The sequence below is a fragment of the Triticum aestivum genome, chromosome 2B (assembly GCF_018294505.1).
Source record: "Triticum aestivum cultivar Chinese Spring chromosome 2B, IWGSC CS RefSeq v2.1, whole genome shotgun sequence".
Taxonomy (NCBI): domain Eukaryota; kingdom Viridiplantae; phylum Streptophyta; class Magnoliopsida; order Poales; family Poaceae; genus Triticum; species Triticum aestivum.
The window spans coordinates 707,454,990-707,527,078 of NC_057798.1; the positions used below are offsets into that span (position 1 = coordinate 707,454,990).

General features: G+C 45.4%; 2 protein-coding genes and 1 pseudogene across 4 annotated transcripts in view; 2 read left to right on the forward strand and 1 right to left on the reverse strand.

Annotated features, from left to right (window-relative positions):
• Nucleotides 1-25,881: 25,881 nt before the first annotated feature.
• On the forward strand, nucleotides 25,882-28,605 carry LOC123042226 (serine/arginine repetitive matrix protein 1-like). 3 transcript variants are annotated; one of them, XR_006418732.1, is made up of 3 exons: nucleotides 25,882-26,714; nucleotides 27,993-28,137; nucleotides 28,435-28,605. XR_006418732.1 is itself a non-coding variant. In XM_044464725.1 (3 exons), exons 1-3 carry the CDS (start codon nucleotides 26,099-26,101, stop codon nucleotides 28,494-28,496), a joined length of 429 nt encoding a protein of 142 aa, XP_044320660.1. In that variant the 5' UTR covers nucleotides 25,882-26,098; the 3' UTR covers nucleotides 28,497-28,605. The 3 variants fall into 3 exon arrangements, 1 of the variants encoding a protein (XP_044320660.1); XR_006418733.1 differs by having other exon boundaries at nucleotides 25,882-26,661; XM_044464725.1 differs by having other exon boundaries at nucleotides 25,882-26,320.
• Nucleotides 28,606-39,126: 10,521 nt separating this feature from the next.
• On the forward strand, nucleotides 39,127-48,788 carry LOC123042227 (metacaspase-4-like; annotated as a pseudogene).
• Nucleotides 48,789-71,795: 23,007 nt separating this feature from the next.
• Nucleotides 71,796-72,089, reverse strand: part of LOC123042228 (uncharacterized protein Os04g0629400) — a 1,002-nt gene continuing 708 nt past the window's right edge. Inside the window, exon 1 of the mRNA XM_044464726.1 lies at nucleotides 71,796-72,089. This exon is cut by the window's right edge and continues 708 nt beyond it. Within this exon, the coding sequence (XP_044320661.1) occupies nucleotides 72,003-72,089 (87 nt within the window). The 3' untranslated portion in view covers nucleotides 71,796-72,002.

A 72,089-nucleotide genomic window follows, 5' to 3' on the forward strand; every position in this document is an offset into this window, starting at 1 on the left:
CACCGTTGCTACAGTTCGTCGTTTCGAAGCACCACGTGATGATCGGGTGTGATAGATCCTTACGTTCACATACAACGGGTGTAAGACAGTTTTACACATGCAAAACACTTAGGGTTAACTTGACGAGCCTAGCATGTACAGACATGGCCTCGGAACACGGAGACCGAAAGGTCAAACACGAGTCGTATGGAAGATACGATCAACATGAAGATGTTCACCGACGATGACTAGTCCGTCTCACGTGATGATCGGACACGGGCTAGTCGACTCGGATCGTGTAACACTTAGATGACTAGAGGGATGTCTAATCTGAGTGGGAGTTCATTGAATAATTTGATTAGATGAACTTAATTATCATGAACTTAGTCTAAAACCTTTGCAAATATGTCTTGTAGATCAAATGGCCAACGCTCATGTCAACATGAACTTCAACGCGTTCCTAGAGAAAACCAAGCTGAAAGATGATGCAGCAACTATACGGACTGGGTCCGGAACCTGAGGATCATCCTCATAGCTGCCAGGAAACAATATGTCCTAGAAGGACCGCTAGGTGACGCTCCCGTCCCAGAGAACCAAGACGTTATGAACGCTTGGCAGTCTCGTGCTGATGATTACTCCCTCGTTCAGTGCGGCATGCTTTACAGCTTAGAACCGGGGCTCCAAAAGCGTTTTGAGCATCACGGAGCATATGAGATGTTCGAAGAGCTGAAACTAGTTTTCCAAGCTCATGCCCGGGTCGAGAGATATGATGTCTCCGACAAGTTCTATAGTTGTAAGATGGAGGAAAACAGTTCTGTCAGTGAGCACATACTCAAGATGTCTGGGTTGCACAACCGTATGACCCAGCTGAACATTAACCTCCCAGATGAGGCGGTCATTGACAGAATCCTCCAGTCGCTCCCACCAAGCTACAAGAGCTTTGTGATGAACTACAATATGCAGGGGATGGTGAAGACCATTCCTGAAGTATTTTCAATGCTGAAGACAGCAGAGGTTGAAATCAAGAAAGAACATCAAGTGTTGATGGTCAATAAGACCACTAAGTTCAAGAAGGGCAAGGGCAAGAAGAACTTCAAGAAGGACGGCAAGGATGTTGCCGCGCCCGGTAAGCCAGTTACCAGGAAGAAGTCAAAGAATGGACCCAAGCCTGAGACTGAGTGCTTTTATTGCAAGGGGAAGGGTCACTGGAAGCGGAACTGCCCCAAATACTTAGCGGATAAGAAGGCCGGCAACACCAAAGGTATATTTGATATACATGTAATTGATGTGTACCTTACCAGTACTCGTAGTAACTCCTGGGTATTTGATACCGGTGCCGTTGCTTGAATTTGTAACTCACAGCAGGAGCTGCGGAATAAACGGAGACTGGCGAAGGACGAGGTGACGATGCGCGTCGGGAATGGTTCCAGGGTCGATGTGATCGCCGTCGGCACGCTACCTCTACATTTACCTACGGGATTAGTTTTAAACCTCAATAATTGTTATTTAGTGCCAAGTTTGAGCATGAACATTGTATCGGGATCTCGTTTGATGCGAGATGGCTACTCATTTAAATCCGAGAATAATAGTTGTTCTATTTATATGAGAGATATGTTTTATGGTCATGCTCCGATGGTCAATGGTTTATTCTTAATGAATCTCGAGCGTAATGTTACACATATTCATAGTGTGAATGCCAAAAGATGTAAAGTTGATAACGATAGTCCCACATACTTGTGGCACTGCCGCCTTGGTCACATTGGTGTCAAGCGCATGAAGAAGCTCCATGCTGATGGAATTTTAGAGTCTCTTGATTATGAATCATTTGACACATGCGAACCATGCCTCATGGGCAAAATGACCAAGACTCCGTTCTCCGGAACAATGGAGCGAGCAACCAACTTGTTGGAAATCATAGATACCGATGTGTGCGGTCCAATGAGCGTTGAGGCTCACGGAGGATATCGTTATGTTCTCACTCTCACTGATGACTTGAGTAGATATGGGTATGTCTACTTAATGAAACACAAGTCAGAGACCTTTGAAAAGTTCAAGGAATTTCAGAATGAGGTAGAGAATCAACGTGACCAAAAGATAAAGTTCCTACGATCATATCATGGAGGAGAATATTTAAGTCATGAATTTGGTCCACACTTAAGGAAATGTGGAATCATTTCACAACTCACGCCGCCTAGAACACCTCAGCGTAACGGTGTGTCCGAACGTCGTAATCGCACTCTATTGGATATGGTGCGGTCTATGATGTCTCTTACCGATTTACCGCTATCATTTTGGGGATGCGCTCTAGAGACAGCTAAAGGAAATATGCCCTAGAGGCAATAATAAAGTTATTATTTATTTCCTTATATCATGATAAATGTTTATTATTCATGCTAGAATTGTATTAACCGGAAACATAATACATGTGTGAATGTATAGACAAACAGAGTGTCACTAGTATGCCTCTACTTGACTAGCTTGTTGATCAAAGATGGTTATGTTTCCTAACCATGGACAAAGAGTTGTTATTTGATTAACGGGATCACATCATTAGTTGAATGATCTGATTGACATGACCCATTCCGTTAGCTTAGCACCCAATCGTTTAGTATGTTGCTATTGCTTCCTTCATGACTTATACATGTTCCTATGACTATGAGATTATGCAACTCCCATTTACCGGAGGAACACTTTGTGTGCTACCAAACGTCACAACGTAACTGGGTGATTATAAAGGTGCTCTACAGGTGTCTCCAAAGGTACTTGTTGAGTTGGCGTATTTCAAGATTAGGATTTGTCACTCCGAATGTCGGAGAGGTATCTCTGGGCCCTCTCGGTAATGCACATCACTTAAGCCTTGCAAGCAATGTGACCAATGAGTTGGTTACGGGATGATGCATTACGTAATGAGTAAAGAGACTTGCCGGTAACGAGATTGAACTAGGTATTGGATACCGACGATCGAATCTCGGGCAAGTAACATACCGATGACAAAGGGAACAAAGTATGTTGTTATGCGGTTTGACCGATAAAGATCTTCGTAGAATATGTAGGAACCAATATGGGCATCCTGGTCCCGCTATTGGTTATTGACCGGAGACATGTCTCGGTCATGTCTACATTGTTCTCGAACCGTAGGGTCCGCACGCTTAAGGTTTCGATGACAGTTTCATTATGAGTTTATGTATTTTGATGTACCGAAGGTTGTTCGGAGTCCCGGATATGATCACGGACATGACGAGGAGTCTCGAAATGGTCGAGACATAAAGATTGATATATTGGATGACTATATTCGGACACCGGAATGGTTCCGGGAGTTTTCGGAGAAAAACCGGAGTACCGGAGGGTTACCGGAACCCCCCCGGGAAGTAATGGGCCTTAATGGGCCCTATTGGAGAAAGAGAGGGGCCGGCCAGGGCAAGTGGCGTGCCCCCTCCCCTTGAGTCCGAATAGGACAAGGAAGGGGGGCGGCGCCCCCTTGCCTTCCCCCTCTCCTACTCCTTCCTTCCCCCTCCTTCTTGGATTAGGAAAAGAAGGGGGAAACCTACTTGGAGTAGGTTTCCCCCTCCTAGGGCGCGCCTCCCCCTTAGGACGGCCCCCTCCTCCCTCCCTCCTTTATATACGGGGGCGGGGGGCACCCCATAGACACACAAGTTGATCATCGTGATCGTTCCTTTAGCCGTGTGCGATGCCCCCCTCCACGATATTACACCTCGGTCATATTGTAGCGGTGCTTAGGCGAAGCCCCGCGACAGTTGAACATCAAGATCGTCACCACGCCGTCGTGCTGACGGAACTCCTCCCCGTACCTCTGCTAGATCGGAGTTCGGGGTGCGTCATCGAGCTGTACGTGTGTCAAGAACTCGGAGGTGCCGGAGTAACGGTGCTTGGATCGGTTGGACCGGGAAGACGTACGACTACTTCCTCTACGTTGCGTCAACGCTTCCGCTTCGGTCTACGAGGGTACGTAGACAACACTCTCCCCTCTCGTTGCTATGCATCACCATGATCTTGCGTGTGCGTAGGAAATTTTTTGAAATTACTACGTTCCCCAACAGTGGCATCCGAGCCTAGGTTTTATGGTTTGATGTTATATGCACGAGTAGAACACAAGTGAGTTGTGGGCGATATAAGTCATACTGCTTACCAGCATGTCATACTTTGGTTCAGCGGTATTGTTGGATGAAGCGGCCCGGACCGACATTACGCGTACGCTTACGCGAGACTGGTTTTACCGCCGTGCTTCGCACATAGGTGACTAGCGGGTGTCAGTTTCTCCAACTTTAGTTGAACTGAGTGTGGCTACGCCCGGTCCTTGCGAAGGTTAAAACAGCATCAACTTGACAAACTATTGTTGTGGTTTTGATGCGTAGGTGAGATTGGTTCTTTCTTAAGCCCGTAGCAGCCACGTAAAACTTGCAACAACAAAGTAGAGGACGTCTAACTTGTTTTTGCAGGGCATGTTGTGATGTGATATGGCCAAGACGTGATGCTATATGTTATTGTATGAGATGATCATGTTTTGTAACCAAAGTTATCGGCAACTGGCAGGAGCCATATGGTTGTCGCTTTATTGTATGAAATGCAAACGCCCTGTAATTGCTTTACTTTATCACTAAGCGGTAGCGATAGTTGTAGAAGCAATAGATGGCGTAAACGACAACGATGCTACAATGGAGATCAAGGTGTCGCGCCGGTGACGATGGTGATCATAATGGTGCTTCGGAGATGGAGATCACAAGCACAAGATGATGATGGCCATATCATATCACTTATATTGATTGCATGTGATGTTTATCCTTTATGCATCTTATCTTGCTTTGATTGACGGTAGCATTTTAAGATGATCTCTCACTAAAAATTATCAAGAAGTATTCTCCCTGAGTATGCACCGTTGCCAAAGTTCGTCGTGCCCAGACACCACGTGATGATCGGGTGTGATAAGCTCTACGTCCATCTACAACGGGTGCAAGCCAGTTTTGCACATGCAGAATACTCAGGTTAAACTTGACGAGCCTAGCATATGCAGATATGGCCTCGGAACACGGAGACCGAAAGGTCGAGCGTGAATCATATAGTAGATATGATCAACATAAGATGTTCACCATTGAAAACTACTCCATCTCACGTGATGATCGGTTATGGTTTAGTTGATTTGGGTCACGTGATCACTTAGATGACTAGAGAGATGTCTGTATAAGTGGGAGTTCTTAAGTAATATGATTAATTGAACTTAAATTTATCATGAACTTAGTACCTGATAGTATCTTGCTTGTCTATGTTGATTGTAGATAGATGGCCCGTGCTGTTGTTCCGTTGAATTTTAGTGCGTTCCTTGAGAAAGCTAAGTTGAAAGATGATGGTAGCAACTACGCGGACTGGGTCCGTAACTTGAGTATTATCCTCATTGCTGCACAGAAAAATTACGTCCTGGAAGCACCGCTGGGTGCCAGGCCTGCTGCTGATGCAACTAACGACGCTAAGAATGTCTGGCAGAGCAAAGCTGATGACTACTCGATAGTTCAATGTGCCATGCTTTACGGCTTAGAACCGGGACTTCAACAACGTTTTGAACGTCATGGAGCATATGAGATGTTCCAGGAGTTGAAGTTAATATTCCAGAAGAATGCCCGGATTGAGAGATACGAAGTCTCCAATAAGTTCTATAGCTGCAAGATGGAGGAGAATAGTTCTGTCAGTGAGCACATACTCAAGATGTCTGGGTATTGTAATCACTTGATTCAACTGGGAGTTACTCTTCCGGATGATAGCGTCATTGACAGAATTCTCCAATCACTTCCACCAAGCTACAAGAGCTTCGTGATGAACTATAATATGCAAGGGATGGATAAGACGATTCCCGAGCTCTTCGCAATGCTAAAGGCTGCGGAGGTAGAAATCAAGAAGGAGCATCAAGTGTTCATGGTCAACAAGACCACTAGTTTCAAGAAAAAGGGCAAAGGGAAGAAGAAGGGGAACTTCAAGAAGAACAGCAAACAAGTTGCTGCTCAAGAGAAGAAACCCAAGTCTGGACCTAAGCCTGAAACTGAGTGCTTCTACTGCAAGCAGACTGGTCACTGGAAGCGGAACTGCCCCAAGTATTTGGCGGATAAGAAGGATGGCAAGGTGAACAAAGATATATGTGATATACATGTTATTGATGTGTACCTTACTAGAGCTCGCAGTAGCACCTGGGTATTTGATACTGGTTCTGTTGCTAATATTTGCAACTCGAAACAGGGACTACAGATTAAGCGAACACTGGCAAAGGACGAGGTGACGATGCGCGTGGGAAATGGTTCCAAAGTCGATGTGATCACGGTCGGCACGCTACCTCTACATCTACCTTCGGGATTAGTATTAGACCTAAATAATTGTTATTTGGTGCCAGCGTTGAGCATGAACATTATATCTGGATCTTGTTTGATGCGAGACGGTTATTCATTTAAATCAGAGAATAATGGTTGTTCTATTTATATGAGTAATATCTTTTATGGTCATGCACCCTTGAAGAGTGGTCTATTTTTGATGAATCTCGATAGTAGTGATACACATATTCATAGTGTTGAAGCCAAAAGATGCAGAGTTGATAATGATAGTGCAACTTATTTGTGGCACTGCCGTTTAGGTCATATCGGTATAAAGCGCATGAAGAAACTCCATACTGATGGTATTTTGGAACCACTTGATTATGAATCACTTGGTACTTGCGAACCGTGCCTCATGGGCAAGATGACCAAAACACCGTTCTCCGGTACTATGGAGAGAGCAACAGATTTGTTAGAAATCATACATACAGATGTATGTGGTCCAATGAATGTTGAGGCTCGTGGCGGATATCGTTATTTTCTCACCTTCACAGATGATTTAAGCAGATATGGGTATATCTACTTAATGAAGCATAAGTCTGAAACATTTGAAAAGTTCAAAGAATTTCAGAGTGAAGTTGAAAATCATCATAACAAGAAAATAAAGTTTCTACGATCTGATCGTGGAGGAGAATATTTGAATTACGAGTTTGGTCTACACTTAAAACAATGTGGAATAGTTTCGCAACTCACGCCACCCGGAACACCACAACGTAATGGTGTGTCCGAACGTCATAATCGTACTTTACTTGATATGGTGCGATCTATAATGTCTCTTACAGATTTACCGCTATCGTTTTGGGGTTACGCTTTAGAGACAGCCACATTCTCGTTAAATAGGGCACCATCAAAATCCGTTGAGACGACACCTTATGAACTATGGTTTGGCAAGAAACCAAAATTGTCGTTTCTTAAAGTTTGGGGCTGCAATGCTTATGTGAAAAGGCTTCAACCTGATAAGCTCGAGCCCAAATCGGAGAAATGTGTCTTCATAGGATACCCAAAGGAGACAGTTGGGTACACCTTCTATCATAGATTCGAAGGCAAGACATTCGTTGCTAAGAATGGATCCTTTCTAGAGAAGGAGTTTCTCTCGAAAGAAGTGAGTGGGAGGAAAGTAGAACTTGATGAGGTAACTGTACCTACTCCCTTGTTGGAAAATAATACATCATAGGAACCGGTTTCTGTGATGTCAAAACTAACTAGTGAGGAAGTTGTTGATGATGATCATAGAACTTCAGATCAAGTTACTACAGAACCTCGTAGTTCAAACAGAGTAAGATCCACACCAGAGTGGTACGGTAATCCTATTCTGGAAGTCATGCTACTAGATCATGATGAACCTACGAACTATGAAGAAGCGATGGTGAGCCCAGATTCCGCAAAATGGCTTGAAGCCATGAAATCTGAGATGGGATCCATGTATGAGAACAAAGTATGGACTTTGGTTGACTTGCCCGATGGTCGGCAAGCAATTGAGAATAAATGGATCTTCAAGAAGAAGACTGACACTGACGGTAATGTTACTGTCTACAAAGCTCGACTTGTTGCAAAAGGTTTTCGACAAGTTCAAGGGGTTGACTACGATGAGACCTTCTCACCCGTAGCGATGCTTAAGTCTGTCCGAATCATGTTAGCAATTGCCGCATTTTATGATTATGAAATTTGGCAAATGGATGTAAAAACTGCATTCCTGAATGGATTTCTGGAGGAAGAGTTGTATATGATACAACCAGAAGGTTTTATCGATCCAAAGGGAGCTAACAAAGTGTGCAAGCTCCAGCGATCCATTTATGGACTGGTGCAAGCATCTCGGAGTTGGAATAAACGTTTTGATAGTGTGATCAAAGCATTTGGTTTTATACAGACTTTTGGAGAAGCCTGTATTTACAAGAAAGTGAGTGGGAGCTCTGTAGCATTTCTAATATTATATGTGGATGACATATTATTGATTGGAAATGATATAGAATTTCTGGATAGCATAAAGGGATACTTGAATAAAAGTTTTTCAATGAAAGACCTCGGTGAAGCTGCTTACATATTGGGCATTAAGATCTATAGAGATAGATCAAAACGCTTAATTGGACTTTCACAAAGCACATACCTTGATAAAGTTTTGAAGAAGTTCAAAATGGATCAAGCAAAGAAAGGGTTCTTACCTGTATTGCAAGGTGTGAAGTTGAGTAAGACTCAAAGCCCGACCACTGTAGAAGATAGAGAGAAAATGAAAAATGTTCCCTATGCTTCAGCCATAGGCTCTATCATGTATGCAATGCTGTGTACCAGACCTGATGTGTGCCTTGCTATAAGTTTAGCAGGGAGGTACCAAAGTAATCCAGGAGTGGATCACTAGACAGCGGTCAAGAACATCCTGAAGTACCTGAAAAGGACTAAGGATATGTTTCTCGTATATGGAGGTGACAAAGAGCTCATCGTAAATGGTTACGTTGATGCAAGCTTTGACACTGATCCGGATGATTCTAAATCACAAACCAGATACGTATTTACATTAAACGGTGGAGCTGTCAGTTGGTGCAGTTCAAAGCAAAGCGTCGTGGCGGGATCTACGTGTGAAGCGGAATACATAGCTGCTTCGGAAGCAGCCAATGAAGGAGTCTGGATGAAGGAGTTCATATCCGATCTAGGTGTCATACCTAGTGCATCGGGTCCAATGAAAATCTTTTGTGACAATACTGGAGCGATTGCCTTGGTGAAGGAATCCAGATTTCACAAGAGAACCAAGCACATCAAGAGACGCTTCAATTCCATCCGGGATCTAGTCCAGGTGGGAGACATAGAGATTTGCAAGATACATATGGATCTGAATGTTGCAGACCCGTTGACTAAGCCTCTTCCACGAGCAAAACATGATCAACACCAAGACTCCATGGGTGTTAGAATCATTACTATGTAATCTAGATTATTGACTCTAGTGCAAGTGGGAGACTGAAGGAAATATGCCCTAGAGGCAATAATAAAGTTATTATTTATTTCCTTATATCATGATAAATGTTTATTATTCATACTAGAATTGTATTAACCGGAAACATAATACATGTGTGAATGTATAGACAAACAGAGTGTCACTAGTATGCCTCTACTTGACTAGCTTGTTGATCAAAGATGGTTATGTTTCCTAACCATGGACAAAGAGTTGTTATTTGATTAACGGGATCACATCATTAGTTGAATGATCTGATTGACATGACCCATTCCGTTAGCTTAGCACCCGATCGTTTAGTATGTTGCTATTGCCTCCTTCATGACTTATACATGTTCCTATGACTATGAGATTATGCAACTCCCGTTTACCGGAGGAACACTTTGTGTGCTACCAAACGTCACAACGTAACTGGGTGATTATAAAGGTGCTCTACAGGTGTCTCCAAAGGTACTTGTTGAGTTGGCGTATTTCGAGATTAGGATTTGTCACTCCGAATGTCGGAGAGGTATCTCTGGGCCCTCTCGGTAATGCACATCACTTAAGCCTTGCAAGCAATGTGACCAATGAGTTGGTTACGGGATGATGCATTACGTAACGAGTAAAGAGACTTGCCGGTAACGAGATTGAACTAGGTATTGGATACCGACGATCGAATCTCGGGAAAGTGACATACCGATGACAAAGGGAATAACGTATGTTGTTATGCGGTTTGACCGATAAAGATCTTCGTAGAATATGTAGGAACCAATATGGGCATCCAGGTCCAGCTATTGGTTATTGACCGGAGACGTGTCTCGGTCATGTCTACATTGGGTCCGCACGCTTAAGGTTTCGATGACAGTTTCATTATGAGTTTATGTATTTTGATGTACCGAAGGTTGTTCGGAGTCCCGGATATGATCACGGACATGACGAGGAGTCTCGAAATGGTCGAGACATAAAGATTGATATATTGGATGACTATATTCGGACACCGGAATGCTTCCGGGAGTTTTCGGAGAAAAACCGGAGTACCGGAGGGTTACCGGAACCCCCCCCCCCCGGGAAGTAATGGGCCTTAATGGGCCCTATTGGAGAAAGAGAGGGGCCGGCCAGGGCAAGTGGCGCGCCCCTCCCCTTGAGTCCGAATAGGACAAGGAAGGGGGGGCGGCGCCCCCTTGCCTTCCCCCTCTCCTACTCCTTCCTTCCCCCTCCTTCTTGGATTAGGAAAAGAAGGGGGAACCCTACTTGGAGTAGGTTTCCCCCTCCTAGGGCGCGCCTCCCCCTTAGGCCGCCCCCTCCTCCCTCCCTCCTTTATATACGGGGGTGGGGGGCACCCCATAGACACACAAGTTGATCATCGTGATTGTTCCTTTAGCCGTGTGCGGTGCCCCCCTCCACGATATTACACCTCGGTCATATTGTAGCGGTGCTTAGGCGAAGCCCTACGACAGTTGAACATCAAGATCGTCACCACGCCGTCGTGCTGACGGAACTCCTCCCCATACCTCTGCTGGATCGGAGTTCGGGGTGCGTCATCGAGCTGTACGTGTGTCAAGAACTCGGAGGTGCCGGAGTAACGGTGCTTGGATCGGTTGGACCGGGAAGACGTACGACTACTTCCTCTACGTTGCGTCAACGCTTCCGCTTCGGTCTATGAGGGTACGTAGACAACACTCTCCCCTCTCGTTGCTATGCATCACCATGATCTTGCGTGTGCGTAGGAATTTTTTTGAAATTACTACGTTCCCCAACAACAGCTACATTCACTTTAAATAGGGCACCGTCTAAATCCGTTGAGACGACACCGTATGAATTATGGTTTGGGAAGAAACCTAAGCTGTCGTTTCTAAAAGTTTGGGGATGCGATGCTTATGTCAAGAAACTTCAACCTGAAAAGCTCGAACCCAAGTCGGAAAAATGCATCTTCATAGGATATCCTAAGGAAACCGTTGGGTATACCTTCTACTTAAGATCCGAGGGCAAGATCTTTGTTGCCAAGAACGGATGCTTTCTGGAAAAAGAGTTTCTCTCGAAAGAAGTAAGTGGAAGGAAAGTAGAACTCGATGAAGTACTACCTCTCGAACGGGAAAGTGGTGCAATGCAGGAAAATGTTCCTGTGATGCCTACACCAACTGAAGAGGAAAATAATGATGATGATCAAGGCACTTCGGATCAAGTTGCTACTGAACTTCGTAGGTCCACAAGGACACGTTCCGCACCAGAGTGGTACGGCAACCCTGTCCTGGAAATCATGTTGTTAGACAACGGTGAACCTTCGAACTATGAAGAAGCGATGGCGGGCCCAGATTCCAACAAATGGCTTGAAGCCATGAAATCCGAGATAGAATCCATGTATGAAAACAAAGTATGGACTTTGACAGACTTGCCCGATGATCGGCGAGCGATAGAAAACAAATGGATTTATAAGAAGAAGACGGACGCGGATGGTAATGTTACCATCTATAAAGTTCATCTTGTCGCTAAGGGTTATCGACAAGTTCAAGGAATTGACTACGACGAGACATTCTCTCCCGTAGCGAAGCTAAAGTCCGTCCGAATCATGTTAGCAATTGCCGCATACTATGATTATGAGATATGGCAGATGGACGTCAAAACGGCATTCCTTAACGGACATCTTAAGGAAGAGCTATATATGATGCAGCCGGAAGGTTTTGTCGATCCTAAGAACGCTAACAAAGTATGCAAGCTCCAGCGATCCATTTATGGACTGGTGCAAGCATCTCGGAGTTGGAACATTCGCTTTGATGAGATGATCAAAGCATTTGGGTTTATGCAGACTTATGGAGAAGCCTGCATTTACAAGAAAGTGAGTGGGAGCTCTATAGCATTACTCATATTATATGTAGATGACATACTCTTGATGGGAAATGATATAGAACTTCTGGACAGCATTAAGGCCTACTTGAATAAGTGTTTTTCAATGAAGGACCTTGGAGAAGCTGCTTATATATTCGGCATCAAGATCTATAGAGATAGATCGAGACGCCTCATAGGTCTTTCACAAAGCACATACCTTGATAAGATTTTGAAGAAGTTCAAAATGGATCAGTCCAAGAAGGGGTTCTTGCCTATGTTGCAAGGTGTGAGATTGAGCTCGGCTCAGTCCCCGACCACGGCAAAAGATAAAGAAGAGATGAGTGTCATCCCCTATGCTTCAGCCATAGGATCTATTATGTATGCCATGTTGTGTACCAGACCTGATGTAAACCTTGCCGTAAGTTTGGTAGCAAGGTACCAAAGTAATCCCGGCAAGGAACACTGAACAGCGGTCAAGAATATCCTGAAGTACCTGAAAAGGACAAAGGACATGTTTCTCGTTTATGGAAGTGACGAAGAGCTCGTCGTAAAGGGTTACGTCGACGCTAGCTTCGACACAGATCTGGATGACTCTAAGTCACAAACCGGATACGTGTATATGTTGAATGGTGGAGTAGTAAGCTGGTGCAGCTGCAAGCAGAGCGTCGTGGCGGGATCTACATGTGAAGCGGAATACATGGCAGCCTCGGAGGCAGCGCATGAAGCAATTTGGGTGAAGGAGTTCATCACCGACCTAGGAGTCATACCCAATGCATCGGGGCCGATCAAACTCTTCTGTGACAACACTGGAGCTATTGCCCTAGCCAAGGAGCCCAGGTTTCATAAGAAGACCAGGCACATCAAGCATCGTTTCAACTCCATCCGTGAAAATGTTCAAGATGGAGACATAGATATTTGCAAAGTACATACGGATCTGAATGTCGCAGATCCGTTGACTAAACCTCTCTCACGAGCAAAACATGATCAACACCAGAACTCTATGGGTGTTCGATTCATCACAATGTAACTATATTAGTGACTCTAGTGCAAGTGGGAGACTGTTGGAAATATGCCCTAGAGGCAATAATAAAAGTATTATTATATTTCATTGTTCATGATAATTGTCTTTTATTCATGCTATAACTGTATTATCCGGAAATCGTAATACACGTGTGAATACATAGACCACAATATGTCCCTAGTGAGCCTCTAGTTGACTAGCTCGTTGTGATCAACAGATAGTCATGGTTTCCTGGCTATGGACATTGGATGTCGTTGATAACGGGATCACATCATTAGGAGAATGATGTGATGGACAAGACCCAATCCTAAGCATAGCACAAGATCGTGTAGTTCGTTTGCTAGAGCTTTTCCAATGTCAAGTATCTCTTCCTTAGACCATGAGATCGTGTAACTCCCGGATACCGTAGGAGTGCTTTGGGTGTATCAAACGTCACAACGTAACTGGGTGACTATAAAGGTGCACTACAGGTATCTCCGAAAGTGTCTGTTGGGTTGACACGGATCGAGACTGGGATTTGTCACTCCGTATGACGGAGAGGTATCTCTGGGCCCACTCGGTAATGCATCATCATATTAAGCTCAAAGTGACCAAGTGGTTGGTCACGGGATCATGCATTACGGTACGAGTAAAGTGACTTGCCGGTAACGAGACTGAACAAGGTATTGGGATACCGACGATCGAGTCTCGGGCAAGTAACGTACCGATTGACAAAGGGAATTGTATACGGGGTTTGATCGAATCCTCGACATCATGGTTCAACTGATGAAATCATCGTGGAACATGTGGGAGCCAACATGGGTATCCAGATCCCGCTGTTGGTTATTGCCCGAGAGTCGTCTCGGTCATGTCTACGTGTCTCCCGAACCCGTAGGGTCTACACACTTAAGGTTCGGTGACGCTAGAGTTGTATGAATATGAGTATGCAGCATACCGAATGTTGTTCGGAGTCTCGGATGGGATCCCGGACGTCACGAGGAGTTTCGGAATGGTCCGGAGGTAAAGAATTATATATAGGAAGTGGTATTTCGGCCATCGGGAAAGTTTCGGGGTCACCCGGTAATGTACCGGGACCACCGGAAGGGTCCCGGGGGTCCACCGGGTGGGGCCACCCATCCCAGAGGGCCCCATGGGCTGAAGTGGGAGGGGAAACAGCCCATAGTGGGCTGGTGCGCCCTCCTAGGCCCACCCCTGCGCCTAGGGTTGAAACCCTAGGGTGGGGGGGGGGCGCACCACATGCCTTAGGGGGCAAGTTCCCCCCCTGGCCGCCGCCCCCTTGAGAGATTGAATCTCCCAGGGCCGGCGGCCCCCCTGGGGGCCTATATAAAGGAGGGCAAGGGGGAGGGCAGCCGGACCTTGTGCATTGGCGCCTCCCTCCCCCTGCTACACCTCGTCCTCCTCCTGCAGCCGCTTGGCGAAGCCCTGCTGGAGTTCTGCTGCATCCACCACCACGCCGTCGTGCTGCTGGATCATCATCAACCTCTCCTTCCCCCTTGCTGGATCAAGAAGGAGGAGACGTCTCCTGTCCCGTACGTGTGTTGAACGCGGAGGTGTTGTCCGTTCAGCACTTGGTCATCGGTGATCTGAATCACGGCGAGTACGACTCCATCATCACCATCCCCTTGAACGCTTCCGCACCCGATCTACAAGTGGTATGTAGATGCAAACTCACTCCCCTGACTCGTTGCTTAGATGAACTCATAGATGGATCTTGGTGAAACCGTAGGAAATTTTTTAATTTTCTGCAACGTTCCCCAACAATAAGAGCCACTAAGCATTTTCAATATGGTCTTGTCGACCCCCAAAAGAAAGAAAATAAAATAAAACTATTTACACGGGAAAGCTCCAACAAGTAAAAAGAAGAACTAGAAATCTTTTTGGGTTTTCATTTTAATTTCTACTACAAGCATGGAAATTAAACAAACTATTTTTTTGGTTTTTCTTAAGGTTTATCAAACACACAAGAAGAAAACTAGAAAAAAAAATTTAAACTAGCATGGATAATACAATGAAAGAGTATAAGCACGGACGACTAGTGTGTGAACATGAATGTAAAGTCGGTGAGAAATACGTACTCCCCCAAGTTTAGGCTTTTGGCCTAAGTTGGTCTAATACCAAGGACCGCCGCTACTCTCCCCGGTGTAGTGGGAGGTGTAATCAGGATACCACTGGCTGGTCATCTCCGGATCCCACTGGACAGATGATGCATGATAAGGGTCCAGCTCAGGTTCCGGCTCAGGTTCAGGTTATGGAGTAAAAGCTTGAGCTCGGTGATTGTTCACCGCTTCCGGCGTGATAAGACGATTTTCTGCAAGCAAATCAAACAACAGTGGCGCAGGCAAAATAATAAACTCAAAGTGTTTCTTATTGAATCTAAGTTTATACAAGAGCATCTTCTCTTCGTTGTCAACAATAAACTTGTGTGCTACCATGCTCTTGTAATCTAAGATGTGAGGATGCAATTTGATCTCATCCTCCTCATGGTGCCTAATGGGTATCTGAAAATGTTCAGCAAGACGTGCAACATAGATACCTCCAAATATGGGGCCTTTTGTACGTTTCAGGGCTAGCCGTTTAGCAACGGCGGCACCCATACTAAAAGTATTGTCTCCTAGCAAAGCATGTTGAAGAATAATAATATCTGAAACACTCAAATTTCCACTATTTCCACGACCAATCAAGCATCTACTAGCAAATATGGCAAAGTAGCGTAAAACAGGAAAGTGTATGCTAGAGACCTTCGCCTCGGAGCCCTTCTTTGGCTCCTCTACAACAATAGTATTAACAAAGCCACCCACATCTTCACGATGGGGTTCATCTAATTCTCCCTCATAAGGTATCCTACATACCGCGCAAAAATGACGTAAAGACATTTCTTTGAATTCATCATATAAATGAAATGATACTACAGGCGGTGATTTCTTAGGATAATAATAAAAGTTTTGCACGAAAGTATTGGTGAGTAAGAGATACTGATCGATTCGGTCGTTCATGAAACCGATGAGGCCTGCAGTCTCGATTAAAGCATAAAAGTCTTCATGAATTCTGGCTTCTTTCAAGAAATCCTCACATGGCCATTCGCACGACCGTACTTCCGCTAGGCGAGGAAGATTATACTTGGCTTTTTCCTTCTCTTTGGCTTGTTTTTTCTGAGAGCTTTGGCTAGAAGAGCCTTTAAAAAGCCTCCTTAACATTTTCTGAATTTTTTTGAAATCTTAGTAACTTCAAAATAAAAGTGAATAAAACTAAACAAGATTGATAGCAACTACTCCTACAAGTGCCTAGAGCCTATATGATGCATTGGAATTGCTTGGGACCTCAAAAATTTAACATGCAAGCTCAAGAACATGGTCACCTATGCAGCAAAAATTTGCAATGAATAAAGCACTAGAACAAAAACTAATTGGACCAATGGAGGAGTCACATACCAAGCAACAATCTCCCAAAGCAGTTTTGTGAATGGAGCTTTGAGCTAAGAGATCGAAAATCGCAGCAAAACGAGCTAGAACTCGTGCTTGAACTGGATGGGGATTTTTTGGGTAGAAGATGAAGTGTGTGGGTGCTGGCATAAGTGGAGGGGGGCCACCAGGGGCCCACGAGACAGGGGGCGCGCCCTACAGGGGGGGCCTCCTCTCTCGTGGCCTGGTGCTTGCCCCTCCTGCAGTGTTTTCAGTGCCTAATATCCTCAAATATTCTAGAAAAAATCAATACTAAATTTGGAGGGCATTTGGAGCACTTTTATTTTCGGACTATTTTTTTAATGCACAGATAATTCAGAAAACAGACGGATAATACTATTTTTGCTTTATTTATTCTAAATAACAGAAAGTAAAAGGAGGGTACAGAAGGTTGTGCCTTCTAGTTTCATCCATCTCGTGATCATCAAAATGAATCCACTAACAAGGTTGATCAAGTCTTGTTAACAAACTCATTCTAAATAACACGGAACCGGAGAATTTTCGAATAACACTAAGTTACCTCAACGGGGATATAAAAATCCCCAACAATAAGAATATCATACTTTTTCTTGACAGTAGGGAGAGGAAATTCAAAACCTCCAAAAATGATAGTTGGAACTTTTTCAATAGAATTGATGCTATGAACTTGAGATTGTTTCCTCGGAAAGTGTACCGTATGCTCATTACCATTAACATGAAAAGTGACATTGCCTTTGTTGCAATCAATAACAGCCCCTGCAGTATTAAGAAAAGGTCTACCAAGGATAATAGACATACTATCGTCCTCGGGAATATCAAGAATAACAAAGTCCGTTAAGATAGTGACATTTGCAACCACAACAGGCACATCCTCACAAATACCGACAGGTATAGCAGTTGATTTATCAGCCATTTGCAAAGATATTTCAGTAGGTGTCAACTTATTCAATTCAAGTCTACGATATAAAGAGAGAGGCATAACACTAACACCGGCTCCAAGATCACATAAAGCAGTTCTAACATAATTTCTTTTAATGGAGCATGGTATAGTTGGTACACCCGGATCTCCAAGTTTCTTTGGTATTCCACCCTTAAAAGTGTAATTAGCAAGCATGGTGGAAATTTCAGCTTCCGGTATCTTTCTTTTATTTGTGATGATATCCTTCATATACTTAGCATAAGGATTTACTTTAAGCATATCAGTTAAGCGCATACGTAAGAAAATAGGTCTAATCATTTCAGCAAAGCGCTCAAAATCCTCATCATCCTTTGACTTGGATGGTTTAGGAGGAAAGGGCATGGGTTTCTGAACCCATGGTTCTCTTTCTTTACCGTGCTTCCTAGCAACAAAATCTCTCTTATCATAACGTTGATTCTTTGATTGTGGGTTATCAAGATCAACAGCAGGTTCAATCTCTACATCATTGTCTTTGCTAGGTTGAGCATCAACATGAACATTATCATTAACATTATCACTAGGTTCATGTTCATCACCTGATTGTGTTTCAGCATCAGAAATAGAAATATCATTGGGATTCTCAGGTGTGTCTACAGTAGGTTCACTAGAAGCATGCAAAGTTCTATCGTTTTTCTTCTTCTTCTTTTTAGAAGAACTAGGTGCCTCTAAATTATTTCTCTGAGAATCTTGCTCGATTCTCTTAGGGTGGCCTTCAGGATACAAAGGTTCCTGAGTCATTCTACCAGTTCTAGTAGCCACTCTAACAGCAAAGTCATTTTTATTATTTAATTCATCAAGCAAATCATTTTGAGCTTTAAGTACTTGCTCAGCTTGAGTAGCAACCATAGAAGCATATTTGCTAACGCGGTGAAGTTCATCTTTAACTCTAGCCAGATTATCACCTACGCGTCCTATCTCGAAAGCATTATTCTTTAACTCTCTACCAACATAAGCATTAAAACTTTCTTGTCTAGCCATAAAGTCATCAAATTCATCTAAGCATGGGCTATGAAATTTAGTAGAGGGTATTTCAACTTTATCATATCTATAGAGAGAATTTACCTTTACTACCTGTGTCGGGTTATCAAGACAATGTGGTTCTTCAGGCGGTATATTAAGACCATGTATTTCTTCAATAGGAGGTAAATTCTTAACATCTTCAGCTTTAATACCTTTTTCTTTCATTGATTTCTTTGCCTCTTGCATATCTTCAGGACTGAGAAATAAAACACCTCTCTTCTTCGGAGTGGGTTTAGGAATAGGCTCAGGAGTTGGCTCAATTGGTTCAGGAATTACTTCAGGAACTGGCTCGGGAAGAGTCCAATTATTTTCATTAGTCAACATATTATTCAATAATATTTCAGCTTCGTCGACTGTTCTTTCCCTGAAAACACAACCAGCACAACTATCCAAGTAGTCCTTGGAAGCATCGGTTAGTCCATTATAAAAGATATCAAGTATTTCATTTTTCTTAAGAGGATGATCAGGCAAAGCATTAAGTAACCGGAGAAGCCTCCCCCAAGCTTGTGGGAGACTCTCTTCTTTGATTTGCACAAAATTATATATTTCCCGCAAGGCAGCTTGTTTCTTATGAGCAGGGAAATATTTAGCAGAGAAGTAATAAATCATATCCTGGGGACTACGCACACAACCAGGAGCAAGAGAATTATACCAAGTCTTAGCATCACCCTTTAATGAGAACGGAAATATCTTAAGGATATATAAATAGCGAGACTTCTCATCATGAGTGAACAGGGTGGCTATATCATTCAACTTGGTAAGATGTGCCACAACAGTTTCAGATTCAAGGCCATAAAAAGGATCAGATTCAACTAAAGTAATAATATCAGGATCAACAGAGAATTCATAATCCTTATCAGTAACACAGATAGGTGAAGTAGCAAAAGCAGGATCGGGTTTCATTCTAGCATTAAGAGACTGCTGCTTCCATTTAGCTAATAATTTCTTAAGATCATTTCTATCATTGCAAGCAAGAATTTCCATAGCAGCTGCTTCATTCATAACATAACCCTTAGGAACAACAGGTAATACATAATCATTGGGGAACCTTCATCATCACTATCATCAATAATAGGTTCTTCAATATTTTCATTCCCCCTAACTCTAGCAAGTTGTTCATCTAGAAATTCACCTAATGGCAAAGTAGTATCACGCACAGAAGTAGTTTCATCATGCATAGCAGAAGTGGCATCATCAATAACATGCGACATATCAGAATTCATAGCAGTAGCAGGTTTAGGTGTCGCAAGCTTACTAATAACGGAAGGAGAATCTAGTGCAGAGCTAGATGGCAGTTCCTTACCTCCCCTCGTAGTTGAGGGCAAAATCTTGGTCTTAGCGTCTTTCAAGTTCTTCATAGTGATCAACAGATATAAATCCCAAGTGACTCAGAGAATAGAGCTATGCTCCCCGGCAACGGCGCCAGAAATTAGTCTTGATAACCCACAAGTATAGGGGATCGCAACAGCTTTCGAGGGTAGAGTATTCAACCCAAATTTATTGATTCGACACAAGGGGAGCCAAAGAATATTCTTGAGTATTAGCAGTTGAGTTGTCAATTCAACCACACCTGGATAACTTAGTATCTGCAGCAAAGTGTTTAGTAGCAAAAGTGGTATGATAATAAAGGTAACGGTAGCAAAAGTAAAGATAAATGTTTTTGGGTTTTTGTAGTAGTTGTAACAGTAGCAACGGAAAAGTAAATAAGCGAAGAACAATATATGAAAAGCTCGTAGGCAATGGATCAGTGATGGATAATTATGCCGGATGCGATTCCTCATGCAATAGTTATAACATAGGGTGATATAGAACTAGCTCCAATTCATCAATGTAATGTAGGCATGTATTCCGTAAATAGTCATACGTGCTTATGGAAAAGAACTTGCATGACATCTTTTGTCCTACCCTCCCGTGGAAGCGGGGTCCTAGCGGAAACTAAGGGATATTAAGGCCTCCTTTTAATAGAGAACCGGAACAAAGCATTAGCACATAGTGAATACATGAACTCCTCAAACTACGGTCATCACCGAGAAGTATCCCGATTATTGTCACTTCGGGGTTGTCGGATCATAACACATAATAGGTGACTATAGACTTGCAAGATAGGATCAAGAACACACATATATTCATGAAAACATAATAGGTTCAGATCTGAAATCATGGCACTCGGGCCCTAGTGACAAGCATTAAGCATAGCAAAGTCATAGCAACATCAATCTCAGAACATAGTGGATACTAGGGATACAACCCTAACAAAACTAACTTGATTACATGGTATCTCATCCAACCCATCACCGTCTAGCAAGCCTACGATGGAATTACTCACGCACGGCGGTGAGCATCATGAAATTGGTGATGGAGGATGGTTGATGATGACGACGGCAACGAATCCCCCTCTCCGGAGCCCCGAACGGACTCCAGATCAGCCCTCCCGAGAGAGATTAGGGCTTGGCGGCGGCTCCGTATCGTAAAACGCGATGAAACTTTCTCTCTAATTTTTTTCTCCCCGAACGTGAATATATGGAGTTGGAGTTGATGTCGGTGGAGGTCCAGGGGGCCCACGAGATAGGAGGCCACGCCCTAGGGGGCGCCCCCTGTCTTGTGGACAGGCTGTGGGCCCCCTGGCATTAATTCTTTCGCCAAAAATTCTTATTAATTCCAAAAAGTGCCTCCGTGGATTTCCAGGACATTCCAAGAACTTTTCTTTTCTACACATAAAACAACATCATGTCAGTTCTGCTGAAAACAGCGTCAGTACGGGTTAGTTTCATTCAAATCATGCAAGTTAGAGTCCAAAATAAGGGCAAAAGTGTTTGGAAAAGTAGATACGTTGGAGACGTATCAACGTCCACTTTGCATCATGCTTTTATATAAATATTTATTGCATTATGGGTTGTTATTACACATTATATCTCAATACTTATGGCTATTCTCTCTTATTTTACAAGGTTTACCATGAAGAGGGGGAATGCGGGCAGCTGGAATTCTGGCTGGAAAAGGAGCAAACGTTGGACACCTATTCTACACAGCTCCAAAAGTCCTGAGACTCCACGAAACAACTTTTTGGATTTATTAAGAATTTATGAGCGGAAGAAATAGGCCAGGGGGCCCACACACTGTCCAGGAGACAGGGGGCGCCCCCCCCCCAATAGGGCGTGCCCCCTATCTCCTGGGCCCCCTGGTGGGCCTCCGGCGTCCATCTTCTGCTATATCATCACTTTTACCCTGGAAAAAATCGAGGGCAATTTTACGGGACGAAACTCCGCCGCCACGAGGCGGAACCTTGGCGGAATCAATCTAGGGCTCTGGCAGAGCTGTTCTGCCGGGGACATTTCCCTCCGGGAGGGGGAAATCATCACCAACGTCATCACCAACGATCCTCTCATCGGGAGGGGGTCAATCTCCATCAACATCTTCACCAGCACCATCTCCTCTCAAAACCCTAGTTCATCTCTTGTATCCAATCTTGTATCAAAACCACAAATTGGTACCTGTGGGTTGCTAGTAGTGTTGATTACTCCTTGTAGTTGATGCTATTTGGTTTACTTGGTGGAAGATCATATGTTCAGATCCTTAATGCATATTATTACTCCTCTGATTATGAACATGAATATGCTTTGTGAGTAGTTACGTTTGTAAATGAGGACATGGGTTAAGTCTTGCTATTAGTAGTCATGTAAATTTGGTATTCGTTCGATATTTTGATGAGATGTATGTTGTGTTTTCCTCTAGTGGTGTTATGTGAACGTCGACTACATGACACTTCACCATTATTTGGGCCTAGAGGAAGGCATGGGGAAGTAATAAGTAGATGATGGGTTGCTAGAGTGACAGAAGCTTAAACCCTAGTTTATGCGTTGCTTCATTAGGGCTGATATGGATCCATACGCTTCATTCTGTGGTTAGGTTTACCTTAATACTCCTTTTTGTAGTTGCGGATGCTTGCAATAGGGGTTAATCATAAGTGGGATGCTTGTCCAAGTTAGGGCAGTACCCAAGTACCGGTCCACCCACATATCAAATTATCAAGGTACCGAACGCGAATCATAGAACGTGATGAAAACTAGCTTGACGATAATTCCCAATGTGTCCTTGGGAGCTTTTTCCTCATTATTAGAAATTGTCCAGGCTTATCCTTTGCTACATAAAGGATTGGGCCACCTTGCTGCACTTTATTTACTTTATTTACTTGTTGCTCGTTACTATTTATCTTATCACAAAACTATCTGTCACCTACTATTTCAGTGCTTGCAGAGAAATCCTTACCGAAAACCGCTTATCATTTCCTTCTGCTCCTCGTTGGGTTTGACACTCTTACTTATCGAAAGGATTACGATAGATCCCCTACACTTGTGGGTCATCATAGAGCTTTTCGGCAAGTTCACATACTCAACTATCTTGTAGTCTTCTATAATTGCTAACACTCATGCAATACTTGTGGTTATGGAGTTTCAGCCGGACATTGAGAAAGATAGGGGCTTATTGTATTGCCTCCCAACGTATTCACCTTTAGGTGATGTCAACAATAATAGCCCATGCTAACTTACATCCAATTGGATATATATATCATGATCTTTCAAACACGACGAGCTTGCCAAAGGATAAAATGAAAACGGGAAAGGTGTGGATCACCTTGACTCAAGCATAAAGTAGAAACATAAAGTAAAAGATAGGCCCTTCGCAGAGGGAAGCAGAGGTTGTCATGTGCGTTTAGGGTTGATGCACAAAATCTTAATGCAAAAGAACGTCACTTTATATTGCCCCTTGTATGCGGACCTTTATTATGCAGTCCGTCGCTTTTATTACTTCCACAACAAGATCATACAAAGCTTATTTTCTCTACACTAATAAGTCATACATATTTAGATAACAATTTTTATTGCTTGCAACATGACAACTTACTTGAAGGATCTTACTCAATCCATAGGTAGGTATGATGGACTCTCATGGCAAAACTGGGTTTAAGGATATTTGGAAGCACAAGTAGTATCTCTACTTGGTGCAAGGAATTTGGCTAGCATGAGGGGGAAAGGCAAGCTCAACATGTTTGGAAGGTCAATGACAATATACTTTAACTGAGATGTGCGAAAACATAAACCATTACGTTGTCTTCCTTGTCCAACGTCAACTCTTTTAGCATGTCATACTTAATGAGTGCTCCCAATTATAAAAGGTGTCCAAGATAATATATTTATATGTGAACCCCTCTTTCCTTATCACTTCCTATTAATTGCAACAATGACCAAAACTACGTTTATCAACTCTCAACAATTTTTATGCCTCATACTTTCTATGTGTGAAGTCATCACTATCCATAAGATCAATATGAACTCTTTTATTCTTTCTACCTTCTCAAGATCATAGCAACATAGCAAAGCCCTTGACTCAACACTAATCTTTATTATAGATAGCTCACAGACTCGATTATAAAAAGAGATCACAAAGCAAAACTCAAAACTACTTGATATCGAAACTTCAATCTACTAGATCAAGATCCTACTAAAAGGATCGAACTAAATAAAACGGTAAAGATAGGAGTGTGATGGTGATACGATACCGGGGCACCTCCCCCAAGCTTGGCAATTGCCAAGGGGAGTGCCCATACCCATGTAATTATGTCATCGGAGGTGGTGAAGTAGGAGTTGTTGATGATGTAGGCTTGTCGTCCGTCTTCCAAGGCATAGGCTCACTATCATAGAAGGATGATCGAGTCTCCGGGATCCTTAAATCTGCAGCCAAACTCATGCTCTTGAATCTATATTCATACTCACAGTTCTGGTTTTGAAGGTCATAGATTTGGGCTTGGAGGTGCTCAATTTTCTCTTGAAGCTTGAAGATGGTCTCCCCAATGACTTTGGCATCTAGCTTGTGGTTGTTGGTGAACTCTGTGATCATCATATGGTTGGCGTTGAGTCCACGCTCCACCAGCCCTTGGCACTTAAAAACTTGCTACTCTACGGCTTCGAGCTTTGTCTCCACGCTTCCAGTACGCCTTGGTCCCTCCACGTCACGGATGTGCAGCACCCCCTCACGCATCTCAATGGTTTGAGGGTGTTGTAGCACCTCTGCGAGATAGGGGTTGATAACCCTCTCAAAAAACTTGTCCTTGGGAGCGCTTGAAGACGACATGATGCTCTAGATCTGAAACAGAAACAGCTCGAAACGAAAACAGAGGATGTTTGCGTGATACGGTGATCAAAACCTTCGGGAGTATATATAATGCATTTTTACTGACCAAAATACGTAACGTGCAAGAAAACGGAGTCCGGGAGGCACACAAGGTGCCCACGAGACAGGGGGGCGCGCCGGGCGTGCCCTCCACTCTCGTGGGGGCCTCGTGTCCCTTTCGGACTACTTCTTTCTTCGTAAAATCCTTAAATATTCCAAAACTGATAAAAATTGCCATTGGAGTCGTTCTGGAGTCAGTTTACTTACCGTACCACATACCTATTCCTTTTCGAAGTCTGGAACATTCTGGAAAGTGTCTCTTATGTATTCCTCAGGGGTTACGGTTTCAATAATATTAGTTTCAACATTGATAGGGTTACCTGAAATATAATGTTTAATTCTTTGACCGTTCACCACCCTCGGACTTGTGCTTTCGAAGTTGTTGATTTTTATGGCACCAGAACGATAGACCTCCTCGATAACGTAGGGACCTTCCCATTTAGAGAGAAGTTTTCCTGCAAAAAATCTTAAATGAGAGTTGAATAATAACACATAATCTCCTACGTTAAACTCACGCTTTTGTATCCTTTTGTCATGCCAGCGTTTGACTTTTTCTTTGAATAACTTGGCATTTTCATAGGCTTGGGTTCTCCATTCATCAAGTGAGCTAATATCAAACAACCTCTTCTCACCGGCAAGTTTGAAGTCATAGCTGAGCTCTTTAATAGCCCAATATGCTTTATGTTCAAGTTCAAGAGGTAAATGACACGTTTTCCATAAACCATCTTATAAAGAGACATACCCATCACTACTGGAATCAGGGATTTTGCCGTCTGCCAGTTCTTTGCCGTCTGCTTGCGGACGACAAAGAAGATCTTTGCCATCAGCTATCAAACAACAGACGGCAAAGAACTGGCAGACGACAAAGAAAATCTTTGCCATCTATCATTTCTTTGCCGTCTGCTGGCAGATGGCAAAGAATCTTTGCCATCTGCCAGCGGACGGCAAAGAGGTGCCAGCGGATGCCAGTACACTGCAACAGTCCACCCTCCTCTTTGCCGTCTGCTGGCAGACGGCAAAGATTCTTTGCAATCTGCTGGCAGACGGCAAAGAGGGGGCTACCTTTTTTTGCGGGTAAAAAAAATCATTGCCCCCACCTACTCTATCTCTATCCCCTCTCTCTCCGCCCCTGCCCCACAGCCGAGCGCCGCCCGACCCCGCCTCCATCGACCCCGCGCCGCTGCGCCACCTCGCCTCCGCCCGCCGGTGCGTGCCGCCACCTCACCGGACCCAGGAGGCCCGCCGCCTCACGCTGCCGCCTGCGCCGCCACCTCCCCACAAGCTCGCCGCCCCACCGCGGAAGCCTTGTCGCCGGTCGCCCCGACCTCGAGATCCGCCGCCGCCATGGGAGCCGAGCACCGAGCTCCTCTGCGCCCCGCCCGCGTCCCCGCGTCGCCCCCACCTCCCCACAAGCTCGCCGCCCCGCCGCGGAAGCCTCGTCGCCGGTCGCCCCGACCTCGAGATCCGCCGCCGCCATGGGAGCCGAGCATCGAGCTCCTCTGCGCCCCGCCCGCGTCCCCGTGTCGCCGCCGCCGCCCCACGCTGCCTCGCGGCCGTTGCGCCGCTGTATGTTGTGCTCAAGACCGGGCTTTCTTCTATTCCCCTTTCCAAGTCTTCCTCTCATCTTATCCATTGGAGGCCGCAGCCGTCATGTCGCTGCTGCTGCTGGTGGCGTGATTGCCATCGCTGTGAGATTGCTGCTGTTCTTGGCGCCGCTTCTCGTCGTGGCCGCTGCCGTGTGGAGGCTGCTCCCGCTCCCCTGCTCCTTGCGTCGTCGTGGCCGCCGCCGCTGCCGGTGGAGCACGGGCTGCTGCTGGCCATCGGCCCACCCCCGCTCTGTTGCTTCTCCAACTCCTTGTGTCACTCTTGGTTCGATCTTTAGCGCTGGAGCAACATAGTTCCTGTAGGTGGGTTAGCATCTTGGCTGGATTGTTTGATGTGGCCTGTTTTGCTTGTTCAGGTATGCCAACAGCTTGACGAACATGTCTATATGCGTGTAAGCAATTAAACCTGGGGAGAGGAGTTAGTTTGCAAGTTATAATTCTGTTTTATCTTACACGTGAGGATTAGAAATGCTCTTGTACACTGGTTTTCCCTTGCTGTACATCACTGAACTTGGTTCAGTTAAAAACTGCAGTGCCTGACAGTTCTTGACAGCAAGCTTCTATCTAAAAAATGAGTTAGCTATGCTTAGAATTTAGAGTTGGCCCCTTTACATAAGTTTTAGATAAAGTTCCAAGGTTTCCGTAGAGTACTTATTTGCTTCGTTTGGATGTACGGTTTGAGAGCAGCCATCATTTTAGTTTTCTGTCCCGAAATTTATGTTCCTGGGGTGCAGAATTTGTTGTATGGCAGTTTAGGCCATGCTAAAGGTTTAATTAAATTAAAGTCACAACACAAAAATTGTAGAGGATATTCTGCAGATGCTTAAACATATATTATTTGTTAGATTTCATGTTATACACTAAATCCTATGAAATTATTAAGATGACTGTACTATGTTGGACAGAATTTTACGTTTGACTTGGTGATTGTAACTAGACTTATACTCTAAGATTTTGTCACATTTTGTCATCGTTGATGATATGAGGACTTATAATGTGATAACGTACGTATGAGCTGGGGTCTTGTGCGTAGGAGCACCACTAAATTATATATTCTTATGTGTTGAGACCATGCTTTGCTGTGACTGGGATATATGCTTGATGACAAGTGTGGGTACTTCGAGTTCGGAACCGTTTGCCTCACAATTTGTGCTCCGCGGTTGAGGCAAGTTCATGACGGGATAATGACTTGCACAATCTCTACATTCCATTTTTTATTTATGATATCTTCCATGTCAATGATGTTTATTATGATGGCGATGACGATGACCATGATATGTTGATTCAAGTACTATGCTTGCATTTGCATACTTGCACTCATGATGATAGTGAATGAAGGCGTGCACTACCTTGGTGGGCACATTGAGACCTTCATTGTTGGGTTGCGACCTACTTTGGAAGCAACCTCCACATATTGGAGTGAGTGGATGTCGACGGGCGTCCACTCAAGCTATACCGGTATACGAAATGAAATGAGCTGAGCATGTAGGCATGTAGGGCACCATTATATGTGTTGAACACTAATGAGTGTATGGTGTTAACCGAGTCTTGGTATATTGATATGAGTACTGTTTATTATTCCTTTATGAACTTGCTGAGTCTTTGTACTCATCCTTGTTGCTTATATGTTTTAGGTAAATCCTGAGGACGACATGCATGGGAGTCTTGGGAGTAGCATCCTCCTTGCCGCACGAGCCTCCTCCTTGCTGCATGGGCCTCCTCCTTGCCGGAGTGATGCCCCTCACCGGAGCAGCGCCGACCAAGCCCATCGGCCACCAGGTGCGTCCTTGGATTAGTTTCCCACAAGCAGCATGTTGTTCCTACTCCTCTACCTACTACAGCAGCACAATGTTCTTCTGTATTGCAATAGAGTAGGAGTATTTGCTAGAGTAGCTAGGACGTACAACTATGGTTAATTGCTTTATTTACATATGCACGGATCTGTCATAACTTTACACTAATTTAAGATTGTCTTGATCTGAAGTGCTGGCTCCTACAGCATTGCATTTCACCAAGTGAAATGCTACATTTCTACTCCTAACTCATTCTCTCTTTCTTGGTGTTTTTGTTATGCAGGTTGGAAGAAAAGAAGAAGATCCAGAGAAGATCTTAGTGATAAGATAGTTTTGACTTGGTGAAACTTGCTACCTATGGATGAAACTGTGTAATATTGATGAAACTATGTATATGCATGTATGGATGAAACTTGCTACTATTTGTAATATGTGTTGGATATATATGTGTTCATGACTATTGGTAATTTGTGTTGGATATATATGTGTTCATGACTGTTGGTAATATGTGTGTGTGTGTGTGTTTGATATTATGTGAAAATGAATTGATATAAGAAAAAACAGAATTAAATTGGGCAATATAGGCTCTTTGCCATCTGCCCTGCAGCTGCGGACGGCAAAGACTTGCTGGGCAGTGACGTCCAACTGACGTCATCAGGCGGACGACAAAGGCCTGATGCTATTTGCCGTCAGCCGCGGACGGCAAACACTGTCATTAGCCACCCAACGGACTAACGACGAATTTATTGCCGTTGGGTTTCTTTGCCGTCCGCCGCTGATGGCAAAGGCCCCTTTGCCGTCCGCCGCTGAGGGCAAAGGCCCCTTTGCCGTCCGCTTAGGAAAGCAGACGGCAAAGAAGCTCTTTACTGATCCTTTCTTTGTCGGTGCATTTTGCCGTTCGCGGCAGACGGCAAAGTCCTTTGCCGTCCGCCGTCCGTGCCTTTGCCGTCTGTCTTGGCGGATGGCAAATTAGCTGATTCATGTAGTGCATAGGATTTTTTTATGCAGTTCTATAGGCGCATAATGCATCATCTAGTTTTTTGGACCAATTCTTTCTAGATCTATTCAAAGTCTTTTGCAAAATTAATTTGAGCTCTCTATTGCTCAACTCTACTTGACCACTAGACTGCGGATGATAAGGAGATGTGATTTTATGATTAACGTCATACTTAGCAAGCATCTTACGAAAAACACCATGAATAAAATGTGAACCACCATCAGTCATAAGATATCTAGGGATTCCAAACCTCGGAAAAATAACTTCTTTAAGCATTTTTATAGAAGTGTTATAATAAGCACTACTAGTTGGAATAGCTTCTACCCACTTAGTAACGTAATCAACAGCAACTAAAATATGTGTATAACCATTAGAGGCAGGAAAAGGTCCCATATAATCAAAGCCCCAAACATCAAATGGTTCAATAACAAGAGAATAATTCATAGGCATTTCTTGACGTCTACTAATGTTACCTATTCTTTGGCATTCATCACAAGATAAAACAAACTTACGAGCATCTTTGAAGAGAGTAGGCCAATAAAAACCAGATTGTAGTACCTTGTGTGCAGTTCTATCTCCAGCGTGGTGTCCTCCATAGGATTCAGAGTGACACTTGCGTAGAATCTGTTCCTGTTCATGCTCAGGCACAGAACGTCTAATAACACCATATACTCCTTTATAAAGGCGTGGGTCATTCCAAAAGTAATGTCTTAAATCATAAAAGAACTTTTTTTTGCTAGTATGTGAAACTAGGCGGTATAAATTTAGCAACAATGTAATTAGCATAATCAGCATACCAAGGAGCAGTACGAGAAGCATTAATGACCGCTAATTGTTCATCAGGAAAGCTATCATCAATAGGCAGTGGGTCATCAAGAACATTCTCTAACCTAGACAAGTTGCCTGCAACGGGGTTCTCAGCTCCCTTCCTATCAATAATATGTAAATCAAATTCTTGGAGCAAGAGAACCCATCTAATGAGCCTAGGCTTAGCATCTTTCTTTTCCATAAAATATTTAATAGCAGCATGATCAGTGTGAATAGTAACTTTGGAATCAACAATATAAGGTCTAAACTTATCACATGCAAACACAACTACTAAGAATTCTTTTTCAGTAGTAGCATAATTTCTCTGGGCAGTATCAAGAGTCTTACTAGCATACTGGATAACATTCAATTTCTTATCAACTCTTTGCCCTAGAACAGCACCTACAGCATAATCACTAGCATCGCACATAATTTCAAAAGGTAAATTCCAATCAGGTGGCTGAACAATAGGTGCAGTGATCAAAGCTTTCTTAAGTATTTCAAATGCTTCTACACAATCTTCATCAAAGACAAAAGGAATATCTTTTTGCAATAAATTAGTCAGAGGCCTAGAGATTTTAGAAAAGTCCTTAATAAACCTCCTATAAAAACCGGCGCGACCAAGGAAACTTATTATACCTTTTATGTCCTTGGGACATGGCATCTTTTCAATAGCATCAACTTTGGCTATGTCAACTTCAATACCTCTCTTGGAGATCTTGTGCCCCAAGACAATGCCTTCATTAACCATAAAGTGACACTTTTCCCAATTCAGGACGAGACTAGTGTCTTCGCATCTCTGCGAAACTCGATCAAGGTTCATCAAACAATCATCAAAAGAGGATCCATAAACGGAGAAATCATCCATGAATACCTCACAAATATTTTCACAAAAATCAGAGAATATAGCCATCATGCATCTTTGAAAGGTAACAGGTGCATTACATAAACCAAAAGGCATACGTCTATAAGCAAAAGTACCAAAAGGGCAAGTAAAAGTAGTTTTAGATTGATCCTTCGCTGACACAGGTATCTGAGAGAAACCAGAATAACCATCTAGAAAGCAGAAATGTGTGTGTTTGGATAGTCTTTCTAGCATTTGATCAATAAAAGGTAAAGGGTAATGATCTTTCTTAGTAGCTTTATTTAACTTACGGAAATCAATTACCATCCTATAACCTATAATAATTCTTTGCGAGATCAATTCATCTTTATCATTAGGAACAACGGTAATACCTCCCTTTTTAGGAACACAATGGACAGGGCTTACCCATTCACTATCAGCAACGGGATAAATTATACCTGCCTCAAGGAGCTTTAGTATCTCCTTTCTTACCACTTCTTTCATCTTGGGATCTAGTCGTCGTTGAGGATCTCTAACTGGTTTGGTATCTTTCTCCACTGTAATTTTGTGTTGGCATAATGTGGGACTAATGCCCTTAAGATCATCCAGAGTATATCCAATAGCTGCTCGGTGCTTCTTCAGAGTTTTTAATAATCTTTCTTCTTCTTCCTCTGAAAGGTTAGCACTAATAATAATAGGATATATTTCTTTTCATCAAGATAAGCATACTTAAGATTATCAGGTAATGGTTTGAGTTCAAACACGGGATCACCCTTGGGTGGAGGGGGATCCCCAAGAATTTCAACGGGAAGGTTATGTTTCAGCATAGGTTCCTGTTTAAGGAACACCTCATCTATTTCCCTTCTTTCCTTCATAAACATATCATTTTCATGGTCTGGCAAATATTGTTCTAACGGATCAGTAGGAGGCACATCAATGGAAGCAAGACCAATAATTTCATCTTTACTAGGTGGTTCCTTATCACGTGGTTGTCTACGAAACTTAGCAAAATTAAACTCATGACACATACCATCTAAGCCAACGGTGACAATATCTTTTTCACAATCAATCTTAGCACAAGCTGTATTCAAGAAGGGTCTACCAAAAATAATGGGACAAAAATCATCTCTAACAATCCCAATAGGTTTAATGGTATCCCTATTTGCAAGCTTAATAGTAACATCAATGTCTTCTAATTCAACGGGTGCAATGTCGTGCATAATTTCTTTATATAGATCATAGGGTATCACACTAGCACTAGCACCCATATCACATAAACCATGATAACAATGATCTCTTATTTTAACAGAAATAACAGGCATGCCTACGACATGTCTATGTATCTTAGTATCTAGTCTAGCAATATTAGCAGATTCATCACGGAAATAAATAACATGCCCATCTAAATCATCATCCAAGAGATCTTTAACCATAGCAATACTAGGTTCAACATTGATTTGCTCAGGGGGTGTATAAGTCCTAGTATTACTCTTGCGAACGTCGAAGTTTTAGGATGATCCTTTATCCTAACAGGAAAAGGAGGTTTCTCAACATAAGTAGTAGGAACAATAGGATCACTATAGGTCATAGTCTTTTCTTCAACTGTAATAGGTGCAACTACTTTCACTTCAACAGGAGGATTATATTTAAACCACTTCTCTTTAGGGAGATCAACGTGAGTAGCAAAAGATTCACACAAAGAAGCTACTATCTCAGAGTCAAGTCCATACTTAGCGCTAAATCCACGAAAAGCATCGGTATCCATAAAAGATTTAACACAATCAAACTTAGGTGTCATACCTGACTCCTTACCATCGTCGGAACCCCAATCTTCAGAGTTGCGTTTAATTCTTTCCAATAAGTCCCATTTGAAATCAATAGTCTTCATCATATAAGAACTAGCACAGGAAGTATCGAGCAGGTTGCGATCATTAAGAGAAAGCCGAGCATAAATTTTTTGAATAATCATTTCCCGGGAGAGCTCATGATTAGGGTATGAATATAACATTGACTTAAGCCTCCCCCAAGCTTGAGCGATGCTTTCTCCTTCGTGAGGCCAGAAATTATGTATGTAATTACGATCACGATGAACAAGATGCATAGGATAGAACTTCTGGTGAAATTCCAACTTCAATCGTTTATAATTCCAAGATCCCGTATCATCACATAGCCTATACCATGTCAATGCATCTCCCTTCAAAGGTAAAGGGAAGACCTTCCTTTTGACAACATCATCGGGAATACCTGCAAGCTTAAATAATCTACAGACTTCACCCACAAAGATAAGGTGCAAATCGGGATGCAATGTTCCATCTCCTACAAATGGATTAGCTAGCAGTTTCTCTATCAAACCTGAAGGAATCTCAACGTAAATATTTTCATAAAGTTCAGTAGGTTGAGGAGCAACTTTGCTCTTCTGGTCGGGGTGAAGATACCCCGAACAAGCCCCTCAAAGGATTAGTTTCCATAGTGATAAGTAACAGAAAATTTCAGCACACTATATAAATGTTTCCTTACCAAGTTCCACTCACCAAAAGCGCTACACTCCCCGGCAACGGCGCCAGAAAAGAGTCTTGATGACCCACAAGTGTAGGGGATCTATCGTAGTCCTTTCGATAAGTAAGAGTGTCTAACCCAACGAGGAGCAGAAGGAAATGATAAGCGGTTTTCGGTAAGGTTTTCTCTGCAAGCACTGAAATTGTAGGTGATAGATACTTTTGTGATAAGATAAATAGTAACGAGTAACAAGCAATGAAAGTAAATGAAGTGCAGCAAGGTGGCCCAATACTTTATGTAGCAAAGGATAAGCCTGGACAATTTCTAATAATGATAAAGGAGCTCCCGAGGACACATGGGAATTATCGTCAAGCTAGTTTTCATCACGTTCATATGATTCACGTTCGGTACTTTCTTAATTTGATATGTGGGTGGACCGTTGCTTGGGTACTGCCCTTACATGGACAAGCATCCCACTTATGATTAACCCCTATTGCAAGTGTCCGCAACTACAAAAGAAGTATTAAGGTAAACCTAACCACAACATTAAATATATGGATCCAAATCAGCCCCTAACGAAGCAACGCATAAACTAGGGTTTAAGCTTCTGTCACTCTAGCAACCCATCATCTACTTATTACTTCCCCATGCCTTCCTCTAGGCCCAAATAATGGTGAAGTGTCATGTAGAAGACGTTCACATAACACCAGTAGAGGAAAAGACAACATACATCTCATCAAAATATCGAACAAATACCAAATTCACATGACTACTAATAGCAAGACTTCACCCATGTCCTTAGGAACAAACGTAACTACTCACAAAGCATATTCATGTTCATAATCAGAGGGATAATAATATGCATTAAGGATCTGAACATATGATCTTCCACCAAGTAAACCAATTAGCATCAACTACAAGGAGTAATCAACACTACTAGCAACCCACAGGTACCAATTTGTGGTTTTGATACAAGATTGGATACAAGAGATGAACTAGGGTTTTGAGAGGAGATGGTGCTGGTGAAGATGTTGATGGAGATTGACCCCCTCCCGATGAGAGGATCGTTGGTGATGACATTGGTGATGATTTCCCCCTCCCGGAGGGAAGTGTCCCCGGCAGAACAGCTCCGCCAGAGCCCTAGATTGGTTCCACCAAGGTTCCGCCTCGTGGCGGCGTAGTTTCGTCCCGTAAACTTGCCCACGATTTTTTCCAAGGTAAAAGCTCTCATATAGAAGAAGATGGATACCGGAGGCCCACCAGGGGGCCCAGGAGACAGGGGGCGACCCAGTAGGGGGGGCACTCTCCTGGCCAAAGTGTGGGCCCCCTGATGTATTTCTTTCGCTCAATAATTCTTATTAATTCCAAAAACATGTTTCGTGGAGTTTCAGGATTTTTGGAGCAATGCAGAATAGGTTTCCAATGTTTCCTCCTTTTCCAGCCAGAATTCCAGCTGCCGGCATTCCCCCTCTTCATGGTAAACCTTGTAAAATAAGAAAGAATAGACATAAGTATTGAGATATAATGTGTAATAACAGCCCATAATGCAATAAATATTGATATAAAAGCATGATGCAAAATGGACGTATCAAACATGTGGGAGCCAACATGGGTATCCAGGTCCCGCTGTTGGTTATTGGCCGGAGAGCTGTCTCGGTCAGGTCTGCATGATTCCCGAACCCGTAGGGTCTACACACTTAAGGTTCGGTGACGCTAGAGTTGTTATGGGAATTAGTATGTGGTTACCAAATGTTGTTTGGAGTCCCGGATAAGATCCCGGACGTCACGAGGAGTTCCGGAATGGTCCGGAGATAAAGATTTATATATGGGAAGTCATTATTCAGTCGCCGGAAGTGTTCGGGGGTTTATCGATATTGTACCGGGACCAACGAAAGGTTCCGGGGGTCCACCGGGAGGGTCCACCTGCCTCGGAGGGCCCTATGGACTGAATATGGAGGGGAACCAACCCCTAGGTGGGCTGGGCGCCAAACCCCCCTAGGGCCCATGCGCCTAGGGTTGGGGGGGGGGAACCCTAAAGGGGGCGCCCCCTTGGCTTGGGGGGCAAGCCTCCCCCCTTGGCCGCTGCCCCCCTCTAGATCCATCTGGAGGGGGCCGACCCCCCTCTTCCTTTCCCCTATAAATAGAGGGGAGGTGGGAGGGCTGCCACACCCTTCCCCCGGCGCAGCCCTCTCCCTCCCCAACACCTCCTCCTCCATAGTAGTGCTTGGCGAAGCCCTGCCGGAGAACTGCAAGCTTCACCACCACGCTGTCGTGCTGGCGGAGCTCTCCCTCAACTTCTCCTCTCCCCTTGCTGGATCAAGAAGAAGGAGACGTCCCCGGGCTGTACGTGTGTTTAACGCGGAAGCGCCGTCCGTCCGGCGTTAGATCGGATCTTCTACGATTTGAATCGCTGCGAGTACGACTCCCTCATCCGCGTTCTAGTAACGCTTCCGCTTAGCGATCTTCAAAGGTATGAAGATGTACATCCTCTCTCTCTCTCTCTTGTTGCTAGAATCTCCTAGATTGATCTTGGTTATACGTAGAAAATTTTGAATTATTGCTACGTTCCCCAACAATGTGGTGATTAGCCGTCAGACCATGGCGATGCCAGGGAGCATGGAAGAACGGGGGAGAGGAGGTGGACGGGCTCGGGTGGCAGCACAGAGAGGGAGGAGGTGGATGGGCTAGGGTTGGGGGACACCGTCCGGATTAAATAGGCGGATTTGGCCTCGGCCAACGAGCCGGAGTTGTGCCACACGGCGTTCACACTGCCACGACGGAGAAGGCGTCCGTCGGACTGCCAGGTTTTCGAGCGAGTTTGCGTGAGACCCTATTTGCCAGTCCTACGTGACGAACACGCCCCCATATCTGCCCATATTTGGGCATCATATGAGGGTTACCTGTCAGTGTTAGAAAGGGAGAGATGGATTTGGTGGAATAGTTATTGTTATTGCTTGAGCCTCGTGGGCATATATATAGGAGTACATTGTCATCTCAGAGTACAAGTCAAGGTAGAATAAATCCTACGCTATCCTACGTTTCCTAAATAACCCTTATACTCAACATCCCTCCGCAGTCACAATGGTAGCGACGCAGACGGTGACACCGGAGAAGAATCCGAAGGTAAGCCGACGGACACCCCACACAGTCATAACGGTCGATGCATCGCGGAAGTCGTGGCTGGAGTGAAAACTGACGAGGTTGCTCAAGCAAGGCGGTAGCCCTTTGTGTCGTTATCGAGGTAGCCGAGAGCGCAGGGTGGTGTAGTTGTGGTCGATGTTGCCGTGTGAAGAATGTTGTGGCCGATGTCGAGTCGGGGTGGCCAATGTCGAGGAAGTCGCCATGGAGCCGCGGGCGCAAGGAGGCGCTGAGTTAGTCATGGGAACAGTAGTGTCGAAGTAGTGGTGCACCGGGGAGAAGATGTTGTTGATGACGCGTCGCGCCAGGGTTGCCAAGCCCGGGGACACATCATAGATGAAGGCACACACCGGTGTTGCCAACACCGGGCATGCATAGACGAACGAAGACGAAGTTGACGAAGCATCACACCAGGCTTGCCAGGCCCGGGGACACGTCGTGGACGAAAGCACGCTTCGATGTTGCCAGCACCGGGCATGCGTAGACTGGGACCTGCACGAGCTGTACGCCATATCGAAGAAGTCAGAGAGGCTACAGAGAAGGACTTGATGACGGTTGCGGCGCTAATCGGCGCGGGGCGGATGTCGCCGGCGGTTGTTGGAGTAGATGAAGTGGTCAGGGTAGATGATGCGACGCTGGTGACAGGCTGGTGTGGACGAAGACGAAGGAGGTGAACGTGCGGAGACGGCTACAGGGGTAGCGGCGGCGGCGGCTAGGTTAGGAGCGTGGCGGCGGTGCTCGAAGAAGGTGAAGAACCCGATAGCGTGACGAAGACCGGCGCAGACAGTGGTGTTCCGGTGCCAAGGGAGGCGGCACAGCATAAACGACGGGAAGTCGGGACGCGGGGACGGCGGTGGACCGCGGGCCGCGGCCCGAAGGGGCGACGCAGCGGCAGCATGCGGGTCGAGGTGGCGACGGGAAGGCCTTGGGGTGGCAGCGGGGACTGCAGGCCGCGGTGCTATAGCCCGAAGGGGCGGCGGAGCGCGGATCGGTGCAACCGTGGGGACGACCTCGAGGCGGCGGGCAGGGCCGCGTATCGCGACACTATGGCCCGAAGGGGCGACGTAGAGTCGACGCGCGAGTTGATGCAGCCGGGAGGAGAACCACGGGGCGGCGGTGCCGCGGCCCGACGAGGCGACGCAGCGGCAGCCCGTTACTCGATTGGTGAAGGGGCGCGATGAACTCGAGGACGATCTTTACAGGACCTGCTGAGGCGCGCGCAACCGACGGGCCAGGTCGGTCGCGCAGTGTAGTTAAGGCGGATCGCGGCGGGGGGGGGGGGGGGGTTGATCGATCCGATCGCACGCGAGGTTGAGGACATCGCTCGGTGTAGGCGGGGTGACGACGAAGGCTGAGATGAAACCAGCGATGACGGACGGCGTGGGACGACGTGCGGTTGAGCGCGTCAGCACCGACACCCGGGCAGCGTAGCCCGAGCGACCAACAGAGCAGCGGCGCCCAAGCTTGAGGCAGCCGACGAGCCTAACGCAGCCAGGGACGAGGTCGACATAGATCGATGGGCGGGGCGACGCGCGTGGGGCGGCTTTGATGGGCCGTCGCATGGCGCGAGGCCACCGGGTCGGGGCGATGCAGGAGTTCCGGTCAGAGCATGGCGTTGACGGTCATCGTAGGGCGACGGGCGGGCCGATGCACGAACGACGGCTGGCCCTGAGGGGTCGCCTCGGCACGCGTGCCGGGTCCGAGGAGAGGCCGGCTGATCGTGCCAGGGTCGAAGTAGTGGCGCGCAAGGGTCGACGGCGGGCGACGCAAACCGATCTTAGATCGGAAAACCAAAAAGGAAACGTCGATCAAAGCAACCGGCGCGAGAGAGAAAATCTGAATCAAAGGATCAGGAAAAAGACTCTTTAGGGTAGCCGGTCAACATGACGGGCAGACGAACCCTAGGTACAGGCAAGGCGGCCCCCGGCGACGGTCATGGAGGCCGACTGCCCTGGGGGCGGCGCGCAGGACGAAAGCTTCGGGCGGAAGCTTCAATTGGATTGATTAGGCTGATACGATGTTAGACGGGAGATGAGGATTTGGTGAAATAGTTATTGTTATTGTTTGAGCCTCGTGGGCATATATATAGGAGTACATGATCATTTTGGAGTATAAAGTCAAGGTAGAATAAATCTTACGCTATCCTACGTTTTTTAAATAACCTTTACACTCAACAGTGGCGATTGAGGCATTCGTTCGGATCAAAAATACGTGGGTGAGTGACTGGAGGGCCGGCGGTAGATGGTCTCACATGCGGTAGCATCACCAGACCACCGGCCGGTCGGCACGGTTTGCACTCGAAGTGGCACACCTGACATGTGGTTTCGTGAAAGTAATCTTCTCCTGCTGCCCGAGAGAACCGAGCGAAGCGACGGGTTCTCTAGCTAGGCGAGCCAACAAACAGTGACGATCACGCTAATCCGCGGCGAAATGAACCATGACCCCCGCTTCCTTAGCTACTAAGCTAAAAGACTTGTTAATGTTCAAGTGTCAGAATTGTCGTGTCGTCTAGCCGACTCGCGTGCCTGCTCCATTCCCTCCCGGCCGCCAAGCCCTCCCACCCGTCAGATCCCGGCAACGCCAACAGACGCAAAAGCGCAAGCAACTCGGAGCATTCCACGACTGCCAGCAGCCTGACACACACCGCCGGCAACCCGACGGAACCCACTCCCCGATCGCGCGCGTCGCCTGCGATGGGCCGCAAGCTCGCGCTGCTGGTGGGCATCAACTACCCGGGCACCAAGGCCGAGCTCAGGGGCTGCCACAACGACGTTGACCGCATGCACCGCTGCCTCGTCGACCGGTTCGGCTTCGACGAGGACGACATCCGCGTCCTCGTCGACCGCGACGGCTCCCCCGGGCCGCCGCCCACCGGCGCCAACATCCGCCGCGCGCTGGCCCGGCTCGTCGGCGCCGCGTGCCCCGGGGACTTCCTCTTCTTCCACTTCAGCCGCGGCTGCCGGCCGAGACCGGGCAGGACGACGACACGGGGTACACGAGTGCATCGTGCCCAGCGACATGAATCTCATCACAGGTTCGACCGTTCCATCCACTCTATTATTTCTCTCTCCATTTTACGCCTGGTCCAGCTGACTACTGAAGAACTCCGATCCAGTTGAGAGACGGTAGGACTAGCTACGCACGGCCGTCAGATGTGAAAGTGAAACCCATTTTGGAGTCAACGCCGATGTGATGTCCATCTGGTCTGCTCCAGGCCAGGATCAAGCCCTATCCAACATTCCAACTACTAGTTGAACCATTATGCTTGAGATTCATTCTTCGCCTTACGGCCGGCTCACTGATTCATTTGTTTGGCGTTGAATTAAGTGAGTTCAAGGCGATCTTGGCAAATGGCTGGACAAGGGATGGGTTATAGCCTTATAGGAGGCTGGCTCGTTGTTGTACATAGTAGGCTTAGGATTATAGTAAGTACTCCCTCCGTCCAAAAATACTTGTCATTGAAATGGATAGAAAGTACTTCGCAAAAAACAAAAAGAAATGGATAAAAAGAGATGTATCTAGAACTAAAATACATCTAGATACATTCTCTTTTATCCATTTTAATGACAAGTATTTTCGGACGGAGGGAGTACGTATTTAGGTTTGAGTCTGCATCTAGGGCGCCTGGTGCTATGCCATCGCGGAGCGTCACTCCGGTGCTCTGGAGCGGTTGCCTGCTCTCTTTCCCGGTTGTTTTGCGTGGAAGACGACCGCTGCCTGGTGAGACACACAACTGGCTCAGGCTGATATGGGCCTTATTCTTCTCCTCCTTCACCGTCAAGCGGACGGAGGGAGTGGAAGGGGCATATCTCCGTCCAGTCTACTCAGATATGCATGGAGCTTCGCTTGGAGGACAACTTCTGTCCAAAGCTTACTATGTACTTAAAAAAATGGCAAAAGGATAGCATAAATACTAGACTCATGTGGCTCGGTTTTGTGACATTTTTAAGATTTTATTATATATCACGCCCTGGTAATTTTGGTGGATTTTAACAATAGCAAATACCGAGATGATAATAACATTATATTAAAACTAATGGAAAAACTTGATACTTTATTAAACAAAACAAATTTGCTACAAATACAGCAATTTTAACACCATCGAAAAGCGAAATAAAAAGATAACTATGGGGTACCTCCCACCCGCGCTTTCTTTAACGCCTTTAAGCTATGCATCGATATTGTGAAGGATATTCAAGTTTTATCATCTTTCCTTGCAGTAAAGCCATCAATTCCCAAGATGACTTCATAACCATATTTATTTTTTCTTCTTGGGAAATGTTTTAAACCTTTCTTCATGTGGATTTGAAATTTCTTTCATATCAAAAACAGCCCCTAAAGTCCTCAAAAAAGATCTCCCAAAAATAACTGGACATATTGGGTTATGTCTCATATCCATAACAATAAATCCACGGGGACCTAATTCATATTAACAATCAAAAAATCATCAACAACTTTACATATAGGATTTTTTTATGGTGCTATCAGCTAAGTGCACATCCAGTTGACATTGCGTAAAAGGCATTAGTCCAAGTGGATCATATCACCTCTTAGGAATGACAGAGACACACTAGCACCAAGATGACATAGATCATCATAGGTAAAACCATTGATACTTATCTTAATGGATGACTCCCATCCATCTTCCAAGTTCCTAGGAATCATAGCTTCTTGATTATACTTCTCTTCCCTAACAGGCAAAAAAGCTTCAACAATGTATCTAGTCAGATGATTTTGTTGCTCTAGTGAGATAGATTCTCTAGACATATTTCCAAGACCATACTAATTTCAGAGAGTTTGCGATAATTATTATCAAAATCAACACCCTCCAAATTAGTGGGATCGATGGTGCCTACAGTTTGACCTCTTCAATCCCACTTTTATTAGAAATTTCAGATTCTCGGGCTTTTCTATCTTTAGCCCATCTAGTTTGTACCATGCAGAAAGCCTTATTATTGTTATCGATGGTTGCTTGTAACCTTTTAAGATACCATCGGTACAATATTTAGGTGGAGGGTATTTTAATTTTAAAGCTTCTACATCATTAGCAATTGTACCTACCTTATCAAATAAAACTCTCAATCAATCATTTTTTCTGTCAAAGTTTGTTCAATTCTTTTTGTGAAGTGATAAGTTCCTTAATCATGACATTTAGGCCAATGGATGTTCGTTTACACGCGAAAGAATTATTTAAAGGTTATGACCTAGGATAATTATTCCCATATTTTTTATAAGCCTTGTTGTTAAAATTATTCCTAGAAACAAAATTACCCTGAACATGGCCTTATTTTGTTCAGTCGTATTACCAATAGAAAATCACTAGAACATGAAGAATTATTTTTCATGGTTAACATAGACAGAAGCATATCAATATTCTCATTCAAGCTATCAACTTCTTCCACACATAGTTTACTTTTTTGCTTGTTGGAGCCCTCTCAGTATGCCATCATGTTATCGAATAAGGTATTTCCATTTTCTTCAGTCATGTTCATAAATGCTCCATTACAGCTCAGTCTAACAAGTTCCTTGACATGATCTTTAATCTAGCATACAAAATGTGAAGCATCAGCCAATCATCTACTCCATGAGTTGGATGACTTTTAAGAGCATCTCCAACAGATGATGCAAAATACATCACCAAAAAATGCTAGATGTAAGTTTTACATCACCAGAAAGTGGGTTTTACATCACTGAAAAACACCCAACCCCAACAGATGATGTAAAATTAGTGCTCAAACATATGAAGTATAATAGATGATGTAAAACTAGTGCCCAAACATCAAATATAGTTCAAACTACTACATCACACAAACTACTACTACTCCAAGTCTACTTCAACTACATTGAACATAAAACTACTCATCGTCGCTCTTGAACTACTCCCAAACATACTTGGCCATGGGAAACCTGGCCCGGCCTGACTCGGCCCGGTCTTACCCACAGGCTGGGCTTGGGCCTAGCTTTTGAGCCTGAATGACATGTCGGGCCGGTTCTGGGCTCCCCATATTTGCGTTTTAGGGAAGAGGCCCAACCCGAGGCCCGACAGGCTTTTTCACAGATGGGCCGGGCTTGGGCCTGAAATCTAAGCCTGACAGTCGGGTCGGGATGGGCCTGGGCCTAGGTTCTCTGCTTCGGGCTTTGTTCAGCTCAACACAGCCATCAGATGTATCTAGAAATTCACCGGCACAAGGAACTCTGAATCCGCCTGCGTCTTGATCTCCGGGAAGTTGAGCTTTATCCTCTTCCGGCTGAAACGCCATGCGGCGATGTCGTATGCACGTGCAGCCTCGTCGGCGGTCCCGTACGTGCCAAGCCAGTAAAGGCAGCTATCGCTAGTGAACTCAACTTCGAAGTTCCCAGGCGGCTTCAGCCGAACACCGAAGTAGCCGGCCTTGCTCTTGGATACTTTCTTCAGTGGCATGGTGGCGGCGCGGCTGCGGCTTCAAGTAGCCGACGGAGTCGAGGCGCGCCACGGAGAAGCTTAAAATCCCTCAGTGACGCGACAATGGTGGGAAAGCGGTGGATTCAGGCGATTTAGAGGCATGCGGCGGCGGGGTCTGGTGGACGGGCGATCGGTAGAGTACTCGCGCGGGGGGGGGGGGGGGGGGGGGGGGGGGGCTGGCAGTTGGGCGTTCACGCGGCTGTGGCAATTGGATGCAAATATACATCTTGCGCGGCCAAGTGATGTATATTTGCACCACTTGGTTATGCATTTTACATCTGGAGTAAACTCAGATGTAATTTTTTTTACATCTACATCATCTGTTGGAGAGAAGTTTTTATCCTAAATGATGTATATTTCGGTTATTTTTACATTTACATCACCTGTTGGAGATGCTAAGCATGTTTTTCATTCTTTTCCATGATTGAGCTAGATGGTTATTATCATTTTGTTTGAATTCATGATAGTGTTTCTAAGCTGTCTTATCTTTGTAGGAGGAAAATAATGTATAATATAAATTTCGTTACACTTATTTCATGGATTCCCGCACCTGAATTTTTATAAAGGGACTGGCTAGGTCTTAGTCAACTCAGACTTAACCAAGTCTCAGTCAAGTGATAGCATAGTTCCATGAAGTCTAGGTCTAATATAAATTTCCTTACACTCATTTCATGTAAGAAGAAAAAAGAAATCAAAGAAAGGTAGTATCGATTGAAACATAACGAAGTCTCGGTCGATTGGGACTTAGAAAAACTGTTCATAAAAAGGGCTAAAACCCAGATCGATCACAACACACGTGGGACAAGACCGGCCATTGGGGTCAATATCAGGGGGTAGAGAGAGTACATAATGGAGATAAATATATCACCCCACACCACGCAACAGTGGCGAAGCAAGAGCACTTAGCCATGCATGAGCGGAGTAAAACTGGAGCAATGACATCTTTAGGCATATCAAGTAACAAGATAAATCATCACGGGGCAGTCATTAATTTGAATAACTACACCATGCTTAATCCCTATTGCTTGTGTAAAGGTAGAGTTGGCCATGTTTAATTTGCTCTCACTTGTAACAAACGGGCCAAGATTGATTTATCATACACAGACGCATAGTGGAAACACGAGCACCGAGATCACATAGAGCATTAAACTTATTTAACCCAGTCTCTGTCTATAGTTGGTTCAAAGATATCTTCTCGCTTAGCCGGTAGCTTATCATATACTAGCTTTTTATTTTCAGCATCTAACTAACGTACCTTCTCAGTGACTTGATTGAAGAATTATAAGCTTTATCATTTGATACATCGGGTATTGGATGCTTGAGAGTCAATATTTTTGCGAAGCCTTCAACTAAGTACTTCCACCGTCCCAAAATTCTTGTCTTAGATTTGTTTAGATACGGATGTATCTAGTTACGTTTTAGTATTAGATACATCCGTATCTAGACAAATATAAGACAAGAATTTTGGGGCGGAGGGACTATGAAGGTTCGGACACATGGAACTTGTCGAGGTCTTCTAAAGATGCTTCGATACTTCTCATCATGTTAACACTCTCGACCGGATTTATCCTTATTGACTATAACCATGTGCTATGTTTTTGTTTGTTACCACCATATCGGGTAAGCTTGTCCAAACTTACTAGTGGCGTGCACATATTTTTGCCCGATATTGGTACCTCAAGGGTCAGTTATGGGCACGAGCTTGTGCCAGTGATGGATACAAAGTGGGCGCTCACAATGGGTAATTGGCAAGATTGCTACAAATGTGTGCCCTCCATAGGTAAGGATCCACCTATAAGCAATTTCCGAGTAAATTGCATAAAACCACCACTTTGAAGGCAAGCTTTGCGAAAAACACTACAATACATTTTTTTTGCAGAAACACCATGTCTTCGGTAATCTTTTTTCAGAAAACACTGATCGGCGGATCGGGCTCAGATAAGTGAGTTTATGACAGAGGGGGCCCGCCAGTCAGGCTGATGTGGCACTGCTTAACATCTCGCATGTAACGGCAACGTCTGGTAACGTTATCATCCCTATGTGGGTCCACCTGTCATTGGAAGAAAAAAGAAAAAAACTGGTTCATCTTATCTTCACCAGGTCCACCGTCGCTGTTGCCTCGCCAGGCTCGTCGCCGCCGTTGCCTCTCTAGGCCTGCCGCCGCCGTTCCCTCGCCCAGGCCCGCCGCCGCCGTTCCCTCGCCCAGGCCCGCCGCCGCCGTTGCCTCGCCAGGCTCGTCGCCGCCGTTGCCTCGCTAGGCCCGCCGCCGCCGTTCCCTCGCCCAGGCCCGCCGCCGCCGTTGCCTCGCGCAGGCCGGACGCGTCATCCTCGTCGCTGCCGCGGCCGGTGGACGAGGAGCCCGAGTCCCCAGGAGGCAGCACGAGCAACAGCTGGTGGTTCCCGTCGCCCTCCCCGGCCAGGCACCATCACCATCACCAGCGGCGCGGCAGGCCCGATGGATCAGGCGCCAACGGCGACGGGATCTCGAGGTTTGTGGTGTGCCTGAGCCGGCTGGTCCTCCCCAGCTCGGGCAGTCCTCGCCGGCGGTGACAGCAACCGGACCCGTCGGGAACCGCCTCGCCTCCCTCCAGTTCGTCCAGACCCCGTCGGGATCGGGTCACCTCTGCCCGCGTCGTTGGGGCTGCATCGCCGGCGCGGCCACGCCGCTGGCGAAGAAGAGCTCGTCCATGGAGCTGATTGCTTTTTTTATTTTGACGTAAGGGCCTCCTTGTAAAATCCCCCATCTAACGCTGTTTTGACAGAGCCGTTACGCCACGTCGGCAAAATCTGGACCGACCTGTCATAAACATGCTTAAAACGCTCCAATCCGCCAATCAGTGCTTTCTGCAAAAAGATTACCGTAGACACGGCGTTTTTTGCAAAAAAAATGTATTGTAATGGTTTTCGCAAAGCTTGCCTTCAAAGTCGTGGTTTTTTGCAATTTACTCGCAATTTCCAGTAGTGATGGGTGCACACAAGACAAGGATTTATAGTGACGGGTGCACATAAGACAATGATTACAGCGGTTCAGATCCTCGAAGGGAGAGATAATACCCTACCCATGCCTTTGTGGGTTGTACTGATGGTTTCCTCATAGAGCTAGGGTTTATGCATTTGCACGTAGGTGGGTATGTGTAGTCTGTGTAGAGTTGTATTGATCGAGATCTGCTCCTACCTTACAATATATAGATCGACGAGGGGTATAATTACATGGGTCCGAGTCGGTTTACATGGCAGAGATTCAATCAGTTTACAATTAGAAGTACCAAATATGTGTCTTTTTACCCACACAAAAAAAAGTCCTCTACACAAACGTGAGGATGTGCTCCACACAATAAAAAAAGTACCAAATATATGCCCATCGAATCATGCATGCATGCATGCATATAAGTACCAAATGTCTAACAGAAAAATGAGAAATGTGCTTATGGCATATGTCAACCAGCCTTTTCTGCTACTCGCAAAAATAAAAACCCAGCCTTTTCTGCATTTTTACTAATTATATTTTATAGGAGTAGTTAATAGGCTGTTGTCTTTCCAGCTAGCTGATGATCTATTGCCGCACGTTTGCAGGATCAGGCATTTTACCCCCTTGCACTGTAATTTCGTATTTCCAGCTTGTAGATCGAAGTCTCGAGCTAACTTGTCATTTTGTGCAGATGATGATGTGAGTGAACTGGTTCAGAAGGTGCCCGATGGTTGCATATTTACCATTGTCTCTGACTCATGCCCAGGCCCGTCCACAAGGCTGTGCGAGCTGTGCGACGGCACAGGGCCCCCAAATTGTAGGGGCCCCGATCGAAGGAATAAACTGCAAAACCGTCCGGTTCATACGCTGGCTGGCTGGCTTTTCGGATGGTTCGCTCGATCGTGGCTGATGCGCGAGAAGAGGACGCACGTTACGGTGAGGCCGCTATTCAGTTCCATTCGAGCCAACAGGGCCCAGTCGGCCTAGCACCGATCCAAGGTCCAATTAGAAAAACAAGGCAGGCTAGTTACACTACTGGGCCTACTTGTTAGCGGAGCGTGCGTGTGTCCACCACTTCACGAGCGATCTATCGCTCCGGAACGACTTCGTGAGAAAGAACAGGGAGGCGCCGCCTGCCTGCTTCGACGAGGAGATAGCCGCCGATAGATAGCGGCCGCGGCGTCTAGCCGTCACCGCCTGCTTCCAACTGCAGTAGCCACAACTGGCATCCCCCAATATTTTTCAAGGTAAGCCGTAAGCCATAAGCCGGAAGCAAAATAGATGAACGGAAAATTGGCTAGGGTTATTTTTTTGATACAAATCTCTCTCTTTCTGACTCTTTTGATATTTTCCTGTCGTATCTAATGCACTCCCTAATAGTACAGCAGTACTGCTCGATTAGGCATGTACCCATAATCTAATTTCTAATTCTAGTACTAATTCATCGTTCGTGTGCTCGCCTGCTACACTGGCATATTTCTTTCCAATATAAAGATTTTTGTTTCAACAATTACTAGATGGATGATAGTTTTTGGTAGAACATGCTGTCAGTTTACTGTTTGGTAGAACCCTAGATTGGATTTTTTTTTCTGCAAAAAAAAGTACTACATTTACTCTTTAGCATTACAATATATGATATATTTTGTACAAAATAACACATATTGAAATCTTTATAATTAAGTGAAAATATGTTTAGTTATACTATTAGTTATACAATTTTATGTATATTTTTGGGCCCCCTTTCTCATTTCGCACCGGGCCCCTGAATTTCTGGAGACGGCCCTGCTCATGCCACAGCGGTGGCCTGCTTGAGAAGGCCAAGGAGCAGATAGGCGACAGCACCAGGGAGAGTGAGACCCAGTCCGGTGAACCCGAAGAGCCATCTGATTCGCCAACTGGCTTCCGGTCCTTCCTCAAAGCCACTGTCCGGGACGTGTTCAAGTCCAATAGCCACCGCTTCCGAAGCCGATACGGAGGTGAGGAGGAGGAGGAGGAGGCGGATGCACAAGTAGACGTAGAAGCAGCTGAGGACGGCGGCCACACCAAGAGTCGGTCGCTGCCGCTGTCAACACTCATCGAGATGCTCAAGCAGCAGAGCGGGAAGGACGACGTGGACGTGGGCTCCATCCGGATGACGCTGTTCAACGTCTTCGGGGAGGATGCCAGCCCAAAGATCAAGAAGTTCATGAAGGTCATGTTTCTCAAGTACTGTGAGGGCAAGCTAGACGAGCAGGACGGCGTGATGGGCATGGTCGGTGGCCTGGCCTACAAGCTCCTCAAGGCCAAGCTTGAAGGCGGCGACGAGAAGGGGGATGCTTTGAGGCCGGCGATGGAGCAGGAGGTTGGCGGGGAAGAGGAGGTGTACGCGGGGACCAAGTCCTGGGCGCCCAGCAACGGCGTCCTCGTCAGCGGGTGCCAGAGCAGCCAGACGTCGGCGGATGCAACCACGACGCAGGGCTCCTCGTTCGGCGCGCTCAGCAACGCCATCCAGACCATCCTTGAAGGGGAGGAGGGGGAGGTGACCAACAGGGATCTCGTCATGGCAGCGCGGGAGGCGCTGGCCAGGCAAGGATACGCTCAGCAGCCTGGCCTCTACTGCAGCGATGAGCTCCTCCATGTGGCTTTCATTTGCTGAAACATGCATGGATTCATGGTGTGCTTTGTTTCTTCCTCCTCCTTTTTGTGGTGCGCTGTGCACGAGGTTAAAGTTCTCCCTTGTTTCCCTGGGTTAGTTTCCTGTGGCTTTATGTGTAATTGTGTATACGTATGTACTTCATGACAAAACTGTGATCGGATTTTGTTTTACACTAAAACTGTGAGGAGTTAATTGGACTATACGGTTGCAGCTCTCAGCGGCGACAGTTGTAGCTCCGCCGCTGCCCCTCGCCGTTGATGCTCGCTGCAACCGCACTTTGTTAGATTTGGACATCAATATCATTGGATAAATCGCTCAGATCCCTACTATGTTAGATCATAGGTAAGTTTTGTGTTCCTCCTAGGTATGGTAGCTATACCATGAAAGTTTTCGAAACAGACCTTAGTGCCTACATCCACCAACCATTATTTCAAAGATAATTTTGTTTGTGTTGTCTGGATGCAAACATGTTATATAGTAAGTAATATCATTATATCATTAATCTTGTAATAAGTCAAATCATGTGACAACCATGAAGTCTCTATCAACTTCAACATTCCAAAAACATGTTGTGGAATTGGTATTCAACGGCTTCAAAATATGCAAGTATCCCCCCCCCGGGGGGGGGGGGGGGGGGGGGGGAGGTATCTTCTTGAATTAATTCGAAACACCATATTATACTCTTTTATCTTTATGAGTTTACTTTTGTAGATTATCATCAAGGTTTTTAATGAGATAATATCAACATGAGATCATATGTCATACTTTTTGTTTTCCCCGCCGGTTTTTTGTAGTATACACGACATATTTATTGTCCTCTAAACTCTATGATTTTCACATATTGAGTTAAAGAGACAATTATCATGATATGTCATATATCATTTTTCTCCTTATATTTTTTCCACTGGGTTTTTTAAAAGAGTATTCAATGACATATTAGATCGCACTCTTTTCTGTTATGAGTTTTCTCTCGAAGTTTCTCATAAAAGATTTTAAAGAGGCGACATATGCAATACTTTATATTTTTCCCCACTGGATTTTTTTATAGGAAAGTATACAAAACATATTTATTGTTCCCCGAACTCACCGATGAGTTTTCTCCTTTCCCAAAGGTTTTCTTATACGAGTTAGCAAGGAGACAATAATCATTATATGTTGCACCTTTTCTCCTTATTCCATTTTTCATTTGGTTTAAAGGACTTTTAGCAACATATCCGCTCTATTCTCCTCGTATTTTTCCTAACAGATTTTTGGGGGACACTCTCAAGATTATACGGAAGATTCTCAAGATAGTAGATCTATATACAAGAAGATTTCAATGATGAAACATTCAAGGAGCGGGGTTGTACAAGGGGGAGTGTTAGGAATTAATTAGTGAATTAATAGCACGTGTCTATTGTTAATTAGCACATGCTAATTAATGAACCGTCTTTAGCAAGGTGTGTGTCCAACCCCGAAGAGTCATTGTCTCTTCTCTCTCTCTATTGTCAAAAGGCACCTGTTCTGGAGGGATGCCTTCGAACAAGCACCTCTTCTTTACATCTCTTTCCGATGTATATATGTTGGAAATATGCCCTAGAGGCAATAATAAAAGTATTATTATATTTCATTGTTCATGATAATTGTCTTTTATTCATGCTATAACTGTATTATCCGGAAATCGTAATACATGTGTGAATACATAGACCACAATATGTCCCTAGTGAGCCTCTAGTTGACTAGCTCGTTGTGATCAACAGATAGTCATGGTTTCCTGGCTATGGACATTGGATGTCGTTGATAACGGGATCACATCATTAGGAGAATGATGTGATGGACAAGACCCAATCCTAAGCATAGCACAAAGATCGTGTAGTTCGTTTGCTAGAGCTTTTCCAATGTCAAGTATCTCTTCCTTCGACCATGAGATCGTGTAACTCCCGGATACCGTAGGAGTGCTTTGGGTGTATCCAACGTCACAACATAACTGGGTGACTATAAAGGTGCACTACAGGTATCTCCGAAAGTGTCTGTTGGGTTGACACGGATCGAGACTGGGATTTGTCACTCCGTATGACGGAGAGGTATCTCTGGGCCCACTCGGTAATGCATCATCATAATGAGCTCAAGGTGACCAAGGTGTTGGCCACGGGATCATGCATTACGGTACGAGTAAAGTGACTTGCCGGTAACGAGACTGAACAAGGTATTGGGATACCGACGATCGAGTCTCGGGCAAGTAACGTACTGATTGACAAAGGGAATTGTATACGGGGTTTTGATCGAATCCTCGACATCGTGGTTCAACCGATGAAATCATCGTGGAACATGTGGGAGCCAACATGGGTATCCAGATCCCGCCGTTGGTTATTGACCGGAGAGTGGTCTCGGTCATGTCTGCATGTCTCCCGAACCCGTAGGGTCTACACACTTAAGGTTCGGTGACGCTAGGGTTATTAGGAAGACTAGTATGTGACTACCGATTGTTGTTCGGAGTCCCGGATGAGATCCCGAATGTCACAAGGAGTTCCGGAATGGTACGGAGGTGAAGTTTTATATATGGGAAGTTGTCATATGGACACCGGAAAGTTTCGGGGGCTTATCGGTATTGTACCGGGGCCACCGGAGAGGTTCCGGGGGTCCACCGGGAGGGGCCACCCCTCCCGGAGGGCCACATGGGCCGCAAAGGGGAGGGAGCCAGCCTCTGGAGGGCTGGGCGCGCCCCCCACCTTGGGCCCATGCGCCTAGGGTTGGGGGGGGGGAACCCTAAGGGGGGCGCCCCCCCTTGCTTGGGGGGCAAGTCCCCCCTCCCTGGCCGCCACCCCCCCTCTAGATCCCATCTAGAGGGGTCGGCCCCCCTTGCCCCTTCCCCTATAAATAGAGGGGTGAGGGGAGGGCTGCTGGACACACACATCCAAGGCGCAGCCCCTCCCCTCCCCAACACATCTCCTCCTCCGTTACGTGCTTGCGAAGCCCTGTCGGAGTACTGCTGCACCAACACCACCACACCGTCGTGCTGCCGTTGGAGCAATCTTCCTCAACCTCTCCTTCCCCCTTGCTGGATCAAGAAGGAGGAGACGTCTCCCGTCCCGTACGTGTGTTGAACGCGGAGGTGATGTCCGTTCAGCACTTGGACATCGGTGATCTGAATCACGTCGAGTACGACTCCATCATCACCATCCCCTTGCAAGCTTCCGCACGCGATCTACAAGTGGTATGTAGATGCAAACTCACTCCCTTGACTCATTGCTTAGATGAACTCATAGATGGATCTTGGTGAAACCGTAGGAAATTTTTTAATTTTCTGCAACGTTCCCCAACAGTGGCATCATGAGCTAGGTCTATGCGTAGTTCTCTAATGCACGAGTAGAACACAATTTTGTTGTGGGCGTGGATCTTGTCAACTTGCTTGCCACTACTAGTCTTTTCTTGCTTCAGCGGTATTGTGGGATGAAGCGGCCCGGACCAACCTTACACGTACGCTTACGTGAGACCGGTTCCACCGATTGACATGCACTAGTTGCATAAGGTGGCTGGCGGGTGTCTGTCTCTCCCACTTTAGTTGAAGCGGATTCGATGAAAAGGGTCCTTATGAAGGGTAAATAGAAGTTGACAAAATCACGTTGTGGTTATTCGTAGGTAAGAAAACGTTCTTGCTAGAACCCAATTGCAGCCACGTAAAAGATGCAACAACAATTAGAGGACGTCTAACTTGTTTTTGCAGCGATTGATCATGTGATGTGATATGGCCAGAAGTTGTGATGAATGATGAATTGTGATGTATGAGATCATGTTCTTGTAATAGGATTCACGACTTGCATGTCGATGAGTATGACAACCGGCAGGAGCCATAGGAGTTGTCTTTATTTTTTGTATGACCTGCGTGTCATTGAAGAACGCCATGTAAACTACTTTACTTTATTGCTAAACGCGTTAGCCATAGAAGTAGAAGTAGTCGTTGGCGTGACAACTTCATGAAGACACGATGATGGAGATCATGATGATGGAGATCATGGTGTCAAGCCGGTGACAAGATGATCATGGAGCCCCGAAGATGGAGATCAATGGAGCTATATGATATTGGCCATATCATGTCACAACTATATAATTGCATGTGATGTTTATTATGTTTATGCATCTTGTTTACTTAGGACGACGGTAGTAAATAAGATGATCCCTTACAAAATTTCAAGAAGTGTTCTCCCCTAACTGTGCACCGTTGCTACAGTTCGTCGTTTCGAAGCACCACGTGATGATCGGGTGTGATAGATCCTTACGTTCACATACAACGGGTGTAAGACAGTTTTACACAGCAAAACACTTAGGGTTAACTTGACGAGCCTAACATGTACAGACATGGCCTCGGAACACGGAGACCGAAAGGTCGAACACGAGTCGTATGGAAGATACGATCAACATGAAGATGTTCACCGACGATGACTAGTCCGTCTCACGTGATGATCGGACACGGGCTAGTCGACTCGGATCGTGTAACACTTAGATGACTAGAGGGATGTCTAATCTGAGTGGGAGTTCATAATTTGATTAGATGAACTTAATTATCATGAACTTAGTCTAAAACCTTTGCAAATATGTCTTGTAGATCAAATGGCCAACGCTCATGTCAACATGAACTTCAACGCGTTCCTAGAGAAAACCAAGCTGAAAGATGATGGCAGCAACTATACGGACTGGGTCCGGAACCTGAGGATCATCCTCATAGCTGCCAGGAAGCAATATGTCCTAGAAGGACCGCTAGGTGACGCTCCCGTCCCAGAGAACCAAGACGTTATGAACGCTTGGCAAACTCGTGCTGATGATTACTCCCTCGTTCAGTGCGGCATGCTTTACAGCTTAGAACCGGGGCTCCAAAAGCGTTTTGAGCATCACGGAGCATATGAGATGTTCGAAGAGCTGAAACTAGTTTTCCAAGCTCATGCCCGGGTCGAGAGATATGATGTCTCCGACAAGTTCTATAGTTGTAAGATGGAGGAAAACAGTTCTGTCAGTGAGCACATACTCAAGATGTCTGGGTTGCACAACCGTATGACCCAGCTGAACATTAACCTCCCAGATGAGGCGGTCATTGACAGAATCCTCCAGTCGCTCCCACCAAGCTACAAGAGCTTTGTGATGAACTACAACATGCAGGGGATGGTGAAGACCATTCCTGAAGTGTTCTCAATGCTGAAGTCAGCAGAGGCTGAAATCAAGAAAGAACATCAAGTGTTGATGGTCAATAAGACCACTAAGTTCAAGAAGGGCAAGGGCAAGAAGAACTTCAAGAAGGACGGCAAGGATGTTGCCGCGCCCGGTAAGCCAGTTACCGGGAAGAAGTCAAAGAATGGACCCAAGCCTGAGACTGAGTGCTTTTATTGCAAGGGGAAGGGTCACTGGAAGCGGAACTGCCCCAAATACTTAGCGGATAAGAAGGCCGGCAACACCAAAGGTATATTTGATATACATGTAATTGATGTGTACCTTACCAGTACTCGTAGTAACTCCTGGGTATTTGATACCGGTGCCGTTGCTCATATTTGTAACTCACAGCAGGAGCTGCGGAATAAACGGAGACTGGCGAAGGACGAGGTGACGATGCGCGTCGGGAATGGTTCCAGAGTCGATGTGATCGCCGTCGGCACGCTGCCTCTACATTTACCTACGGGATTAGTTTTGAACCTTAATAATTGTTATTTAGTGCCAAGTTTGAGCATGAACATTGTATCAGGATCTCGTTTAATACGAGATGGCTACTCATTTAAATCCGAGAATAATGGTTGTTCTATTTATATGAGAGATATGTTTTATGGTCATGCTCCGATGGTCAATGGTTTATTCTTAATGAATCTCGAGCGTAATATTACACATGTTCATAGTGTGGATGCCAAAAGATGTAAAGTTGATAACGATAGTCCCACATACTTGTGGCACTGCCGCCTTGGTCACATTGGTGTCAAGCGCATGAAGAAGCTCCATGCTGATGGACTTTTAGAGTCTCTTGATTATGAATCGTTTGACACATGCGAACCATGCCTCATGGGCAAAATGACCAAGACTCCGTTCTCCGGAACAATGGAGCGAGCAACCAACTTGTTGGAAATCATACATACCGATGTGTGCGGTCCAATGAGCGTTGAGGCTCGCGGAGGATATCGTTATGTTCTCACTCTCACTGATGACTTGAGTAGATATGGGTATGTCTACTTAATGAAACACAAGTCTGAGACCCTTGAAAAGTTCAAGGAATTTCAGAATGAGGTGGAGAATCAACGTGACCGAAAGATAAAGTTCCTACGATCAGATCGTGGAGGAGAATACTTAAGTCACGAATTTGGTACACACTTAAGGAAATGTGGAATCGTTTCACAACTCACGCCGCATGGAACACCTCAGCGTAACGGTGTGTCCGAACGTCGTAATCGCACTCTATTAGATATGGTGCGGTCTATGATGTCTCTTACCGATTTACCGCTATCATTTTGGGGATACGCTCTAGAGACAGCTACATTCATTTTAAATAGGGCACCGTCTAAATCCGTTGAGACGACACCGTATGAATTATGGTTTGGGAAGAAACCTAAGCTGTCGTTTCTAAAAGTTTGGGGATGCGATGCTTATGTCAAGAAACTTCAACCTGAAAAGCTCGAACCCAAGTCGGAAAAATGCGTCTTCATAGGATACCCTAAGGAAACTGTCGGGTATACCTTCTACTTAAGATCCGAGGGCAAGATCTTTGTTGCCAAGAACGGATGCTTTCTGGAAAAAGAGTTTCTCTCGAAAGAAGTAAGTGGGAGGAAAGTAGAACTCGATGAAGTACTACCTCTCGAACGGGAAAGTGGTGCAGCTCAGGAAACGTTCCTGTGATGCCCACACCAACTGAAGAGGAAAACAATGATGATGATCAAGGTACTTCGGATCAAGTTGCTACTGAACTTCGTAGGTCCACAAGGACACGTTCCGCACCAGAGTGGTACGGCAACCCTGTCCTGGAAATCATGTTGTTAGACAACGGTGAACCTTCGAACTATGAAGAAGCGATGGCGGGCCCAGATTCCAACAAATGGCTTGAAGCCATGAAATCCGAGATAGAATCCATGTATGAAAACAAAGTATGGACTTTGACAGACTTGCCCGATGATCGGCGAGCGATAGAAAACAAATGGATTTTTAAGAAGAAGACGGACGCGGATGGTAATGTTACCATCTATAAAGCTCGACTTGTCGCTAAGGGTTATCGACAAGTTCAAGGGATTGACTACGACGAGACATTCTCTCCCGTAGCGAAGCTGAAGTCCGTCCGAATCATGTTAGCAATTGCCGCATACTATGATTATGAGATATGGCAGATGGACGTCAAAACGGCATTCCTTAACGGACATCTTAAGGAAGAGCTGTATATGATGCAGCCGGAAGGTTTTGTCGATCCTAAGAACGCTAACAAAGTATGCAAGCTCCAGCGATCCATTTATGGACTGGTGCAAGCATCTCGGAGTTGGAACATTCGCTTTGATGAGATGATCAAAGCGTTTGGGTTTATGCAGACTTATGGAGAAGCCTGCGTTTACAAGAAAGTGAGTGGGAGCTCTGTAGCATTTCTCATATTATATGTAGATGACATACTCTTGATGGGAAATGATATAGAACTTCTGGACAGCATTAAGGCCTACTTGAATAAGTGTTTTTCAATGAAGGACCTTGGAGAAGCTGCTTATATATTAGGCATCAAGATCTATAGAGATAGATCGAGACGCCTCATAGGTCTTTCACAAAGCACATACCTTGATAAGATTTTGAAAAGGTTCAAAATGGATCAGTCCAAGAAGGGGTTCTTGCCTATGTTACAAGGTGTGAGATTGAGCTCGGCTCAGTCACCGACCACGGCAAAAGATAAAGAAGAGATGAGTGTCATCCCCTATGCTTCAGCCATAGGATCTATTATGTATGCCATGCTGTGTACCAGACCTGATGTAAACCTTGCCGTAAGTTTGGTAGCAAGATACCAAAGTAATCCCGGCAAGGAACACTGGACAGCGGTCAAGAATATCCTGAAGTACCTGAAAAGGACAAAGGACATGTTTCTCGTTTATGGAGGAGACGAAGAGCTCGTCGTAAAGGGTTACGTCGACGCTAGCTTCGACTCAGATCTGGATGACTCTAAGTCACAAACCGGATACGTGTATATGTTGAATGGTGGAGCAGTAAGCTGGTGCAGCTGCAAGCAGAGCGTCGTGGCGGGATCTACGTGTGAAGCGGAGTACATGGCAGCCTCGGAGGCAGCGCATGAAGCGATTTGGGTGAAGGAGTTCATCACCGACCTAGGAGTCATACCCAATGCGTCGGGGCCGATCAAACTCTTCTGTGACAACACTGGAGCTATTGCCCTTGCCAAGGAGCCCAGGTTTCACAAGAAGACCAGGCACATCAAGCGTCGTTTCAACTCCATCCGTGAAAATGTTCAAGATGGAGACATAGATATTTGCAAAGTACATACGGATCTGAATGTCGCAGATCCGTTGACTAAACCTCTCTCGCGAGCAAAACATGATCAACACCAGAACTCTATGGGTGTTCGATTCATCACAATGTAACTAGATTGGTGACTCTAGTGCAAGTGGGAGACTGTTGGAAATATGCCCTAGAGGCAATAATAAAAGTATTATTATATTTCATTGTTCATGATAATTGTCTTTTATTCATGCTATAACTGTATTATCCGGAAATCGTAATACACGTGTGAATACATAGACCACAATATGTCCCTAGTGAGCCTCTAGTTGACTAGCTCGTTGTGATCAACAGATAGTCATGGTTTCCTGGCTATGGACATTGGATGTCGTTGATAACGGGATCACATCATTAGGAGAATGATGTGATGGACAAGACCCAATCCTAAGCATAGCACAAAGATCGTGTAGTTCGTTTGCTAGAGCTTTTCCAATGTCAAGTATCTCTTCCTTCGACCATGAGATCGTGTAACTCCCGGATACCGTAGGAGTGCTTTGGGTGTATCAAACGTCACAACGTAACTGGGTGACTATAAAGGTGCACTACAGGTATCTCCGAAAGTGTCTGTTGGGTTGACACGGATCGAGACTGGGATTTGTCACTCCGTATGACGGAGAGGTATCTCTGGGCCCACTCGGTAATGCATCATCATAATGAGCTCAAGGTGACCAAGGTGTTGGCCACGGGATCATGCATTACGGTACGAGTAAAGTGACTTGCCGGTAACGAGACTGAACAAGGTATTGGGATACCGACGATCGAGTCTCGGGCAAGTAACGTACCGATTGACAAAGGGAATTGTATACGGGGTTTGATCGAATCCTCGACATCGTGGTTCAACCGATGAAATCATCGAGGAGCATGTGGGAGCCAACATGGGTATCCAGATCCCGTTGTTGGTTATTGACCGGAGAGTGGTCTCGGTCATGTCTGCATGTCTCCCGAACCCGTAGGGTCTACACACTTAAGGTTCGGTGACGCTAGGGTTATTAGGAAGACTAGTATGTGACTACCGAATGTTGTTCGGAGTCCCGGATGAGATCCCGGACGTCACGAGGAGTTCCGGAATGGTCCGGAGGTGAAGTTTTATATATGGGAAGTTGTCATACGGACACCGGAAAGTTTCGGGGGCTTATCGGTATTGTACCGGGGCCACCGGAGAGGTTCCGGGGGTCCACCGGGAGGGGCCACCCCTCCCGGAGGGCCACATGGGCCGCAAAGGGGAGGGAGCCAGCCCCTGGAGGGCTGGGCGCGCCCCCCACCTTGGGCCCATGCGCCTAGGGTTGGGGGGGAAACCCTAAGGGGGGCGCCCCCCCTTGCTTGGGGGGCAAGTCCCCCCTCCCTGGCCGCCGCCCCCCCTCTAGATCCCATCTAGAGGGGTCGGCCCCCCTTGCCCCTTCCCCTATAAATAGAGGGGTGAGGAGAGGGCTGCTAGACACACACATCCAAGGCTCAGCCCCTCCCCTCCCCAACACATCTCCTCCTCCGTTACGTGCTTGCGAAGCCCTGTCGGAGTACTGCTGCACCACACCGTCGTGCTGCCGTTGGAGCAATCTTCCTCAACCTCTCCTTCCCCCTTGCTGGATCAAGAAGGAGGAGACGTCTCCCGTCCCGTACGTGTGTTGAACGCGGAGGTGCTGTCCGTTCAGCACTTGGACATCGGTGATCTGAATCACGTCGAGTACGACTCCATCATCACCAACCCCTTGAAAGCTTCCGCACGTGATCTACAAGTGGTATGTAGATGCAAACTCACTCCCTTGACTCGTTGCTTAGATGAACTCATAGATGGATCTTGGTGAAACCGTAGGAAAATTTTTAATTTTCTGCAACGTTCCCCAACAATATATACTTGAGAATCAATAGAAACCGTCCATTCACTTCCATTCAATTTCATTTTACTCTAACTCTAACAGTCGCTACTATCTACCGCAGGTACGACATCGGCCACGGAGGGCGGGGCTTTGCGGGAGGTGGGCTAGGCGCTTGGGGAACATGGTGAGATGGGCTGATTTTACTGAGACCTTAATGAGTCAAGTAAGTACACATTAGCGCAGATCATTCATAACTCACCACAAAAATGATCCCATATTAAAGCTCAGCTTGTCTCATTAGAGCATGGTTAATAGAAGAGCCGGCTACGGGCTCTACACCGGTGTCATGTCACCTGTAGCTTTCACAAAAGAAATCTCATACACTAGTGCTGGCTGTAGACGGGCTACTCCACTGGCCAAAACAATTAATGTTTGCATGCAAGGAATGGAGGGAAACGCAGCTGATTGGATCGGAGGAAGCAGCACCAGCTTTTACCGCTTGCATGCTTACCTTTTCTCTCGTGAACTGAGCTATAGCCGGGCGATAAGGCTGGCCATAGTGGGGTAACATAAGTACTCCCTCCGTCCAGGTATATTGGGCGCCTAAGACCTCTCCCAATGCAAAGGTGCTTAGATGAGGTGCTAAGTGCATTAAATACCTTAGCAACTCAAGTCCCCGATGCATAGGTGCTTAACTTGTTGTTGCTAAGCATGTTGGAAATATGCCCTAGAGGCAATAATAAAAGTGTTATTATTATATTTCTCTGTTCATGATAATAGTCTTTTATTCATGCTATAACTGTATTATCCGGAAATCGTAATACACGTGTGAATACATAGACCACAATATGTCCCTAGTGAGCCTCTAGTTGACTAGCTCGTTGTGATCAACAGATAGTCATGGTTTCCTGGCTATGGACATTGGATGTCGTTGATAACGGGATCACATCATTAGGAGAATGATGTGATGGACAAGACCCAATCCTAAGACTAGCACAAAGATCGTGTAGTTCATTTGCTAGAGCTTTGCCAATGTCAAGTATCTCTTCCTTTGACCATGAGATCGTGTAACTCCTGGATACCGTAGGAGTGCTTTGGGTGTATCAAACGTCACAACGTAACTGGGTGACTATAAAGGTGCACTACAGGTATCTCCGAAAGTATCTATTGTTTTATGCGGATCGAGACTGGGATTTGTCACTCCGTGTAAATGGAGAGGTATCTCTGGGCCCACTCGGTAGGACATCATCATATGCGCAATGTGACCAAGGAGTTGATCACGGGATGATGTGTTACGGAACGAGTAAAGTGACTTGCCGGTAACGAGATTGAACAAGGTATTGGATACCGACGATCGAATCTCGGGCAAGTAACATACCGATAGACAAAGGGAATTGAATACGGGATTGATTAAGTCCTTGACATCGTGGTTCATCCGATGAGATCATCGTGGAACATGTGGGAGCCAACATGGGTATCCAGATCCCGCTGTTGGTTATTGACCGGAGAACGTCTCGGTCATGTCTACATGTCTCCCGAACCCGTAGGGTCTACACACTTAAGGTTCGATGACGCTAGGGTTATAAAGGAAGCTTGTATGTGGTAACCGAATGTTGTTCGGAGTCCCGGATGAGATCCCGGACGTCACGAGGAGTTCCGGAATGGTCCGGAGGTAAAGATTTATATATAGGAAGTCCTGTTTCGGCCATCGGGACAAGTTTCGGGGTCATCGGTATTGTACCGGGACCACCGGAAGGGTCCCGGGGGCCCACCGGGTGGGGCCACCTGCCCCGGGGGGCCACATGGGCTGTAGGGGGTGCGCCTTGGCCTACATGGGCCAAGGGCACCAGCCCCTAGAGGCCCATGCGCCAAGATATAGGAAAAAGGGGAGAGTCCTAAAGGGGGAAGGCACCTCCGAGGTGCCTTGGGGAGGATGGACTCCTCCCCCCTCTTAGCCGCACCCCTTCCTTGGAGGAAGGGGCAAGGCTGCGCCTCCCCCCTCTCCCCTGCCCCTATATATAGTGGAGGGGAGGGAGGGCATCCATACCTGAGCCCTTGGCGCCTCCCTCCCTCCCGTGACACCTCCTCCTCTCCCGTAGGTGCTTGGCGAAGCCCTGCAGGATTGCCACGCTCCTCCATCACCACCACGCCGTTGTGCTGCTGCTGGATGGAGTCTTCCTCAACCTCTCCCTCTCTCCTTGCTGGATCAAGGCGTGGGAGACATCGTCGAGCTGTACGTGTGTTGAACGCGGAGGTGCCGTCCGTTCGGCACTAGGATCATCGGTGATCTGAATCACGACGAGTACGACTCCATCAACCCCGTTCACTTGAACGCTTCCGCTTAGCGATCTACAAGGGTATGTAGATGCACTCTCCTTCTACTCGTAGCTGGTTTCTCCATAGATAGATCTTGGTGACACGTAGGAAAATTTTGAATTTCTGCTACGTTCCCCAACAGTGGCATCATGAGCTAGGTCTATTGCGTAGATTCTTTGCACGAGTAGAACACAAAGTAGTTGTGGGCGTTGATGTTGTTCAATATGCTTACCGTTACTAGTCCAATCTTGTTTCGACGGTATTGTGGGATGAAGCGGCCCGGACCGACCTTACACGTACTCTTACGTGAGACAGGTTCCACCGATTGACATGCACTTGGTGCATAAGGTGGCTAGCGGGTGCCAGTCTCTCCCACTTTAGTCGGAACGGATTCGATGAAAAGGGTCCTTATGAAGGGTAAATAGCAATTGGCATATCACGTTGTGGTCTTGCGTAGGTAAGAAACGTTCTTGCTAGAAACCCATAGCAGCCACGTAAAACATGCAAACAACAATTAGAGGACGTCTAACTTGTTTTTGCAGGGTATGCTATGTGATGTGATATGGCCAAAAGGATGTGATGAATGATATATGTGATGTATGAGATTGATCATGTTCTTGTAATAGGATTCACGACTTGCATGTCGATGAGTATGACAACCGGCAGGAGCCATAGGAGTTGTCTTTATTTATTGTATGACCTGCGTGTCATTGAAGAACGCCATGTAAACTACTTTACTTTATTGCTAAACGCGTTAGTCATAGAAGTAGAAGTAGTCGTTGGCGTGACAACTTCATGAAGACACGATGATGGAGATCATGATGATGGAGATCATGGTGTCATGCCGGTGACAAGATGATCATGGAGCCCCGAAGATGGTGATCAATGGAGCTATATGATATTGGCCATATCATGTCACAACTATATAATTGCATGTGATGTTTATTATGATTATGCATCTTGTTTACTTAGGACGACGGTAGTAAATAAGATGATCCCTTATAAAATTTCAAGAAGTGTTCTCCCCTAACTGTGCACCGTTGCTACAGTTCGTCGCTTCTAAGCACCACGTGATGATCGGGTGTGATGGATTCTTACGTTCACATACAACGGGTGTAAGACAGTTTTACACAGCGAAAACACTTAGGGTTAACTTGACGAGCCTAGCATGTGCAGACATGGCCTCGGAACACGGAGACCGAAAGGTCGAGCATGAGTCGTATAGTAGATACGATCAACATGAAGATGTTCACCGATGAAGACTAGTCCGTCTCACGTGATGATCGGACACGGCCTAGTTGACTCGGATCATGTGATCACTTAGATGACCAGAGGGATGTCTATCTAAGTGGGAGTTCATAAGATGAACTTAATCATCCTGAACATAGTCAAAAGACCTTTTGCAAATTATGTCGTAGCTCACGCTATAGTTCTACTGTTTAGATATGTTCCTAGAGAAAATATAGTTGAAAGTTGATAGTAGCAATTATGCGGATAGTAGAACACTTATGTCCTTAATGCACTGCTTAGTGTGCTGAACCCCAAACGTCGTTTGTGGATGTTTCGAACATCGAACATACACGTTTTGATAACTACGTGATAGTTCAGTTAAATGGTTTAAGTAGAAGCACCAAAGATGTTTTCGAAACATCGCGGAACATATGAGATGTTTCGAGGGCTGAAATTGGGATTTCAGGCTCGTGCCCACGTCAAGAGGTATGAGACCTCCGACAATTTTCTTAGCCTACAAACTAAGGGAGAAAAGCTCAATCGTTGAGCTTGTGCTCAGATTGTCTGAGTGCAACAATCACTTGAATCGAGTGGGAGTTAATCTTCCAGATGAGATAGTGATGTTTCTCCAAAGTCATTGCCACCAAGCTGCAAGAGCTTCGTGATGAACTATAACATATCAGGGATAAATAAGATGATCCTTGAGGTATTCACGATGTTTGACACCGCGAAAGTAGAAATCAAGAAGGAGCATCAATTGTTGATGGTTGGTGAAACCACTAGTTTCAAGAAGGGCAAGAAGGGATACTTCATGAAACGGCAAATCAGCTGCTGCTCCAGTGAAGAAACCCAAGGTTGAACCCAAACCCGAGACTAAGTGCTTCTGTAATAAGGGGAACAGTCACTAGAGCAGAATTACCCTAGATACTTGGTAGATGAGAAGGCTAGCAAGGTCGATAGAAGTATATTGGATATACATTATGTTAATGTGTACTTTACTAGTACTCCTAGTAGCACCAGGGTATAAGATACCGGTTCGGTTGCTAAGTGTTAGTAACTCGAAATAAAAGGCTACGGAATAAACGGAGACTAGCTAAAGGAGAGCTGACGATATGTGTTGGAAGTGTTTCCAAGTTTGATGTGATCAAACATCGCACGCTCCCTCTACCATCAAGATTAGTATTAAACCTGAATGGTTTATTGAATCTCGATCGTAGTGATACACATTTTTATGCCAAAAGATATAAGATAGTAATGATAGTACCACTTACTTGTGGCACTGCCATGAAAGTCATAATGGTATAAAACGCATGAAGAAGCTCCATGTTGATGGATCTTTGGACTCACTCGTTTTTGAAAAGTTTGAGACATGCGAACCATGTCTATTGGTGTATATGCATGAAGAAACTCCATGCAAATGGATCGTTCGGACTCACTTGATTTTGAATCACTTGAGATATGCAAATCATACCACATGGGCAAGATGACTGAAAAGCCTCATTTTCAGTAAGATGGAACAAGATAGCAACTTGTTGGAAGTAACACATTTTGATGTGTGCAGTCGAATGAGTGCTGAGGCATGCAGTGAATATCATTATGTTCTTACTTCACAGATGATTCGAGTAAATGTTGAGTATATTTACTTGATGAAACACAAGTCTGAATTATTGAATGGTTCAAGTAATTTCAGAGTGAAGTAGCAGATCATTGTGACAAGAGGATAAAATGTCTATGATATGATCATAGAGATGAATATCTGAGTTACGAGTTTTGGCACACAATTAAGACATTGTGGAAATTGTTTCGCAATTAATACCGCCTGGAACACCATAATGTGATGGTGTGTCTGAACATCATAGTTGCACCCTATTGGATATGGTGCGTACCATGATGTCTCTTATCGAATTACCACTATCGTTCATGGGTTAGGCATTAGAGACAACCACATTCACTTTAAATAGGGCACCACGTAATTCCGATGAGATGACACCGTATGAATTATGGTTTAGAGAAACCTAAGTTGTCGTTTCTTAAAGGTTTGGGGCTGCAACGCTTATGTGAAAAAGTTTCAGGATTGATAAGCTCGAACCCAAAGCGGATAAAATGCATCTTCATAGGAAACCCAAAACAGTTGGGTATACCTCCTAATTCAGATCCGAAAGCAATATGAATTGTTTCTAGAATCGGGTCCTTTCTCGAGGAAAGGTTTCTCTCGAAAGAGTTGAGTGGGAGGATGGTGGAGACTTGATGAGGTTATTGAACCGTCTCTTCAACTAGTGTGTGGCAGGGCACAGGAAGTTGTTCCTGTGGCACCTACACCAATTGAAGTGGAAGCTTATGATATTGATCATGAAACTTCGGATCAAGTCACTACCAAACCTCGTGGGATGACAAGGATGCGTACTACTTCAGAGTGGTACGTAATCCTGTCTTGGAAGTCATGTTGCTGGACAACAATGAACCTACGAGCTATGGAGAAGCGATGGTGGGCCCGGATTCCGATAAATGGCTTGAGGCCATAAAATCCGAGAGAGGATCCATGTATGAAAACAAAGTGTAGACTTTGGCAGAACGGCTCGATGGTCGTAAGGCTAATGAGTACAGATGGATTTCAAAAGGAAGACGGACAATGATGGTAAATGTCACCATTAAGAAAGCTCGACTTGTCGTTAAGATGTTTTCCGACAAGTTCAAGGAGTTGACTACGATGAGATTTTCTCACTCGTAGCGATGCTAAGAGTCTGTTGGAATTATATTAGCGATTACTGCATTATTTATGAAATCTTGCAGATAGGATGTCAAAACATTGTTTCCTCGACAATTTTAATGAGGAAAGGTTGTATGTGATACAACCGGAAGGTTTTGTCAATCCCGAAAGATGCTAATAAGTATGCAAAGCTCCAGCAATCCTTCTAAGGACTGGAGTGAGCATCTCGGAGTTGGAATGTACACTTTGATGTGATGATCAAAGATTTTGGTGTATACAAAGTTTATGAGAAACTTGTATTTCCAAAGAAGTGAGTGGGAGCACTATAGAATTTCTGATGAGTATATGTTGTTGACATATTGATGATCAGAGATGATGTAGAATTTCTAGAAAGCATATAGGGTTATTTGAAAGGTGTTTTTCAATAGAAAACCTGGATTAAGCTACTTGAACATTGAGCATCAAGATCTATAAGGATAGATCAAAATGCTTAATAATACTTTCAAATGAGCACATACCTTGACATGATCTTGAAGGTGTTCAAGATGGACCAGTCAAAGAAGGAGTTCTTGCCTGAGTTGTAAGGTACGAAGTTAAGACTTAAAGCTCGACCACGGCAGAAAAGAGAGAAAGGACGAAGGTCGTCCCCTATGCTTTAGACGTAGGCTCTATAGTATGCTATGCTGTGTACCGCACCGAAAGTGTGCCTTGCCATGAGTCAGTCAAGGGGTACAAGAGTGATCCATGAATGGATCATAGGACAGCAGTCAAAGTTATCCTTAGTAACTAGTGGACTAAGGAATTTTCTCGATTATGGAGGTGGTAAAAGAGTTCGTCGTAAAGGTTACGTCGATGCAAGCTTAACACCTATCCAGATAGCTCTAAGTAGAGATACCGGATACATATAATGGAGCAACAATTTAGAATAGCTCCAAGTAGAACAGTTATTTGGAACAGCTCCAAATAGAGCGTGGTAGCTGCATCTAGGAGATGACATAGAGATTTGTAAAGCACACACGGATCTGAAAGGTTCAGACCCGTTGACTAAAACCTCTCTCACAAGCAACATGATCAAACACAAGACTCTTTGGATGTTGGTCACATGGTGATGTGACCTGTCAGTGTTAATCACATGGTGATGTGAACTAGATTATTGACTCTAGTGCAAGTGGGAGACTGTTGGAAATATGCCCTAGAGGCAATAATAAAAGTGTTATTATTATATTTCTCTGTTCATGATAATAGTCTTTTATTCATGCTATAACTGTATTATCCGGAAATCGTAATACACGTGTGAATACATAGACCACAATATGTCCCTAGTGAGCCTCTAGTTGACTAGCTCGTTGTGATCAACAGATAGTCATGGTTTCCTGGCTATGGACATTGGATGTCGTTGATAACGGGATCACATCATTAGGAGAATGATGTGATGGACAAGACCCAATCCTAAGACTAGCACAAAAGATCGTGTAGTTCATTTGCTAGAGCTTTGCCAATGTCAAGTATCTCTTCCTTTGACCATGAGATCGTGTAACTCCTGGATACCGTACGAGTGCTTTGGGTGTATCAAACGTCACAACGTAACTGGGTGACTATAAAGGTGCACTACAGGTATCTCCGAAAGTATCTATTGTTTTATGCGGATCGAGACTGGGATTTGTCACTCCATGTAAATGGAGAGGTATCTTTGGGCCCACTCGGTAGGACATCATCATATGCGCAATGTGACCAAGGAGTTGATCACGGGATGATGTGTTACGGAACGAGTAAAGTGACTTGCCGGTAACGAGATTGAACAAGGTATTGGATACCGACGATCGAATCTCGGGCAAGTAACATACCGATAGACAAAGGGAATTGAATACGGGATTGATTAAGTCCTTGACATCGTGATTCATCCGATGAGATCATCGTGGAACATGTGGGAGCCAACATGGGTATCCAGATCCCGCTGTTGGTTATTGACCGGAGAACGTCTCGGTCATGTCTACATGTCTCCCGAACCCGTAAGGTCTACACACTTAAGGTTCGATGACGCTAGGGTTATAAAGGAAGCTTGTATGTGGTAACCGAATGTTGTTCGGAGTCCCGGATGAGATCCCGGACGTCACGAGGAGTTCCGGAGGTAAAGATTTATATATAGGAAGTCCTGTTTCGGCCATCGGGACAAGTTTCAGGGTCATCGGTATTGTACCGGGACCACCGGAAGGGTCCCGGGGGCCCACCGGGTGGGGCCACCTACCCCGGGGGGCCACATGGGCTGTAGGGGGTGCGCCTTGGCCTACATGGGCCAAGGGCACCAGCCCCTAGAGGCCCATGCGCCAAGATATAGGAAAAAGGGGAGAGTCCTAAAGGGGGAAGGCACCTCCGAGGTGCCTTGGGGAGGATGGACTCCTCCCCCCTTCTTAGCCGCACCCCTTCCTTGGAGGAGGGGGCAAGGCTGCGCCTCCCCCCTCTCCCCTGCCCCTATATATAGTGGAGGGGAGGGAGGGCATCCACACCTGAGCCCTTGGCGCCTCCCTCCCTCCCGTGACACCTCCTCCTCTCCCGTAGGTGCTTGGCGAAGCCCTGCAGGATTGCCACGCTCCTCCATCACCACCACGCCGTTGTGCTGCTGCTGGATGGAGTCTTCCTCAACCTCTCCCTCTCTCCTTGCTGGATCAAGGCATGGGAGACATCGTCGAGCTGTACGTGTGTTGAACGCGGAGGTGCCGTCCGTTCGGCACTAGGATCATCGGTGATCTGAATCACGACGAGTACGACTCCATCAACCCCGTTCACTTGAACGCTTCCGCTTAGCGATCTACAAGGGTATGTAGATGCACTCTCCTTCTACTCGTAGCTGGTTTCTCCATAGATAGATCTTGGTGACACGTAGGAAAATTTTGAATTCCTGCTACGTTCCCCAACAAAGCACACATTATTTAATAAGTTAGCACCTAAAGTCTTTCATGCATTGGCCAAATTGTTTCATTTAAGTGGTTTGTCTAGGTTCTCGCGCTTGGCATTGGTTCTTCCTGGGGTCACCAAAGTACTTTCTCCCCTCCTTAAATATTGTGCCATGTCACTTTTTTTGCTTATGTGGCATGCTTAGCACCTGTCCACGGTGGAGCACTGGGAAGGGCCTAAGGAGCTGCACCATGATCTAGGTGTGATTGGATTGGCCGTAATATTAGATATAATTAGCATTAAAAATCTTGTAAGCTGAGCTAATTGATTGCAATTCCTTCCCCTTACCAATCAACATGCAGCACGAAACGCATGCAACCAGAGTTATTGCCCATAAGATTGAAAACTTGTGCATGAGGGTGAAGCGAACGAGGCACGAGAGTGATACGAGGCTGATTTAATTCCTTCGCGTCTTACTCATTTGGAAATTCTAAAATCGCTAAGATGCCCAATACACCTGGACGGAGGGAGTAGTATCATGCACTTGGGACTCGCAAACATGCTTATGTGGCAGACAATTAAAGAAGAAAGAGATGGTCATAGTAACATAGATAGATACTATAACATAATAAATGTGATGCTACTATGTGTCATGCATGGCAATAAATGAGACCACCTATGATACTAATCTATGATACTATGCACTATAGACGTAGTAACATAGACTAGTAACATATGCATGTTACTAGTCTAAGTTACTCCCCACTATGACCAGCCTAAGTGAAGCGCCGACTTCCTTCTCTTTCCTCCTTTCTCTCTCCTCCAGCTGAGATTTTGCTGACTTGAAAAGGCTCACAGCCTGCTGACAAGGACCTACTATACTTGCTCTTAGGCTAGTCATAGTGGGGGGTAACTTAGACTAGTAATATACATATGTTACTAGTCCATGTTACTACCTTCATAGTGGAAAGTGTCATAGGTATAGTAACATATATATCTTTATTTATTGCTTTGTAGACTCATTTTGTATTGGGAACCGTTATGTGATGGTATTGTCTCTCTCCTCTTTAATTACATGACACATCATCTTTTTTGCTTACGTGGGATCTATGTTACTATTTATGTTACTTCCACTATGACTAGCCTTAATCAGTGAGTTCAAGTCGATGCTAGCTTGAGTCAAGGTACTTAACTAGCTGTACTACCACACTCGAAGCATCTACAATCGGGGCCTCAAATACCTTATATATGTTTGGACAGGGAGAGAAGATAAAAGGCTACTTAGGGCCAGTTCTTTTGGGCAATTCTTCTAGAATTGACCCCCTCCCCAGCTTCTCCCAGAATTGCCACTCCATCTTTTTTTACAATTCCTAGCTAGTTAAGGTCTAATTAGCTAGGAATTGCAAAAAAAGATGGAGTGACAATTCTGGGAGAAGCTGTGGAGGGGATCAATTCTGGGAGAATTACCCAAAAGAACTGGCCCTTAACTGGGACCCTCAAGTAATCCCCATATATTTGGGTAGTCCACGAATCTTCAAATCCAATCCATACATGGGAATAAAATGAGGGCACAAATACGGATTGCCCTCGATCACTTTCTCACTTTCTTTTTTCTTTCTATTCTTTTCTTTCTCCATCCAATCAAGCATATGCATGTGTCCACACAAATTTGAGGGACATGTGCAAGAATAAATGAGGGTTCAAAGTGGACACTCTCGCACACTGTTTGGACGTGTCTGTAGACATATAAGAGTCAAATTAGGCAAATCCACTTAGAGATGTGATGAGAACACACAGAGAGAGGATTTATTTTTGCGAGAAAACTTCCAATCTATTCATTCTCAATCATGTCAGTAAAAAAACATCAGATGTAATAAAAGTTACAACTAGGTTCGTGGACCACCTACCGATGACTACAAGCACTGGAGCGAGCCGAAGGTGCGGCGTCGTCATCGCCCACCCTCGCCGGAGCCTGGCAGACCTTGTTGTAGTAAACAGTCAGGAAGTCATCATGGTAAGACCCCATAGGACCAGCGCACCAGAACATCAACCATCGCCGATGAAGAAAGTCTATGTAGATTGGAAGGATCAAACCTATAGGTGTGTGGCACTCCGGCCTGATTTTTTATGACAAATTCAATCACACAAGGATGACAATTTCCAGTGACACGACAAGTTTTTGTTAAAAACAAACTGAAGCACGAAAGTTGTCATGCTTGGCAATTAGTAAAGTTGTCATCCTCGTGTCACTAAACTTGCCATTGAAAATGTTTGAAGTTGTCATATGCTCGTACCTGACGTTTGATACTTACCATGGTCTTTTATTTGTCAGCGAGTGGTCATCAACATGGTGAAACATACAGGAGAAATGTTAATGACAAGTCCATTTAATTAAGGGAAAAGTATACTTTTCATCTCTCGACTATTTCAAAAGTATAGGAATGGCACTCAACTTTAAAACCAGCAAATCTTAGTCCCTCAATTTTTAAAACTAGATAAGTATAGTCCTTCATACCACCTAGGGTGGTTTGATGCTGATGTAGACACGGTTTAAACTAAAACTAGACATGTTGCATAAGTTTGACCACCATATCACACAGTCTTGACGGCCACATCAATATCCACAAACTCGCTGTGGCCACTGTCATCGAGCCACTGCCCTTGTAGGAACTCGCGGCAACGGGTGCCGACAAGAGGGCGTTGTGTTGCAGCAGCAACACCTCCTCGTTGGCTCGTCAGGACTCGGGAGGCGCCGGCTGGGCTCAGGCGTGCTGCTACGAGCGGGATTGGGTATGTACGTACCGAAGCTGGCCTGGGTTCCACCGGAAGACAACGCACACGTACAGTAGAGCTGCTGGATCGATTCACGGGACTTTTGCCGGATTGGGAAAAGCACACAAGCAACACACACGTAAGCGACCCCCCAGCGTGGCAAGTCGGTCGTGGATGATGGGACTGTTGTAGTCGCCGTCGCCGTTGTCCGGCACACCTTGACAGTAGCTTGGAGAGGAGCTCGTGCCTCAGCCGCGTACACCCGGAGCTCGAGAAGCACCTGATTGGTTTGCCGTTGGCGGTGGCCATGTCCTTGAGCAGCCTCGACAGTTTGAAGCATGGAGACGGACTGCCGGAGTCGAGGCGCACCGGTGACCCTCGAGTGACGACGGCCGGAAACTGAACGCATCTTCTCTTCGCCTACTGCGCAAAGCAGCTCATCGAAGGCAGCATGACGCTGGATGGGTGCTGCGCGTGGCCTCGGCGTCGAAGAAGGGGACGTCGTAGACGTGCTGTGTAGCCCTCTACTCCACCGGTCTGAAAATGCGGCAGGTGCATGATAGGTGTTTGATACAATGCCAACAAAAACCATGCCACGTCATCAACAAAACCACTTAAAGCGGGACGAGGGAGTTATCAGGTTTAAGAAGCTAAGAGATTAAGATTTACTGGTTTTAGAGTTTTTTTTCTCGAATATGCACGAGTGTGCATATCATATATTAAAGAAGAAGGGCAAAAGAATGCCTCCACCATAGTACGATGTTTAATTACAGTACGCTACTCCTCACGTCTATATCACCGTGCCGGCCAACTAAAGAAGGGGCTTACATCCCCTTTCAGTAGGCCTGCCGACACCCACACTAAGCCCTCGAGCCTAATTCTACGTAGCAACACCTCACACGAGTTGAAGGATCATTTCTATGCTTCGAAGAATCATTCTATGCTTTAGAGTTACTCGTTTTAGAGTTGAAGGATCATCTCTATGCTTTGAAGAAAATTGAGGGAAAATATACTTTTCCCTTTAATTAATTCACCCTACGACCGGCACCGACAGATGAAAGCTCACAGCATATGCAGCACGCAGCAAAATTAAAGCCTCCACCGCAAGCGCAAACAAATACTCCTCCGTTTGCTAGTTATTTCTCAGATTTCAGAAAGAGGGAGGTAACAAAAATTACAGTACTAGTGTTGAGGTTAGTTATCTAGTAAAAAATACAACTGAATTGTACACCAAACCGAGTAGTAAAAAGAAATTAAAAAACACGACAATTTCTCAACCTCGAGAGAGAATAATCAACCAAAAATCTTCTCATGGATGAGAGGACGGGCCGGGACCGATGGGGAACGGTGTGGGCGGCCCCAAGTGCGGCGCGGGCGGCACGGCGGTGGAGGAGGC

Excerpts from the sequence above, each read along its gene's own strand:
- LOC123042226 (XM_044464725.1), top strand. The coding sequence starts at position 26,099 with ATGGGAGCCGAGCACCGAGCTCCTCTGCGCCCCGCCCGCGTCCCCGCG. Across the intron at positions 26,321-27,992 it reads CTCGCGGCCGTTGCGCCGCT|GTAAATCCTGAGGACGACAT; the intron begins GTATGTTGTGCT and ends TATATGTTTTAG. Across the intron at positions 28,138-28,434 it reads CCAAGCCCATCGGCCACCAG|GTTGGAAGAAAAGAAGAAGA; the intron begins GTGCGTCCTTGG and ends TTTGTTATGCAG.